Source organism: Onychostoma macrolepis, chromosome 19 (assembly GCF_012432095.1).
Source record: "Onychostoma macrolepis isolate SWU-2019 chromosome 19, ASM1243209v1, whole genome shotgun sequence".
Classification (NCBI taxonomy): Eukaryota; Metazoa; Chordata; class Actinopteri; order Cypriniformes; family Cyprinidae; genus Onychostoma; species Onychostoma macrolepis.
Genome location: NC_081173.1, coordinates 16542140 through 16594238, shown reverse-complemented (window position 1 = coordinate 16594238; position 52099 = coordinate 16542140). Strand labels below are relative to the sequence as shown.

General features: G+C 35.6%; 5 protein-coding genes across 9 annotated transcripts; 2 read left to right on the top strand and 3 right to left on the bottom strand.

Annotated features, from left to right (window-relative positions):
• Positions 1 to 10469: 10469 nt before the first annotated feature.
• crtc2 (CREB regulated transcription coactivator 2) lies at positions 10470 to 23970 on the bottom strand. The gene is made up of 14 exons (XM_058753152.1): positions 23646 to 23970; positions 22405 to 22506; positions 22163 to 22255; positions 21171 to 21232; positions 20939 to 21007; positions 19781 to 19881; positions 17563 to 17633; positions 17436 to 17479; positions 17156 to 17358; positions 15504 to 15955; positions 13679 to 14365; positions 13543 to 13599; positions 13278 to 13422; positions 10470 to 11773 (listed from the first exon to the last, which is right to left on the bottom strand). Exons 1-14 carry the CDS (start codon positions 23823 to 23825, stop codon positions 11670 to 11672), a joined length of 2370 nt encoding a protein of 789 aa, XP_058609135.1. The 5' UTR covers positions 23826 to 23970; the 3' UTR covers positions 10470 to 11669.
• Positions 23971 to 24685: 715 nt separating this feature from the next.
• On the top strand, positions 24686 to 26085 carry chrac1 (chromatin accessibility complex subunit 1). The gene is made up of 3 exons (XM_058753173.1): positions 24686 to 24894; positions 25197 to 25323; positions 25411 to 26085. The coding sequence occupies exons 1-3, from the start codon at positions 24742 to 24744 to the stop codon at positions 25488 to 25490; spliced, it is 360 nt and encodes a 119-aa protein (XP_058609156.1). The 5' UTR covers positions 24686 to 24741; the 3' UTR covers positions 25491 to 26085.
• Positions 26086 to 26250: 165 nt separating this feature from the next.
• si:ch211-57n23.1 (uncharacterized) lies at positions 26251 to 30330 on the bottom strand. Of its 3 annotated transcripts, XM_058753171.1 has the most exons (4): positions 30285 to 30320; positions 30058 to 30178; positions 28116 to 28625; positions 26251 to 26590 (listed from the first exon to the last, which is right to left on the bottom strand). In XM_058753171.1, the coding sequence occupies exons 3-4, from the start codon at positions 28622 to 28624 to the stop codon at positions 26449 to 26451; spliced, it is 651 nt and encodes a 216-aa protein (XP_058609154.1). In that variant the 5' UTR covers position 28625; positions 30058 to 30178; positions 30285 to 30320; the 3' UTR covers positions 26251 to 26448. The 3 variants fall into 3 exon arrangements, with proteins under 3 accessions (XP_058609154.1, XP_058609155.1, XP_058609153.1); XM_058753172.1 differs by having other exon boundaries at positions 28116 to 28609; positions 30058 to 30330; XM_058753170.1 differs by having other exon boundaries at positions 30058 to 30329.
• Positions 30331 to 30966: 636 nt separating this feature from the next.
• On the bottom strand, positions 30967 to 46601 carry ago2 (argonaute RISC catalytic component 2). Of its 2 annotated transcripts, none has more exons than XM_058753149.1 (20): positions 46369 to 46601; positions 44409 to 44456; positions 43403 to 43583; positions 43206 to 43326; positions 42876 to 43057; positions 42623 to 42759; positions 42407 to 42541; positions 42228 to 42315; positions 41924 to 42071; positions 41701 to 41820; positions 41499 to 41621; positions 41256 to 41389; positions 40967 to 41151; positions 40727 to 40886; positions 40459 to 40549; positions 40048 to 40242; positions 39822 to 39956; positions 39319 to 39420; positions 38935 to 39134; positions 30967 to 38671 (listed from the first exon to the last, which is right to left on the bottom strand). In XM_058753149.1, the coding sequence occupies exons 1-20, from the start codon at positions 46391 to 46393 to the stop codon at positions 38563 to 38565; spliced, it is 2619 nt and encodes an 872-aa protein (XP_058609132.1). In that variant the 5' UTR covers positions 46394 to 46601; the 3' UTR covers positions 30967 to 38562. The 2 variants fall into 2 exon arrangements, with proteins under 2 accessions (XP_058609132.1, XP_058609134.1); XM_058753151.1 differs by lacking the exon at positions 46369 to 46601 and adding an exon at positions 46112 to 46115 and having other exon boundaries at positions 44409 to 44457.
• A 44-nt stretch (positions 46602 to 46645) lies between these two features.
• dlx5a (distal-less homeobox 5a) lies at positions 46646 to 51305 on the top strand. Of its 2 annotated transcripts, XM_058753167.1 has the most exons (4): positions 46646 to 46665; positions 48600 to 48888; positions 49410 to 49594; positions 49897 to 51305. In XM_058753167.1, the coding sequence occupies exons 1-4, from the start codon at positions 46657 to 46659 to the stop codon at positions 50206 to 50208; spliced, it is 795 nt and encodes a 264-aa protein (XP_058609150.1). In that variant the 5' UTR covers positions 46646 to 46656; the 3' UTR covers positions 50209 to 51305. The 2 variants fall into 2 exon arrangements, with proteins under 2 accessions (XP_058609150.1, XP_058609149.1); XM_058753166.1 differs by lacking the exon at positions 46646 to 46665 and having other exon boundaries at positions 48384 to 48888.
• Positions 51306 to 52099: the final 794 nt, after the last annotated feature.

The window sequence follows — 52099 nt, the reverse complement described above, 5'->3', positions numbered from 1 at the left end:
AAATAAATTCAACTGTATAACAGTTTCACTGCAATTCATGTTATAATGTTAGAATTAAAGAACAATAAACATAATATTACCGTTGCACTTATCTGTAAATGCAGTTATTTTTAAGCTGTTGTTGACATCCTATCTAAAACGTGATTTAGCCAAAAAACAACAACAACATAACGTTACCAATTTAATAGCCTATGTCTTGCAATATCCGTGCGTCCAAATGTTCTGCGCGATCCTCTTGTTCAATATTCTCTGGGTCTGAATTGATATGGCAATATTGACAAACTTGCTGTTTTGGCAAGGGGCGGGGCAGTACTGAAACACCATCTAAGCTGTTCGCCAATCACAACGCACTGGGACAGCTAACCAATCACAACACATTTCGTTTTTCGGAAGGCAGCCTTCATCAAACCCGGAACTATTTGAGCCGTTTGTGCCAGGCTGGGGAGAAAGGTATTGTAATAATGTAAATTATGTGAAATAATGCGATTTATTTCACCAAGCATGAGAGTATGTTCTAGTACACTCCCAAAACAAAATTAAGACTTTGTAAAAGAGCATAATAGGACCCCTTTAAGCAATTAAAAGTATGGCTCCAAATATGTGAGACCACTAAGTTTGCATTATAATGTAATTTGCATTTTGCAAATCCCCTCAAAAAGGAAAAATAAAAGAATTTGTCCAAAAAAAGCGTTTGCATTTTTGTAATTTAACATTAACATTTTTATAGCCATGCTGTTAATTAAAGTCATGCTGCAATTAAAATTATTCTTCCTAATTCCTTCAATATACAGTATACAGTCCAAGCATCTGAGACCACAAGATAAATTCTCAAATTTAGCATTTTTATTATTTAATACAATAAATTTTTATATGAAATCTGAAATCTTACATGATCTTACATATTTCATTTTACATTATAATATTGTAGTTATAATTGATTATTAAATTCAAAATTTTTTAACTTATTTCCAACTTTGAACTCAATTTTGAAACCCATATTCAAACTTTTTGGCCTTAACTGTATATTGTTTTCTTGCACAATATAATAGGTAGAAATATGCTGATATGAAAAGACATTTTTAATTAAATGGCACAGCCAAAATAGCAAATTGTCTTACGTCGTATTATGTGCGTAACACTGTAATGCTCAGCACATCTAATTATGTAATCTAATTATGCTCAAGACACTTGGACCAAGGACTCTAAAAATATTATTATAAATCTGAAATCTATATAAGGATTATGAAAAAGAACAGCAAAAAAGTTTCTGTAAACCTCATTATATCCGTTTTGTGTTACAGGATTGACTGTCCTCAGGCCAGAGAAAGAGATCAGCGAGTGTCACAGAGAAAAGGAATCAGACAGGCCTCACCTACCGTTCCGCTCGCTCCTTATCCCATTAGGTGCTCTATGGCTGCCCAGTTAACCATGGATACAGGCACAGGGATAATCCACCCTAACACTTAGGAACTCATTCACTGCTCTCTCCATGCCTTTTATTTGTTGTTAACTCTATTATGCAAAGGGAAGGAAGAAAGAGTCAGAGAGGGAAAGAATCATACAGGTTTTCTTTGACTGATCAACAGTGCAGTCCTGAACATGTATATGTACAGTGGTGTGAAAAAGTGTTGGCCCCCTTCCTGATTTTTTTTTTTTTTGCATGTTTGTCACACTTTAATGTTTCAGATCATCAAACAAATTTAAATATTAATCAAAGATAACACAAGTAAACACAACATGCAGTTTTTAAATGAAGTTTTTTATTATGAAGGGAAAACAAAATCCAAACCCACATGGCCCTGTGCGAAAAAGTGCTTGCCACCTAAACCTAATAACTGGTTGGGCCACCCTTTGCAGCAACAACTGCAATCAAGCGTTTGCGATAACTTGCAATGAGTATGTTACAGCGCTGTGTAATATCTGATAATCAAGATATTTTTTGGTAAATGTGAGACGAGCCTTTGTGTTCTTTTTGGTCAGCAATGGCTTTTGCCTTGGAACTCTCCCATGGATGCTGTTTTTGCCCAGTCTCTTTCTTATTGTTGAATCATGAACACTGACCTTAATTGAGGCAAGTGAGGCCTGCAGTTGTTTAGATGTTGTTCTGGGTTCTTTTATGATCTCCTGGATGAGTCGTCTTTGTGCTCTTGGAGTAATTTTGGTAGGCTGGCCACTCCTGGGAAGGTTCACCACTGTTCCAAGTTTTCTCCATTTGTGGATAATGGCTCTGACCATGGTTTGCTGGAGTCCCAAAGCCTTAGAAATGGCTTTATAACCCTTTCCAGACTGATACATGTAAACTATTTTGTTTCTCATCTGTTTATGAATTTCTTAAGATCGCGGAATGATGTGTTGCTCTTTAAACATGCTTCACTTTGTCAGACAGGTTCTATTAAAGTGATTTCTTGATTCAACAGGTCTGGCAGTAATCAGGCCTGGGTTTGGCTAGTGAAATTTAACTCAGCTTTCTAAAATAATGTGGTTAATCACAGTTTTTTCATGATTTAATAGGAGGAGCAAATTAATTTTTCACGGGCCAGGTAGGTTTGGACAGCTTTTTTCCCTTAATAAATGATATCATCATTTAAAAACTGCATTTTGTATTTACTTGCATTATCTTTGTGTAATATTATCTTTTAAGTGTGACAAATATGCAAAACACTTTAAAATCAGGAAGGGGGTCCAAAACTTTTTCACACCACTGTATATATACATATACACATTACAAACATATATACACACACATACATACATACGTACACACATACATATATACACACACACACACATACAGTATATGAATGAATGAATGAATGAATGAAGCATTTATATAGCGCTTTATTGTGTATTGCAATACACCCAAAGCGCTTTACAATCATTAGGGGGGTCTATCCTCGACCACCACCAGTGTGCAGAATCCACTTGGATGGGGATTATTAGGATTACTTACATACATACATATATGCAGTGCTGTTTGAAAGTTTGTGAACCTTTAGAATTTTCTATATTTCTGCACGAATATGACCCAAAACATCATCAGATTTTCATATAAGTCCTGAAAGTAGACAGAGAACCGAATCAAACAAGTGAGAAAAAAATATTTTCTTTGTCATTCATTTATTGAGAAAAATTATCCAGTGTTACATATCTGTGCATTGCAAAAGTATGTGAATCTCTTGGATTAGCAGTTAATTTAAAGGTGAAATTGGAGTTCATCTGTGCAGATGTGTTTTCAGTCAGTGCAATGACTATCAAAAGTCAGTACGTGAACTATTTTATTCAAAGAACAGGGATCTATCAAAGTCTGATCATGTTTGTGGAAGTGAATCATGTCACGAACAAAGGAGATTACTGACGACCTCGGAAACAAATTGTGTACAAATGGAGGAAATTCAAGACCACTGTTACCTTCCCGAGAAGTGGTCGACCAACAAAGATCACTCAGAAGCAGAACGTGTAATAGTCTGCGAGGTTGCAAGAGTTCCCAGGGTAACTTCTAAGCAACTAAAGGCCTTTCTCACATTGGCTAATGTTCATGAGCCCACCATCAGGAGAACACTGAGCAACCATGGTGTGCATGGCAGAGTTGCAAGAAGAAAGCCACTGTTAAATTACATTAAAGCTTTACCTTGCTCACCTCCAACTGGTAACAATCCATAACTTTTAGCTATTAAAAGACTGACTTCGGAAGGAATTTAAAGTTTATTGTTATTATTTTCTTTAATTACTGGTGTTTTTATTTTATTCTTATTTATATATATATATATATATATATATATATATATATATATATATATATATTTTTTTTTTTTTTTATTATTATTATTATAATTATTAGTTTGTTTGTTTTTTCCCTCTCGATTTGAATCATTTAGGGGGTTATTTGGTTTAAGGGAAGGTTTGTGGGAGAGATTAATGATGGACAGTTTTCTGTGGTCTACTACTTTTCTTTCTATGATATACCATTCTGTGACTGTCACTGAAAATGCTAATAAAAAGATTTGAAATAGAAAGCCACTGTTCTCCAAAAAGAAAATTGCTTGCTAAAGATCATGTGGACAAGCCAGAGGACTATTGGAGAAAGGTTTAATGGATGGATGAAACCAAAATAGAACTTATTGGTTTAAATGAGAAGCTATTATATTCGGAGAAAAGAACACACTGCATTCCAGCTTAAGAAACTTATCCCATCTGTGAAACGTGGTGGTAGTATCATGGCTTAGGCCTGCCATCAGAACAATGAGTTCTGAATTATACCAGCAAATTGTACAGGAAAACATCAGGACATCTGTTTAAGAACAGAGTCTCAAGAGAACGTGGGTCATGCAGCAAGACAACAACCCCAAGCACATAAGTCATTCTACCAAAGAATGGTTAAAGAAGAACAAAGTTAATGTTTAAGTTAAAAGTCCAGAAAAGTTAAAGTCAAAGTCCAGACCTTAATCCAATTAAAATGTTGTGGAAGGACCTAAGCAAGCAGTTCATAGGAGGAAACCCACCAAGATCACAGAGTTGAAGTGGGTCTGCACTAACGAATGGGCTAAAACTCCTACATGTTATTGTTCAGGACTGATCAGCATTTACAAGAAACTTTACCTTCAGTTACTGCAGCAAAAGTGGGGTCACACCAGATACTGAAAACAAAGATTCACATACTTTTGCAATGCACAGATATGCAACACTGGATCATTTTTCTCAATAAATAAATGACAAAGAAAATATTTTTCTCTCACTTGTTTGATTCGGTTCTCTTTGTCTACTTTCAGGACTTATATGAAAATCTGATGATGTTTTGGGTCATATTTATGCAGAAATATAGAAAATTCTAAAGGGTTCACAAACTTTTGAGCAGCCCTGTATACACAAACATACATATTTATATATATACACACACACACACACATATACATATATATATATATATATATATATATATATATATATATATATTCAAGTTTATTTGTATAGCGCTTTTTATGATACAAATCGTTGCAAAGCAGCTTTACAGGAAATTAAGGTAGAAACTTAATATATTTAACTTATGGCAAAATTTGGTAATTCTGTATGTTGTCTGAGGGTTGGCATCCTCTGAGGTCCTCTGAGGGGCTGGCATCATCTCTTCTCAGGTTTGGTCATCTCAGATCATTTAAGGGTTCGATCCACACTGAAGCTTCTGTAATTCACGGCAGAAACAGAGAAACAAATAGAGACATAATTAGCATAGCTGCTGTTCCATCCAAGCAAAAATAATTTGTTCAACCCAAGCTAAAGAAGAATAATGTGCGTTTGATCAGATATAACTGCAGTATAAGATTATAAGATGCATTATGTGAATGCTTGGCTAAAGAGATGTGTCTTTAATATAGATTTAAACAGAGAGAGTGTGTCTGAAACCCGAGCGTTATCAGGAAGGCTATTCCAGAGTTTGGGAGCCAAATGTGAAAAAGCTCTACCTCCTTTAGTGGACTTTGCTATCCTAGGTACTACCAAAAGTCCAGAGTTTTGCGACCTTAGGGAGTGGGTTTGATTGTAGTGTGACAGAAGACTAGTTAGGTACGCAGGAGCTAAACCATTTAGGGCCTTATAGGCAAGTAATAATATTTTGTAACTGATAAAGAACGTAATAGGTAGCCAGTGCAGAGACTGTAAAATTGGGGTAATATGATCATATTTTCTTGACCTGGTAAGGACGCTTCATTTTGGACTACCTGTAGCTTGTCTATTGAAGATGCAGAACAAACAGCTAGCAGTGCATTACAATAGTCCAGTCTAGAGGTCATGAATGCATGAATTATCTTTTCTGCATCAGAAACAGGTAACATGTTTCGTAGCTTGGCAATGTTTCTAAGATGGAAGAATGCTGTTTTTGTAACATTGGAAATATTTTCAAAAGACAAGTTGCCGTCTAATATAACACCCAGATTTTGTCACTGTAGAGGAAGTAACAGTACATCCGTCTAGTTGCAAATTGTGTACTGTGTACTGTTTTTTGGTCCAATAAGTAATATCTCTGTCTTATCTGAATTTAATAGGAGAAAATGATTGGTCATCCAATCTTTTAAATTTTTAACACTCTGTTAGCTTAGATAATTTAGAAGTTTCATCTGGTCTTGTTGAGATATATAGTTTAGTATCATCAGCATAACAATGGAAACTAATCCCGTATTTTCTAATAATATTACCAAGGGGCAACATATATATTGAAAATAGCAGAGGACCTAGGACAGATCCTTGTGGTACTCCATACTTTACTGGTGATAATTGAGATGACTCCCAGTTTAAATAAACAAAGTGGTAGCGATCTGATAGGTAGGATCTAAACCATCTTAAAGCCTGCCCTTGAATACCCGTATAGTTTTGTAATCGATCTATGAGTATGTCATGATCTATAATGTCGAACGCAGCACTAAGATCAAGTAAAACTAACAATGAGATGCAGCCTTGGTCTGACACAAAAGCAAGTCATTTGTAATTTTAACAAGTGCAGTTTCTGTGCTGTGATGGGGCCTGAAACCTGACTGAAATTCGTCACAGAGATAATTTTTTTGTAAGGAGCACAATTGAGCAGACACAACTTTTTCTAAAATTTTAGACATAAATGGAAGATTTGAAATGGGTCTGTAATTTGCCAGTTCACTAGGATCTAGTTGTGGTTTCTTAATAAGAGGCTTAATAACCGCCAGATTGAATGGTTTTGGGAAGCGACATAAAGATAACGAGGAGTTAATAATATTGAGAAGCAGTTCTTCTGCTACAGGTAACAACTCTTTTGGTAATTTAGTGGGTACTGGAGCTAACAGGCATGTTGTTGGTTTAGATGCAGTGATACGTTTATTTAGCTCTTCCTGTCCTATAGTTGTAAAGCACTGCAGTTTTTCTTTGGGTGCCATGAATGAAGCTGAAGTAGACGCCGTAGAATCTATACATTTGTTATTGTACTACAAAGTTGTTTTCCTCCATTAGAATATCATTAAAATAAATCCTGCCTACTGAGGAGAAAGATATTGTAATAATGTAAATTATGTGAAAAATAATGTGATTTTCGAACCACCAAGCATGAGAGCATGTTATAGTACACCCCCTAAACAAAATTAAGACTTTGTAAAAGAGCATAATAGGACCCCTTTAAAGCCTGCCTATAGCTGGACATACTGTTTTTCCACGCAATTCTAAAAACTTCCAAGTTAGTTTTTCTCCATTTGCGCTCAAGATTATGAGTTTCTTTCTTGAGAGAATGGGTATAACTGTTGTACCATGGCGCAGTACGTTTTTCTCTAACCTTTTTCAATTTGATGGGGGCAACAGCTTCTAATGTATTAGAGAAGATGGTGCCCATGTTGCTAGTCATTTCGTCTAGTTCATGTGTATTTATGAGTACACAGAGCAGTTGAGATAAATCAGGCAGGTTATTTGTGAACAGATCTGGGTAGTAACTGATTACATGTAATCTGGATTATGTAATCAGATTCCAAAAATTAAGTAGGCCTACTTGTAAATAGAGTAAATTATATTCTAAAATACTCGTAATCAGACTACAGTTACTTTTTTATTGATTACTTGATTAAATATTATTCACACAATAGAAATAAATTCATCTTTTATTGATTCTCTCTAATTCCTTTTTTCTATCTTTTAAATTTTCTTTTCTAAAATAGTCTACCGCTTATATACACTCAGAAAGTCCAGTTTTGTGGACATTCACACATAGACTAGTCATTAGTCAGGTGCTACACAGCATTTGAGCACTGGATTTACAAAAATCATTTCAGGTTTAAGAAGTTTTTCAACATTGCATCAACTTCTGATGAACATTTTTATTTGAATTATCACTCAGTAGGTTATTTAACCATGTATTATGTATTATTGAAAGGCTTTTGTCTTTCAAACTCATTCAAATGCACAAATTCTCATTTTTTCCTATTTGCAGACATTCTCAAACTTTTTGTCATCTGAACCTCTTTCACGTGATATATTTACTTTAAAGGGGTGATCAATCAGCAATTCTGTAAAATATCTCCTTTTGCATTGAACTTTGAGCATTGTAACTTTGCAGATGTTGTTTGTGCTCAAACAGCAACATTACACACTAACTAAAGTTAAATAAAGTGAAATCATAATCAATTACCCCTTTAAGTACCCCTGAGATTTTATAATAAATATTTGAATAATTAAGTATGACATTTGCATGTTCACGGTTCTCTGACATTGGTTAATGGTCATATGGCGTGCAGGCAACCATAAAATATTTCTTCATTTTTAGTAAGTGAATTATTTTGATTGTTATTTTAAAATGATTTATTTTAATTTTACATTTTTATGATTTAATCTAGCCTTTCATTAAACGCACACATTAAACTCATTGAACCCCAGTTTGGGAAACCTTGATGTAATATAATGTTTGATACCCTTCATGTTGTTAATTAGAATGAAAGGAATTTTCTCACTCTTTGTATTTTTACATTGTGGTACAAGATTATCCTGTTTAAATCAATGTGATAAACGAGTTAGATCAAAAGTAATCCAAAAAGTAATCTGATTATATTACCTAAAATGTGTAATGTAATGGATTACGTTAATGACTACAATTTTTGTGATGTAATCTGAAATTAGTAACGGATTACAATTTGTAAATAATCTACCCAGCTCTGTTTGTGAATCTGTCTTTAGTGGCTGGAACAATAGCCTAGTTCTGCCTGGACAATAATGCGGAGCCATATAGTTAATATCAGTAATACGCAGCATGCACGATACATGGAAATGGTCAGTAACATCATCACTTTGAGGTACGATATCTATATCAGTAAGATCAATTCCATGTGATATAATTAAACCTAGTATATGATTAAAACGATGAGTGGGCCCAACAACGTTTTGCTTGACTCCAAAAGAGTTTAGGTCAGTAAGTCAAGTCCTAATGCATCATTTGTATTATCAACATGAATGTGAAAATCTCCGACAATTAGCATTAACCAATAGGTCTGAGAGGAAATCTGCAAATTCTTTTAGAAAATCTGTATATGGCCCTGGCAGTCTATACACAGTAGCCAGAGCAAGAGAAAGGAGAGATTTCTTTAGCATATATGACAGTGTAACATTGAGTAGAAGTATTTCGAATGAGTTAAACCTGTATCTTGTTTTCTGAGTAACATTGAGAATATCACTATATATTGTTGCAACACCGCCACAACGACCAATCTGATGGGGTTTATGCTTATAACAGTAATATAATCATTTGGTTTAAGCCAGGTTTCAGTCAAACAGAGTACACCAAAACTATTATCTGTGATCATTTCATTTACAATAACTGCTTTGGGCGTGAGTGACCTAATGTTTAGGAGCCCAAGCTTTAAAAATAGCTTTTGTTCATTTATTTTGCATTTTTCTGGTTTAATCACGATAAAAATTTTCTAGATCCTGCATTAAATTTATACTTTGACCTCACTATTCGGGGAACAGACACAGTCTTTACAGATTGGACAATGCAAGTACTTCTATCATTTAAGTGGGTAGAACAAAAGTTATCATAGCAGTGATTTGAGAATTTGCTTACTAGTCATATGGAACGTAGCGTCCTGGAGATGTTGTGCATATATGTACACATAGGGCTGCACGATATATCGCATGCGATATTTAATGCGCATCTTGTCAGTAAAGCTGGTTCTGTAATCAGCGGTAATTTCCATCACGTGTGTGGTTTCACATGGAGCAGCATTTACTACACAGAGCCGATGTTAGCTTGTCAGTGAACAACGGCTCTGTGTAGTAAATGCTGCTCCATGTGAAACAAAGGTTGAATCTAGAAATGAGGTTAGCTAGATTTGAAGTCCTATTACCCTGCTGAGTGCCACATCTTGCATTATTTTTATATTAAAATGTAACTAAATAATTCAAATATAATATAATTTAATACTATATATAGAAAAAGTTATGAGTAAAGTAAAATGGCAAATCTTACCTTCATCTTAGTTGTTACTATTTGTTGGGATGTTTTGAAAGACTGCAAGAACAGGCACTCACACAGCACAATCACAAAAACTCGAGCATACAATTCTACACATATAAAATCCAGAGGTAAAAAATGTACGCTAATAAACCAATGCCAAAAACACAACAGTATTTTGGAAAAGATGAAACATCTGCATTTCATTCACATACCAAAAGCACAATTCTCATCCTCATGTCCATTGGATATAGTTTGTATTCATTTAAACTGTCATTAAAATTAATATAGACTTTAAGAATGATGAATTCTGGAATATGTCTACATTAGATCTGAAAATCTACAAACAAACTGAGCTTTAATTAGAGCTGGTGTGGATGTTCCAAGGACTCTGTATGAACTACTGCCATTGTGCCTTTGGGTGAAAGCACTTTACCTCAGTTCGTTCCAGGGAGATTGTGAATTTTCTAAATTATTACTTTATTACTAATTATTAAATAGGCACAATTATACGCAAAGACATAATAAATATGGTGGTAGCTCTTTATTTTTCAGTCCTGTTACATGTGTACATACTATGTACTTATTATATTAATTACAATAACTAGATAATAACAAGGTACTAACCCTGAACATGTAGTTACCTTATATTACCGGTTTCTTAGGTTGGTACACTGTAAGCACACTGTAAGTACATGCAAGTTTACATACTGTAAAATAAAGTGTAACCAATATGGCTTTTCTGTGAGTCCGGGCCTGGTGTAAACTGGTAAATCAGTCTTAATCTTTATAGTAACAATATCTGAAAAAGCACGCTAAGAGGAATTAGTCCACTTTTTAATTACAATACTTCTGGACTTAACAGATGGTGTTTCTGTTCATAATATGTGTTATTAATTCTGTCAGAAATGTAAATGTATTCCAATATGCATACTGTGAAAATATTTTAGATTTCACATTGAAGACAAATACTGAAAAACAACATGACCTCTACCAGAGAGCGATAAAGCAAAATGAATATGAAAATATAATAAAACTGCATTTTGAATATCTATGAAAGATAAAACTGCAACAAAATGATGATATAGAAATTCAAAGGCAGGTGTCTGTCAATGGTCAGTTACAAGAAGTCACAAAAATGACCCCAGTCACACTATATCAAAATACTATAACATGCAAACAAATGAATATGAAATCTATAAGTCTATACATAACTAATTATACATAATTAGTTTTGATCTAAATGTTAAAGAGTAAAACGTTAAAAATGTTTACTATGTTTTGCCATCAAGACATCATTTTGATGAAGTTAATTTAGGCCCTAAACTAGCCATTTTTTCTTACATTTCCATATTATACCAGTTATTCTATGCTAAGAAATGTGAAAATATACATTTCCTAAACAACTCATACATGACTTCACCTGATGTATCTGTACGTAAACAATCTATTTATTCTATTTATAATAAAATATAACCAAAAATGCATATTAAGGCACATAGACCTGCTATTTAGGACCTCTGTGTGCAAAACTATTTATTAAAACATAATTTCCTGTTTGTTCCCTTAAAGAACCTTTTAATAGCCAATTAATAGTTTACCTTCTATTTGATTCTAAGACTATATTTCAATTCCACTGGCAAAAAAATATTCTCTTAAAAGTGTACTTGTCCAAATGAATGTGTCATAACAACACACACGTACATTTTGGTTCACTTTTATGATACATTCATGGCCAACCTAAGTTACTGTCCAGACCAAACGTTTCTAGATCAAACTCCAAAACAGAGTCCGGCAGACTTGATATGTCCTGGTCCAGCCAGGATGACGGGTCTGAAAAGGTGGAGAAACATGGTGAGAAATGATAGGAGAATCTAAAAAGAAATATGATAAGACATACACTACTACTATATAAAGCCTACTGTATCATATTTAATACGCAAACCTGTTTTACACAATCTACTACATGCCTGATTGATAGTTTATACTTTTTTTAGCAAGTAAAAGTCCTTTAAGTATAATTCTGAAAACAGGTCATGGTACGTGAAATCTTTACTGATTTTAAGTAAACATAAGAATAACTGTTATTATGTTATAATTATGTTATTGTCAGTAATAGTAAGCAACCTAGCTTTATTTGATTATCCACACATCAAAAATCATATTCAAATTTGAGTATCAATTATGATTCATGCGAGCAATGTTTGCTTTATTTATTTCTAAATTATCATTGTAATGCATTACATTATATGTTTTCCCCCACAGTAAAAAGTACAAAGCTTTGATTATAAAACTAAGCTTTTAAACATCATCTTACTAAGACATTAATTGTATTTATAGAGTAACAACTGATATTTATATGCATTTGATTTAAGTAGTCTGCTATACTGTTATAAAAATGTAATTGATTTACATTGCAAGCTATTAGAATGTCACTTTTTGGCCATATAAATGTCAGCAACTGCACCAAATTGTTTTTTTTTTGTTTTTTTCTCAGTTTGGGCCTCCGAATAAAATTTGTGTTTCCTCCTTCAGTATAAACTCCAGTTTTTGTTTACATGTATATGTACTGTGCATATTTATTATGTATATATAAATACACACACATACAGAATATATATTGGAAATATTTACATGCATATACATTTATATATTTATATTCTTAGATTTTATATTATATATAAATATATTTAATATATAAACAATTTTTTTCTTAAATATATACATGCATGTGTTTGTATTTATATATACATAATAAATACACATGTCACACACATATGTGACCAGTCTTAAGTCGCTGGGGTATATTTGTAGCAATAGCCAAAAATACATTATCAATTTTTCTTTTATGCCAAAAATCATTAGGATATTAAGTAAAGATCATGTTCCATGAAGATATTTTGTAAATATCTTACCGTAAATGTATAAAAACATTTTGATTAGTAATATGTATTGCTAAGAACTTCATTTGGACCATTTTAAAGGCGATTTTCTCGATATTTAGACTTTTTTTGCACCCTCAGATTCCAGATTTTCAAATAGTTGTATCATCAATGGAAAGCTTATTTATTCAGCTTTCAGGTGATGTATAAATCTCGAAAAATTGACACTTAAGACTGGTTTTGTGGTCCAGGGTCACATATATTATGTAAACAAAAACTTTTTGGATGGGATTAATCGTTTGACAGCGCTAATATTATATATATATATATAAACATCACACACACAGTATAACCTTATATTTATTCTTTTTTTTTTTTTTTTTTTGTCTAAAGATTTAATAAACTGTTCCACTTGAAAAACATGGACTACTCTTGGCTACTCTTACATATCTTACCAGATAAGTTGATGTTGAACATATTTTGTGTCTCTCCAGCACTGTAGCTTTGATTCTGTGCTAGCAGTTCCTTGCTTTCTGCAGCTTCACAGTTCAGATCTGACACTCTACTGCCACCTAGAGGCTCCTTTTGAAGCACTCCAAGCTGCACAGAGGATAAACATCTTCAAAGTCAGTCATAAATGCAAAGTCTCTGCCCAGCATCAGACCATATGGCCAAGACATGTGCAATCTAAATTAATGATTCATTAAACAAACAATGTACCTGCTGGGAAAGGGCCTTTGCCTGACTAGGGGTAAGATGTAAGCCAACATATGATTCCTGTAACAAAAAAGGTGTTTATTATCATAATTATAATCATTAAGTCAGGCTTACATACTCTAATGCAAGCAGGGCTCACCTTATTCAGTTCAAAACCTTTATCCTGTAAACCTGGATTTGCTTCAGTTACTTCATTTTCGTTATAATGAGGGACCTTCGATCCCTTTCCTTGAGTCTCCTGGACAGCGACCTTAGATAGTAGTTTTGGTTCTTCTGGCATCTGCATACAGTGTCTACGTTTCATTTGTGCATGTTGCATGCCATGTGGGCCTGTTACATGATTCCAGTTTTTCTCCTGACCTGGAGAAGGGAAAGTTACAGGTTGCTTTTGGTACTGGCCCTCTTGGCATGGCATCTGCCACTGGCCCGGACACTGGTACTGCTCCTCAGGTATTTGATGAGGCTGGAACTGTGTGTACAGTTGATACTGTTGTTGCTGCTGCTGGGAAAGCCCTTGCAGTGAGATGTGTGGTTGGTGAGTCTGGGAATGATACAGTAACTGTTGATGATATTTAGCATGTGGTTGTGAATGATGCTGCAGGGGCCGACTGTGTTTGTGAGTGTGGTGGTGTTGTGTCTGACTGTGTGTTTGTTCATCTTGACTCCATTGTTCCATCTCTGGGATTGATTGATGCTGTGCCTCTGGCTGGAAATACTGCCGCATTGGCTGATGGGACAGTGGAGGAGCGGATCTGAGGTGCTGAGTGCAGGGATACGCTGGTGGCTTCGTCTCCTTCAGAACTTTGTTGGGGTTGAGGAGAGCACCCTGTGTGAAATATTCAGTGCACATTAGAAACTGAACAATATTAAACAAGTAATAAAATCAAAAATTAGGACCAGGAAGATGAAAGTTTCTTGAAAGTTGATTCAGGGTATCTGCATGTTTGATGGAATGAAATGCATTTAAGTGAATGAAATGCACCTTTTAATGCCAATTTTAAAAATCCTATTGATGAACTGCAATGTTTAAGGCAGTTATTAACTAAAACTTAAAACAGTAAATCACATTTAGTCATTTAAATAAAGATAGAATAAAATCTAATAAAATAAAAAATATAATAAAATATTAGATGAACAATAAAAGAAATATTAGATAAATTTTGCCTTGGTAAATAACTGAAATGAGTACTAAAACTGAAATAAAAATAAATTGATAAATAGAAATATTAAAAACAACTAAATCTAAAATAAAAAACTGAAAAAAAAAATCTAATTCAAATATATATATATATATATATATAATATAATAATTATTTATATATTTTTCTGTCTGACTCATATATAATATAATATAACATATATATATATATATATATATATATATAGTACATTACTTTGTACTAAAACATTTTATGGCCTTAAATTAATAAGTTTAAAAAAAATAATAATTTATGATAAATAGAAAAAAAAAAAACATCTGAAAGCTTTCCATTGATGTATGGTTTGTTATGATAGGACAATATCTGGCCGAGATACAACTATTTGAAAATCTGGAATCTGAGGGTGCAAAAATAAAAATCAAAATTTTGAGAAAATCGCTTTTAAAGTTGTCCAAATGAAGTTCTTAGCAGTGCATAATACTAATCAAAAATTTACTTTTGATATATTTACAGTAGGAAATTTACAAAAAATCTTCATGGAACATGATCTTTACTTAATGTCCTAATGATTTTTGGCATAAAAGAAAAATCAATAATTTTGACCCATACAATGCATTTTTGGCTATTGCTACAAATATACCCCAGCGACTTAAGACTGGTTTTGTGGTACAGGGTCACATATAGTAAATTACTTTGTACTAAAACTTTTTATGGCCTTAAATTAATAAGTGAATTAAAGAAATTAAAATTTAAAAATGTAAACCCTGTGAGCAAACATGATAATCAACAATGCTCATATCTTGCCTGGGATACAGAAGACATGGTTGGAGACAGTGTGGGTGAGAACTGCTTTGGATGCTGCCAGCGGGACTCTCCGCCACTGGGCACAATGAGTGGGCTGAGCTGGGCTCTCTTGCGTGATGTGGCGGCAGGAGTGTGGCCTGTTACACGTGGAGAACCAGAGAGAGAAGAAGAGGAGCAGGAGCGAGAGCCACCGATTCCACTGCTGTGGCTGCAGCGGCTGGCAGATGATTGGACGGACTGGTTACTCAGTGAAGAGCTACTGAGGGAGGACTGCAGGGACTGGTTGCTGAGTGAGGACTGCAGGGAAGAGTTGCTAAGTGACAGACGCAAAGACGTGGAGCTGAGAGAGCTGGGCAGGGAGTGGCTGCTCAGACAGGTCTGGATGTTGGGATTGCTGAGTGAAGACTGAAGTAAAGGATTACTTAAAGATGCCTGAAGAGATGAGGACAGACCTAAAAAGACAAAATTGTGTGGAAACATCAGTATTTTTAAGTTATTTGCATTATAATGTTTTTTTTCAGAATGCTAAAACCAAGTACATTTCCAAGTTTAAATTAGATTTTGAATTCCAGATTTTTAGTGTGGTCTCAGTCATTTGGAGTACACTGTATAATACAAAGTTGGTGAATTTAAATTAAACACTAGTTTTACACAATATTTACTTCAAATCACAAATATTGGCTGATTTATCGGTTCGTATATCGGTCATTTACCAATCCGTAAGCACTTTGCATTAAAGCATGGGTTTTCAACCTGGGGTCCAGTTATTTTATTATTATTATTATTATTATTATTATTATTATTAATAATAATATACTATTAGATGTTGTCTGTCTGTGTAGATTCATAACTTTTATAGTCCAGTGATTTTAATACAAATTAATTTTTTTAACTATTAGATATTATTTACTAATATTTTAAATCAAATTTTACCTTTATATTCTCAGTTTTTATTTTTAATTTGTTTTAGTAATGTGCATGTCATTTTTATTATTTTTTTTCAACATTTCTATTTAATAATTTTTTTCTGTTTTAGTTTGAGTAATTTTAGTACTTAAACATTTGTTTCAGTCAGTTGACAAGGCAACATTTCTTATTTTCATTTCAGTTTTTAAGCTTAAGGTTTTCATGTAATAATTATATTTTAATGTATTTTGTTTCAACTTAATTTCAAATTTACAAAAATGTTTTGGTTAACAATAATAACAATACTGGTCCAGGGACTGCAAGATGGATGACAGTAAAATAAATAAATAAATAAATAAAATAATTTTTTAATGACAGTCAAAATTAATATTAAAATGTTCATCCAAATTGTTTAAAAAAATATTACATGTATCATGATTATATTATTTTAAAACTCTTCATTTTTAAACTAAAATATAATTTTATTATTTGTAAATTGAAAATGTTTCTATACAACAAGCTTCATAATACAGTAAATATTTACATTTGTTTGGCTTTACTACAAAGAAGCTTATTTTTTCAACAGTACAAATGAATCTTTATACATAAAAATACACAGCTGCTTTTATATTTTAGGATGGAAAGGCCATTGGAAAGTGATTATCATATTTGGAGGTCCTAGGCATCAAAAAGTGAAAACCCTCTGCATTAATGTAATTCAAACATTGCCAGATCCTAAAACATACCTGGTAAGTTAAAGTCAGCCATAATGTCAGGGTGTGTGGAAGTGTTGCTCAATTGCTCCGCACCGCTGTGGGGCTCAGAATCCTGGCCTACAGGAAGAGGAGAAGGCAGGTGGAGGCTGGAGAGGTCTGGAAGAGAGCCGCTCGTACTGAGGGCCGACTGGACAGGGAGGGACGATACCTGCTGATCGGGCAATGGGAAGTTGCTGGAGAGACAGCAAACAAACATTGCTTAAAAAAGAAAAACTGAAATAGCTTTGACTAGGACTAAAAAGAAACTTACTGAACAACAGGTGTTTCACATCCTAATGATCCCATTGAGGATAACTACGAAAGAAGATGTGAGCCTTGCATTATCAAAGTGTTTAACAACAATTCATCAGTGTGATATGAAGAGGCAGAACAAATACCTTCTTTAGTTTGGGAGATTGTGTCTCCTCTTGAATATTTTCTTCAATCAGTGGTGCAGGATGTGCAAACCCTTAAAGAATCAGTTTAATATAAAATAAGCATGTACTTTAAAAGAAAATACCAACATTTCCACGTTACATTAATATCTGAAACAATCTTATCTTAATGTGAAGTTTACTGACTGATTTGCAGTCCATGAACTGTTTGACTGCACTTATACCACCACTCAAACGTTTGGAGTCAGTAAGATTTGTTTAAAACATTCTTCAAATAAGTTTATTATGCTCACCAAGGCATTGATTTGATCATAAATAAAATAAAAACAGTAATATTGGGAAATAATATAAAATTTTTAATTTTAATACATTTTAAAAGTCATGTATTTATATATATATATATATATATATATATATATATATATATATATATAGACACACACACACACACATATATATATATATATATATATATATATATATATACAGTCATGGACAAAAATATCGGCACCCTTGCAATTCTGTCAGAAAATGCAACCCTTCTCTCAGAAAATTGTTGCAGTTGCAAATGTTTTGGTACTCACATGTTTTTTTGTTTGCTTGTTTGCATTGGAACAACACAAAAACAAAACAGAAGAAAAGTCAAATCTGATACAATTCCACACAGAACCCAAAAAATGCACTGGACAAAATTATTGGCACCCTTAACTTAATATTTGGTAGCACCCCCTTTGGAAAAAATAACTGAAATCAATTGCTTCCTGTAACCATGAATGAGTTTCTTACACCTCTCTACTGGAATTTTGGACCTCTCTTCTTTTGCAAATTTCTCCAGGTCATTCAGATTTGAAGGATGCCTTCACCCAACTGCTGTTTTGAGATCTCTCCACAGGTGTTCTATGGGATTCAGATCTGGACTCATTGCTGGCCATTTCAGAACTCTCCAGCGCTTTGTTTGTAACCATTTCTGAGTGCTTTTTGAAGTGTGTTTCGGGTCATTGTCCTGCTGGAAGACCCATGACCTCTGGTGAAGACGCAGCTTTCCGACACTGGCCACCACGTTGCGCCCCAAAATTCTTTGGTAATCATCAGATTTCATGATACCGTTCACACAGTCAAGGCATCCAGTGCCAGAAGCAGCAAAGCAACCCCAAAACATCTTTGAACCTCCACCATGTTTGATTGTAGGGACTGTGTTCTTTTCTTTGAAGGCCTCATTTATTTTTCTGTAAACAGTGCCATGATGTCCTTTACCAAAAAGCTCTATTTTTGTCTCATCTGTCCACAGTACGTTCTCCCAGAAGGATTGTGGTTTTGTCACATAAATCAGCAGTGGTGTCCTCCTGGGTCTCCTACCATAGCGTCCCTTTTCATTCAGATGGCGACGGATAGTGCGAGCTGACACTGTTGTACCCTGTGTCTGCAGATCAGCTTGAATTTGTTTGGAAGTTAATCGGGGTTCTTTATCCACCATTCAAACAATCCTTCGTTGTAATTTTTCATTAATTTTGCTCTTCCGTCCACGTCCAGGGAGGTTAGCTACAGTGCCATGGGCTGTAAACCTCTTGATGATATTGCGCACAGTGGACACAGGAACATTAAAATCTCTGGAGATGGACTTGTAGCCTTGAGATTGTCCATGTTTTTCCACAATTTTTTCTCTCAAATCCACAGACAACTCTTTACACTTCTTTCTTTTCTCCATGCTCAGTGTGACACACTGGTTGAGTCAACTTTTCTCCATTTTAACTGGTTACAAGTGTGATTACTATATTGCCCACACCTGCTACTTGCCACATGTGTGTCTAAACACAAATTACAGGAGCATCACATGCTTGAAAAGCAATTATTTCTTACAATTTTGACAAGATGCCAATAATTTTGTCCAGTCCATTTTTGAGTTCTGTGTGAAATTTTATCAAGTTTGACTTTTCTTCTCTGTTTTTTTTTGTGTTGTTGCAGTGCAAACAGAAGCAATAAGTACGTGAATACCAAAACATTTGCAATTAGAACAATTTTCCGAGAGAAGTGTTGCATTTTCTGACAGAATTGCAAGGGTGCCGATATTTTTGGTCATGACTGTATATAATATATATATATATATATACACACAATACACACGTGTGTATGTAATTTTATTATAATATATTTTATTATTATATTTTATTATAATAATACATTCTTATTTAATTAAAAGCAACATTGCAACAGTTAAACTCACCATGGTGTCTGGATTGAGGGTTCAGGGTTTGGACAGATTTCGGGTGGCCATGCAGCTGGGTGTTTCGCACACTGGTGTGGAGGGCTGAGTCAGAGTTGGTTCTGTGAGGATGAACAGAATAAGAAATTAGTGTGCAAAAACAGGGTGATGTGGGAATCTAAATCTTCCACAATAAAAATGTTCAAACCCAATTAGGGAGATCAGTGGGTTCAACGAATACAATTATTGTATATGCACAAGAGCTGATCTGGGGTGTATTCCAGAAAGCATGGTTAACTTACCGTCAGATAAACCCTGAACTTTCGGTTGATTAACCCCAAACCTTGCTTACTCGAGGTATGTGGTTCCAAAAACGCGTCCGGGAGTAAGTTCATTCAACTCAGAGTATGTTCCTGGTTAAGACTCAAGACATTCTCAACAGAGCGACGAATCGACGAGTCACTATGGAAACGGACGCTAAGAATAAGCGCGCCATGCTGCTTCTTTCTTCTTCTTCTGTTCAAAGGTCATGTAGGCCTTATGCTTAGTGCATATCGCCACCTAATTGATGGTTTTGCAATCATTTTTTCCATTTAATCTTTAATCCTTGAGAATAAGAATTATATTGTTTATTTGATGCTAATTATATATTAAGTCATATCAGATGTGTATTTTTATTATAGAAATACATTATAGAAAATACCGATCCATGTGTGAGATGATAATATAAAATGTAATAAATATATATATATATATATATATATAGGCTAATATAATAAATTAAACATTACATTTTCATAATAGTGTTTTATAATTTATACAGATAACTGTTATATATGCCAATAAAATATAATAACCATATTAGAGCAATATATAGGCTAACCTTATTTATTACTTATATTATCTGTCACGCCCACTGAAGGCTCATCAGTAGATCATACATGCTCTGATAGCGCTGAAGTGAACTAACCCTGGAACATAACCTGCTCCGAAGCAGGTTATCTTCAGAGAGCAAGTTGCTATGGTTACTTACTTACCCTGAAAGTAACCTCCGATTTTGGAACCGAAAGCTGAGGTTATCCGCTCACTTATCCTCAAACATACCTGGGCATGTCACATAACCTGCTTTCTGGAATACACCCCTGGAATCAGCAGTCTGAACACTCGAGTTCTGTTTACCTATTAAGAGCTGTCAGAGGAAGACGGACCATCTGGCTCTTCTCAGTGGCAGAACAACTGGACCAGTTTCTGCTTAGACACAAGCAACACTTCATCAAAGTACTGGCACAAACAAAATCTCAAGGAGTTACATCTGATGGTCACTTCATTGTGAAAATAACATGATTGTTTAGCACCTAAATGTAATGGGGTGATCCTGATTAATTTGAGAATACTTCATTTGAAATCTTACCTTCTCCAGGTAGGGCCTCGAGGAGGAGAGAGGTGAGTAGAGAGATAGGGAGCACTATTAAACTGTAAAATGAAGTTAAGGCTTAGTTTCAACCTACAAATTTCATGATTACTGTGTAAGCATTTTAAAAGTTTTTTTTTATTATTTTTTTTAGGTTATTAATGATTATTACGGTTCAAAAGTTTAGGGTTAGTAAGAATTTTTTTGTTTTATTTTGTTTTTTTCCTTTGGAAAGATTACTCTAATGCTCACCAAGGCTGCATTTACTTTTTTTAAACATAGAACAGTAATATTGTGAAATATTATTACAATTATTACAAATAACCATTTTCTATTTTAATATCTTTTAAAATGTACTTTATTCCTCTTATGGAGAGCTGAATTGTCAGCAGTCATTACTTTAGTCTTATGTGTCACATGATCCTTCAGAAATTATTCTGATATGTTGATTTGGGGTTCAAGAAAAATGTCTTATTACTGTGAAAAATTTTTTTTAGGATTCTTTTATGAATAGAAAGTTAAAAAGAACAGGATTTATTTGAAATATAAATCTTTTGTAATATTCTAAATGTCTTTATAGATCAATTTAATGTGTCCTTGCTGAATAAAAGTTAATTTCTTTATATAAAAAAAAAAAATCATACTAACCCCAAATGTTTGATCAATAGCATACTTACTACTGAACAAATATTTCCAAAAAATATTAGAATGCCATTAAATGAAAACATAACAATAAAAAATATATATTCACTACAGAAATTTGTGTGGCTTTTCCTGCCCTGCAAATCGTACATTTTTTGATTATGGTAGAATTTATCATTATTAAACATAACTGCTCTTTGTATATAATTACTGTTGTGTCTGTTATCAGTACAATACAAGACTAAAGCAACACAATTATAAATATTAGAGTTGTAGAGATTCAATATTCCTTTCATACGACTACAAACAAGAATCTGTAAGACTATCAGCCATTTTCAAAGTGGGGATACATGTCTTCTGTGCAGCCTGCCAAGAGGACTGGGCTGGACGTCTCTGTACTCTTCATCTGCCTCTAGGAGCTGCTGGGTGAGATAACTTGGGTACTGTAAATAGAAGAAAAGCAAATCAAATGAAATTCATTCAAACAAAAGGACCTGCCATCAAAAAAAAATCTTGAATTTGTTCTCTGCTCATTTCTCCTTTATTTAAAATGATGGGATAATAATACTGAAAAATAATCAAAATTGCACACCTGGGCTTCTGTGGAGCATCTTGAAATCTGATTGACATTTGGCAGCGATCCTCCATAGTATGGGACCAAGTCTCTGGTTTGCCGAATTCTCTCAGCCTGAACCTGAGGAGGGAATGGAAGCCCAATGATAACAATAATAGCCATCCAACACCGAATTAAACATAAATCTCATCTCACTCTCTCCCAGACTGCTTAACCCTCAGGGGAACAAATGCCTGTTGCATCATAATTTAAAACAGACATTGTACCTGGGATTTACAGATCCCTCAGTCTGCAACACTAATGTCAAACAGACCCTAGATGAGTGACTGGCAAAGCTATTTATGTGCATTGACATAATCCACGTGGACCTGCTGAATCACAAGTCCATATACAGATGGTAAAATACTTCCTAAGCCCAATTTAGTCCCAACACATTTATCATGACCTTCTGATTTTGAAAGGATCTAAAAACGTATGAAAGTTTCTTATTTTCATGTAAACATCTTTTTAAACAGCTGTTGATCGAGTTAAATGGCCAATTCAGATGTCTGTGTCTAAGCTCCATAAAACACCATAATTCAGTTACAACTACCACAATTAGTATTTCAAGAGTTTATTGTTATGCATTATGAAGATTGCGGTCCCATAAAAGTCATGATCATGTGTAAACAGAGCCGTTTTTAATAAGTAACTGATTGATTTACATTATGCAATTGCAGAGATTGAAGTAACATTAGATCAAATCAAGAAAAAGAACAAAGAAATATGCATTTATTTAAGGATTATTAATTCTTATTCATCTAACAGTTAGATGTAACTGTTACTTTATTATTTGCAACTTTCTGTTGGATCTTATGGACCAAGTTGATCCATACATAGTTGGTCATCCTGTTAAAATTCTGTCCAGGAATAAAATACACATTTAAAGAAAAAAAAAAAAAAAAAAAAAAAAGCACGCACCCACGCTCATTTAGCTGGGGAAACGGGGTTAATATGTACGAAGAGAGCCGTTCCCAAACATAACTGTTTAAGTGTTTATAATAGTTTTTGAACTTTCTTATTGGTTTTTTGTTTATGAAATCGAACTTCCCTGTACTTAAAGTTGTCCAGTTGTCAAGAATCAATAAAACAGACACTAATAAGGCAAATAATACCATTTGAAAGTTTAAGCACTTCCTTCCGCTGCAAACACGGAATAATCCAGGTCAAATATATGACAACTGTCGTAAATGAGCCCGACGTGTCTTGAATTGACTCACCCTGATGGAAGTAATGTCCATCATAACCTCTCGGAAAGCGGCTGTGTCTTCAGCCTGTCGCAGATTGTGCAGCGCGATTTTCTCGCTGAATTTACGCGGATTGCAGCTTCCAGGCGCCGGGCCCACTCCGGGCCCCTGTCCGTGCCCTATTTCCCCAAGGCCCGCGCCTGACAAATGCATTATTCCGTCAAATAAGAGAAAGTAAGCTGGCTGACACGGCCAGAGTTCGATAAGTGACCCAAGAAAGCAAGACTTTTGTCAACGGTGAACAGTGCATTGTGGGTAATGCAGTCCTGACGGCTGTAGTAAACATCGTTGCCAAGCTCATTCGTTATCTGTAAAGCGCACACGCCCAACTACTGTCGAGAAGGAAAAAAACAACTCTAGTATTTTGGGAAACGTAGTTTATGCCAATTTAACAACTACAATGCGGACAGTTTGCATTTTTGTCGCATTGAAAATAAAGAAATAAATAAACTTTAAAATACTAGTATTGAAATACTTTCATACAGTTGCAATAATTTTAAAAAGTTTATAAATGAAAGGATAAATCAAACTTTTTATTAAGTTATATTACATTAAAATGATAAAACATGAACAACATAAATTATATTTATTATTTTAATTTTATAATAATTCCTCAAAACACGTTTTTATTGAACTATATATATATCTATAAATATATATATAATTGTAACATTTTATTATATAATTTAATGTTCAGTTTTCAGCAAAAATGTTCAAACATTGTTTTAGACACTGGGAGTCAAAAAGGTTGAAAGCCACTGTTTTTGATCATTTGATATTACATTTTATCATATTTTTTTGTATAAATCTGCAGTTCACTAACGAAATATAAAAATGAAAAAATATATTGTCATTTTTCATATTAAATTCATATATAGTTTTCTCAGATTATTTATTCACGATTTCAAACTGCTTTTATGAAATACTGACGAAAAATAATAAATTCTCGAAGGAAGGACTACAAACGATTCGTCATAAAACTACAATTCCCATGTGACCGTCGTCCAGTGACGTCTCTTTGAAAGCCTGTAGATTTGCTTCCGTTACGCGGCTGCTAACAGAACAGAACATGTCTGAAAAAAACATGGAGGAGAAAGTTGAGCAAGCTACAAACAGTAAAAATATATCTCTGCCTATGTCGAGGGTGCGATTAATCATGAAAAGTTCTCCCGATGTGTCCTGTATTAACCAGGACGCTCTTTTCTTGACAACAAAAGCAACGGTAATTTCATGTATTATTAATCAATGGTCAGTTGCCAGGTTATCTGCCTTATACTTACTTTAGTTGAAACCTGCTTTATTTTAGTCACTAGATACATCTGTGATATCAGTTAGCTTTTAGTTTAAGTACACATTCCCAAAAATAATAGCAAAATGAATGTGCATAGTTCTAATAGCTCTTTTTATTCATTAAAAAATATACTCGCACAGGTAAGAGTACAAAGGAAAGGCTCCGACAGTGTATTTCTTTATCACTGACTTATGTTTTTATTAATGTGTGACATTTTCATAATTTCCTTATAGGAGCTTTTTGTCCAGCACTTGGCTCTATCCTCATTTAAAAATGGTTCGGGCAAAGAGACAAACACACTGTCATACAGTGATCTGGCCAATGCAGCAGAGGAGACGGAAACATTTCAGTTTTTAACCGGTGAGTCCTGGCCATTTGTGGTGATGACAAACACTATTCAAACTAAATCAGCTGGTGTGTAAACAGTTTTGTCTCTTCTATTTTTAGATATCCTTCCTAAGAAAATCTTGGCCAGAGACTATCTGAAGTCACTGGAAGAAATGGAAAAAGATGATGACAAGCTGTAGTGATGTATAGCAAGTCGGAGGAAATCGTTGTGAATACTTCCTCACTAAAACAGTGGATAAAATCATAGGACATTGTCTTACAAATCAGGACATTTCACCCAAAGAGTTGTACTTTTACACCTCTGTTGTTTTAGAGAGGGAATGTACATGTTTTACTTAATGTAGTCTGTATGTTTTAGCACCCACTTACACTATGCCATGTGTCAAAATGTCCAATAGCTGCTGCAGATTCACAACTGAACCACTGTGAATACTGGAAACCAGGTTATATGGTGTTTTGTCATGCATCATTGGTGTTTTATTACTTCTTGACACCATGATTTATATGTTTAGGGAAGATCCAAACATCTATACAGTCCATTCCATTCAATGTGAAACCAGACCTTGCTCTTGTCTTCAAATTGAAAATGTTTTTCTCAGGGTTTAAAATGTATCTTCGAGGTATATTTCATGGCCATGCTTTAACATTTTAACCACTGAGGATAAAAATGCATTTGATTCATACTTGACTCTGGACTGCAGCTGAAGATTTATATAGTGTACTGTATAGTTTTTAAATGTCTGAATTTTTTATTTGAATAAATACTTTTGCTGATTATGTGGTCACTATAATCTTATTTTTTTTAATATGGCAATCAGTCAGAATCTATGACGTTCAAAACATTTGAAAGTGAACTGTTCTGTTTTGTTTTTTTTATTATTATTAAGCGTAAGATAATTGTACCTTACATTCATAGGGAACAGTCTATAGTCTGGGGGGTATAAAAATAGATTTTATTGCCATTACCTAATATTTATCCCATTTACTTAATGGAGTGGAAAAACAAGAGGAAAATACGTACCAAAAGAGAAATACAGGGTGCTGTTGGCATGCAGTACATGGTCATACAAGTATTGTTTGTTTGATAAAATGTAATAAAACATGCATTATATTATTTGTTGTGCTGCTCAAATGAAATTACTGGGGAAGTAGTTTGGCCAGTCGAAGCTGCATAGTGTTCAAAGACCTCTCCAGATTGGCAAGATGTTTCTCTAGAAGAGCTGATACTTGCTCCTTTTTAGCAATGGAGTTTTTCGTGTTGTCGATTTTCTCCTTCAGACTGAGAGAGAGAGAGGCAGAAAAAATTGATTCATGTGTTTCAAAATTTACTGATTTTCTGAATTTTGATTTAGATGAAAACAACCTGTGATGACATTTTGCAATCATATGCTGCCTTTCCACTATCTCTGACATAGAGTGCAACAGTCAGATTCCTGGGTGTAAGTTTTCTCAACAGAGAAATTGATTTTTAACAATAACTTGTAAACCTTTAAAGATGGTTTATGCTTTTGATGAAGTCATCAGCCTGCATTATTTTAACTTAAATGTGTTAAACAGCAGAACTCTTGGTGGTAAAATTACAGTAAAAATTACTTTTTGGTTTGCCTCATGGCTTAAAACTATGGAAGCCCGTTTCTGCCACTGAATAAAAAATTTTTTAAAAGGTTATTGCGACTTTTTTTCACAGAATTGCGTGATATAAACTCACAATTGCAAGATATAAAGTCAGAATTACGATTTATAAAGTCACAATTGCAAGATAAAAACTTGCAATTCTGACTTTTGTTCTCGCAATTGAGATAATTTTTTTTCTCAGAATTGGGAGATATAAAATTGCAATTGCGAGTTATAAAGTCAGAATTGTGAGTTAAAGTCCAATTTTGAGGGGAAGACTGATATGTTCTCAGAATTGCGAGTTTAAGGCCAAAACGGTACTGATATATTTTAAGATCAGTTAGTGCAAGTTTATTTCAGTTCAAACAGCTAAGACTTACATTTTAGTCTAGGACTAGGCTCAAGCCTTGTCTGTGAAACCGGGGATATATCTCACAATTCTGACTTTATTTCTCAGAATTGCAAGTTTCTATCTCACAATTACGACTTTTTAACTTGCAATTGCGAGTTTGTATCACGCAATTCTGAGAAAAAAAGAATTGTGTTGCAATAAAATGTCGCAATTAACTTTTTTATTTTTTATTCAGTGGTGGAAACGGGCTTCCATATAAAATTCTAACAAAGGTCATTTTTAAATCCTGGGGAAAAAATACTTTTGGAAACAAGGCCACTGGACAAGTGGGTATGCACTACACTCTAATTTTATTCACTCTATTTGTCGCATTTCATCCTGTAGTGGCAGTTGTGCGAAACTTTCAATTTGGTCATGAAGGACACATTACCTTCCGTCATGGTAAAATGAATGAATTATGAATTTATGAATATAACCACATAAAACAAATCACTGCCAATACGTTTAAAATATTCAAAACCATTTTACAGAAATAGTGCTTAAAGATTAACATTTTAGTGCAAAAATATTGCTCATTCTCACATTGTGTCCATAGTTTTAAGTCTAGTCGCAAAGTTCAAATATTTCAATGCACTCGAAGCTCAAATGGGTCTAAAAGTTCTGTATATGCTCGGAATTCCATGCAGCTCCCATACTAATTGCCGTCAGAAGTGAATGACTTCCGGTTAGTCGTTTGTTGGAGATAGTAAAAAGGCAACGTCGTAGTGAAATTCTGCTGAATGTCTTACATCTCAGCCAAACCTATCTTCCATGAAAACATTCAAAATGACTCAATTACCTTGAGAAGGTATAATGCTCTTTCCCCTCCTTCCTCTTCTCATCCAAATCCATGAACACCTTCTGCATTGTATCAGCCGTCTGGGCCACAACGAGATGGTCATCCCGGACTCCCTGCATGTTCTCCCTGGCCTGTTGATCATAGGACGCACCCCCTTCCTCGAGACCACTAGATGTGGATACAGCCTGCAGTGCCGCCCTGTTCTGCAGCACGAGAAGGCGGGACTTCTCAAACTCCTCTGGGCCCGCTATATCATCCCAGCACACAGGGGAGGATGGAGGAAGCCAGAAGCGCTGAGTGCAGTTGGCCGGCCTGCCAGGCGTCTCTCTGACAAATGGACTATCAGCTGGAAAGCTGTTTAGGAGTTCGTGTAATCCAGAACCCCAGTCCCGGTCCGAATCCTCCAGCTCAAGCTCCGTCACTATGCTGCCCGCTGGGTACCAGACAAACAGCAGGAAAAGGCAGCAGGACAAACAAGTCCTTCTCATTCTGTCCTGGAGCAACAGCATACTGGTGATATTGGACAAACAGTAAACAGTATTGAAAGAATGAAGTGTCCTTGCACTGTGTGAGCTCAGTGTGTCAAACCCAAATTCCTGACTTTGTAAGCATATGATGCTGCATATAAAAGGATTTCAATACAATGCTTAATAAAGACCGGATGACTTTGAAAAGATAATAAACTAGGCCTACATGTTGGGGTCGGTGCCGATAGCCTTGTGGGCAGTGCGCCCACATATAGTGTCATTGTCCTATATCTAAATAAAAAGGCAAAAAACAAATCTTTAAATAAAAATAAGAAAAAAAATTTGGGGTTACACTACATTCTTAAGGTTATTTTAGTATTTTTTTCTAGCATGCTGAATTATGAGAGTGCTGCACATTTATTAAAAAACAGCATTTTCACCTGTTAAAAAGTATGACATTTGTTAGTTTATGAAACGTATTTGTATGTATAGAGTGGTAGTTCTCAACTGGCCTCAGCAAACTGTCTTCAAAAGTAAACTTTTTTTTCAGTTTAGTTATTTTAACAATCTTAATTAAAACTGAAATAAAACACTAAAAACACAACATAAATACTTAGGTTACATAGGACAGCATACAAATACTGTCTATTTCAAAAGGGAGTCAAAAATGTTGAGAACCACTGCTATAGAGAATATTAATGTATTGCTTTTATTTAATACATTATTAAAGAATGTTTATGATTATTGCATGCAGCAGGTGGTGTAAAATCTATTGGAATAATATTGCGGTATAAGTTGTTTGTCTTGTTATTGACGTTTTAGTATTCTGACATCTGCTAAGTCTACTGTACCCTGTTTCCACCAAGAAACAGACCCAAAAGGGACCCCCATGAATAGTTATTTATAATGTTTTCGATTATAGCAATAAATTGTAAAATAACGATTGTTTTCAAATACATTCCTCTAGTTGGTCAGACAAAGAGGTAGGTATGTTGAGCTGATGCTCAAACAGAGCAGTTTTTATAGTGCCAGAGAATATTCACTTTACTGGGGAATCAGACAAAACTTGCTTAGTTGTTATGCTGGAACAGTAGAAATAACATCGAAACAATGTGTACATTACATGCATCGTTTTATTAGGCTAGTTTACTGTTCTCACTCACGACCGATCTAAATTTAGCGTTATTGAAGGAAACAAACAAAAATAAATAAATTAACACCGCACACGGTCGAAATTCTAAAATAAACTAGTTTTTAATTTATGAATGGAATATATTATATATTAACTTCTAACTTAATATTCCATCGAATTCTGTCGCCGTTTATGAAACGAAGAAATGTTCTTTCCACTTAAATGCTTTGAGGAAAATTCCAATAAAATGGCGTTTTCGCTATTGAGCTTACAACTAAAAAAAATGAAGCAAAAGCATTTAACACCTTAGGATAAAACTATTCAAAGTTTCAGATAAACTTACCTCACAGACTATTGTATATCAGCAGGCAGAAAAGGAGCTCGCGTGCTTTTCATAAATGAGCTATTGGAAAATCTGACTCGCTCTTCACAGCTCGACTCAGAGCTGCTCACAGCTTATTTGTCTAGATAAGCAAAGAAAAACCTTTTATTTTCACAAACATAACACACTAAATAAACAACGGGCGTTGTACATAAAAAGTGTCAAGAGTGGAGTAAAACAAAACAGACGTCTGAAATGTGATTTTCCAGCTCCAGAGGTTTAATCAGCTGGAAGAGTGGCCGTGTCTCAATACCTAGTGAGCTGCCTATCTAGACAGCATTTTAGACATCATTTAGGCGCGGAATAACATTCTTTCTACAACACTGTGCAGATATGCAGTAGGTTTTGAGACCCCACCATGTAAACGTTTTAAGGAGGATTTCCCTGTCTGTGAATGTGACTTTTTTTATTTTGACGTTGAAGGGGGAAGGAGAGACGCAGTCATGGCGTTTATTAGAAAGTATGAGGCAGTCACTTTTTTTTTTGTTTGTTTTTTCTTTAAATGGATACCAGGATTGTCCTTAAATAAAGCCTAACTTTTACTTATGTGAGCTAAACTGTACAACATAAAGCTTAGTTTTGTACTGTAGTGTGAGAAGAGAGAGTAAACACCAGTTTTGGCCTCAAGCAACATTGTTTTGAGGTTTGCAAGAATCCACACAATCTGCCTTTACTTACAGATGGTTGTTTGGCGATCTAGAAAACATAAGTGTAGAGGGATTTTAAAGGCCAATATGATCTCAGCAAACAGGAATGGAAAAAAAAGCTGGCAAAAACAGCAGACATTAGAAGAGGTCAGCATGTCCAAAAACATCATAGCTAGAAGTTAAAAAATCTGGCATAAAACATTAAAAACACAAGACACAGCAGTCAGAGGAAATTAAGTTTATTAAATGATGCAATACACAGTCAAGCAAAAGTGAGCTATATTAAATGATACGTTTTCACATTATGTCTTAGCAGGGTTTACAGCATATCTTGGTTTGTAATTTTATTTGTTTAAAAAAAAAAAAAAAAGCTCACACTTTACATTATCAAGAAACAACAACAAGGAGCTTAGCAGTGAATGCAAACATCAATCAGAAATGAAAGAATTCATGACAGGAATGACAGCAAATTTAATTTGGCATGTTATAAAGGAGCAAACAAGGTTAAATAAAAGATAAATTGCTGATGTGAGAGGGAGGTTTGACACCACGACGCAGTGCAAGAAAGCCTTCGAATAGAAACTTTGGTCGCTTGGCCTTTCCATCACTAGAATGAATATGGTTTTAAAAAAAATTAAAATAAAATAAAAAATCAACAAGAGTGTCCTGGAATTTCAACTGTAACTTAATTATGAAAAAAAGAAAAAGAAAAAGATGATTGTCAACTAACAGAGTACAATTTGGAGGAATAAAAAAAGCCATCTGTCAGTTCCAGAACACTCCTACATTCTCAGGAGGTAGTTTTATGGCAAAAACATATGGCCTGATTTGTAGAGACTTGCATGTTGTGGTAAATAGTGCATATTTTAAGGCCAGATATACTTTATGTTCCATCCATAAATGCAGTTCTAAGGCTACATTAAGACACAGGTGAGGGGATTGAGGACGAGAGGCAATAGCAGATACAGCCCTTAATGGCAATACCTGAGTCAACTGTAACTTTTGACTGCAAGACGTCACTACATATCTAATAGTCATGATCAACTGAGCAATGCTCAAGCTAGAGGCTCGGTAATATTGTATCATGTCAGTGAATATGACTAAAAATCTGTCAGAATTGCATTCGATGTGCATCGCTGCTAATCTTTTAAATAGCGGCTCTGGTCAATCACATAATTCAGAAGGTGCTTGCACAGCTTGTGAGCATCAAACCTCCCTATAGGGGAAATTGTTTGAAATGAGGTTCACAAAAGAACAATAAATGAAGTTTATGCAGCATTTATCAGGCTTATGAGGTACTTCACATCTATACACTTTATTTTTCGAAAAGACCAACAAGTCATATGGTTCCTTAGAATTCCTATTGTAGCAGAAAATACCTCGTCTTAAATAGTCTTAGTCTGTGTGCCCAATTACAACAGGGCATCCTTTAAAACTGCTTAGAAAGTGCAAAATACAAATACTGATCATTCTATGCAGCATTCACTCAAGGTTGCATGATAAATGTACAAATTATTCAATGTGGCGCTGAGTATCAAATTAAAAGGATAGTCCCTCAATCAGGAGTGGGAGAGATTTTAAAAAGGCACAAATACGACAAAAAAAAAAACACGCTGGACGTTTTTAAGCTCACTGATGAAAAACAAGAATCTGAATGATTTCCATACAACCTCTTTGTACCTTAATATTCTTCTCTCAAGAAACTCAAATGCCAGTGTATTAGGATGCTAAACGCATCCTTAATCAGAGTCTGAGAGACATCAAATCAAAATTGAATTCCCTTCATAAAATGTAGCAAGGTAAATACATGTCAATTGCAATGAATAGCACTCCAAAGTCTCACATGACAATATTTAAATACAAATAGCTTATCGCAGACTCGTCGTAGAACTTTCATCAAACGGATCAGGGTCTAATGAGTGCGAAACATCTTTATTGCAATACTGGATATAAATCAAGTAGAAGAATCAAGTAGAGTGCTAGCACTCCAACGACAGTAAAGCTCAACGATTGCCATTTGACACAGGTTGACAAGCTGCTTCATAAGAAAATGTTGTCAGTTTTCCCCAAACATACATTAAACACAGAGCAGTGGTCATTGGACATTTCTTGTCCAGTATGTTATCCATAATATGGCACAATGCTAGTGACGGACATGGAGATGACACTGCCACATACCAGATCAACTCAACTCAGTCAAGATCCAGAAAAGAACAACAACTTAACCGCCATGTTTTGGCAATCATCTTGGCCTGAATTCTGATTTGTTCTCCATAGATACAACCAGAGGATCTGAGAACAGCTCCACTCAAAAGATTGTAATGTACCTCTAAAAGCTGATGAGTATTTATCACTACATTTTAAAAAGGGAAACTTTCAAATCAAATTCATTTTGGTCCCCTGCAATTTTGTTGCATGCTAAAACGTCCCTCATGTTGATCCATCATACACATTTTTTTTAAAAATCGCTTGAAGAAAAAAAAGAAAAAAAAAGAAAGAGAACTAAACACTTAACACACAGTATAGGCTTGTGTTGTTTGGTCACAATTATTGTTCTTTGTCATGAGCACATATACATATATGTATAAGGGATATTTTAATGTTAGCACCTGACACTATTGAGGTAGTTTTCAAAGTTGGTTTAAAAAGCCAGGTCATGATGAAGCTCTCAATTATTCCTATAAATCAGTCTCAAGACCCCATTTTCATCTTACATGCATGCTCATATTTGAATAAATAACATGTTAGCATGTAATGAACTAATGGAACTGTGCTCTTTAACAGGACACTTTGCAATATTTTTATCCCTCACAACAAGCTTCAATTTTGGTCATTTTAGACTAGTTTTAAAACTAGTTTAGGACTTAGAAAGGGGGGATCCTAAAAGCGTTTTGAAACCCAATAAACAACTAGCTGAATGGCAACTGACCTGTCACTAAACTGAGTAGAGGTTTAGTTTGTGCACACAATGAACTGAGGCTCAGCAAGTACCACTGTCATGATTACAGGACCACCACAGAGTGTTTGCTGGTAAAGCAAAAGGGCTTCAATGAAAGTGAATTTGGCTTATTGGGTTGATACGTGAACATGGGTGTTATAGCTCAAAAACCCTTTGGATGAAACTTGAGTTGGAAATTCCGGCAAACATACAAGTAGTACATGGCAAAAAACACAAAACACCAAAACACTGCCTTATGTACACTTTTTACAGTACAGCACCACAAACGTCAGCGATACAAGGATCTTTGTGCCAGTGTGTAATCTGAATAAACTGCCCATATTTAGTACATCACAACCATGAATGGTGAGATACAGTTCATGGATAAAAGCCCAACGATTCAATGCTGCTTAAAATGTGCATGCATAAAACAAAGTGGAGCAAACAGATGAAAATAACGTGGATGTTCTTAACCAGTATGCAGGCGTATGAAGTACATTCAAACTGATCGTTTGTATCCTTATGGTTTTAGCAGGTTATAAGGTAGCGTATTTTAAACTTGCTACCTTAGGAATTAAAAAGCAGAGTACAGTAACAAAACTACCATGGTATGTAGAGAGAGGCTTAGATTTCTGCTTCGGAACACTATAGTGCAAAGTTCTAATGCGAATACATTAGCTAAGTTTAAAAGACCACCTCTGACCATCAAGCTGAGGGGCACGATTCTTTTGATGAGACTGGCTTTTTTTTTGTCTGGCATGAATAAAAAAAAAAATAATAAAAAAAATAAATATCTGAAATTACAATTTGAAAGTCATCGGGGCACGAACTAGGAATCAACGCAACTAACTAATTTTATTCAAACCATAATGCGTAAAGCGAAGAGGCATGTGGACACTGTAACCCCACACAAAGCTGGAAAGATACTTCGCCAAAGCAATATACAAGCTTCACTCAAGCAGCAAAAGACAATACTCTAGAAAAGACGACTCAAGAGACAATGTTAATGGCATAACATTGATAAATAATTCAAAGTTTCCAGGGAAATTGAGGCACCATTTCAATTTTCAGTTAACACTGTATGTGCCTCTTAAGAATTGAAACAGAGACGCTGCAGCATAGATTAACACGACAATCTCTACAAAACCAGCACCATACTTCATTCTCCTCCCTTAATCCTTGGCCTCCATTACATTTGCATTCACGGATATTTGAACGGATTTATTTGAATCAAGCATTTGCGTCAGATTGCTAAAAACATCAGTTGATTGTATTGTGGAAGGAGGGAATGAAAAAAAAACAAACAAAAACAAACAAGTGAGACTTGCGTTCACTCAAAAGTCCCTAACTCAATTTGGTATGCATGACAGAATTCAGACAAAATCCAACAATTTGACCCCTATATATAAACAGTGACGGCTCTGAATGGAAATGAGTTTTTGCATAGTGTAAGAACTCGAGACCTTCTTACGTCTGTTAATTTTTAATAGATTAGTGCCAATATGATTGTATGTGAAGAAAGAAACAAGGCCAAGACTATTCTAATATTGATGGTTCTTCTCTATAAACTTACAATCTGTCCACCAGTATACAAATTAGTAACACCTCTTCTGATATAGTGCAAAAACATCTCATATTTCATACTTGAGAAATTGCATATGTTGTAGACCTGTGACTAAGGTGCTGAATTTCAAAAAGGTTAAAATACTAAAACTCAGTAACTTCTAAAAAAAAAAAAAAAAAAAATCACTAAAGCAGGTAATGAGGATGAAAAGAATGGTTTTAAAAAAAATCAGATTGTTCCAGAGAATATCTATAAGTAGTAGTTTGAGCAATGATTTCATCATGTTTTTGTTGCTGTGTGATAAATACTATTATTCAAACCTAAAGTTAAGAAAACTGTGACACATTCAAACAAGTATATGGATAAAGCGACAATGCGCTGCAATTTAGAAAGGACAGAAAATGACGAAACTGAAATCCACACTATACATTTATGAAAATTTGTATAGCTTACTGAGCACACAAAAGCATCAAGCCACTTGTTCGCGGAAAGCATATAATGATCTTTTGGATTCATGTCTGACTTATGAAACATCAAATGTTTGACATCTGAAACTTGCAGCAGTCAATTGTAGCTTTGAATACATAGCTTAAAACTACCATCAGAAAACAAAAGCAATGCTAAATCATCTAGGCTAAATGGCAGCAGGTATGGCCTCTGAAAAAATATTAATTAAAGATGCGTTCAAGATTTTCTGTGACATCTACCACTTTCACTTTCAGAGGGACGAAAAGACGACATTCCCCATTAGTGCAATTATGAGGAAATGACCAGTGCGGTAATGTTACCATAATACAAGTAACAGGTAACAAGAGGTAGGACATCTAGTCATTTCCACACAACTGCACCCAGATAACACACACTCTTGATCCAGATAAGCACCGGAACTAGGGGTCTGTGTCCATTGCTCTTCAAAGTGCATCTACTTTCACGAGTTACGAGATCAGCGCCAAATAACAACATAACTCTAGTCAAGTATTTGAAGATAAATTAAAATGCCCCTTATACACAGTCTGTTGGGTTTAGAAAAAGAAGGGTCAGGGTTTCAGGGTCAAAAGTCATAGATTTCACCAGATCAAAAACCAAACATACCGATTAAGCTCTCTGACAGGTCTGTGATTCTTGTTTAAAAGTTGAAGTTAAACAAGATACTTAAAAAAAAAAAAATGGTAGTCTCAAGAATAAACTCTAGCACCTACAATTATAATGTCCCATTGTGCTTCAGTTATGGTAGGACATTAACTACAAGTACATATGTAATCTTGTTCGGCTAACAGGAATAATTGAGAGCCATATAAAGAACATCCAATTGTTGATAATAAAAATAGAGTATTTTGTAAGCTAATACTGCTACAGTGGGTACAAGGTTTGCACTATTTACACTACTAAAAGTACCCAGCATGAAAATGACTACATTACAAATGTTCTATATTTAAAATTCATATACACAAACAAACCACTAAAATCTCTTGGTTAAGAATGCATAGTTAGAAAAAGATGGTTAAAGATTTCAAGAATTTCAAGTTAAAATTGAAGAATTATTTGGGGAAGTGATCTTACAGTTATTTCACTAACAAGACTCAATAAATCACTACACATCATGATGATATGCTTTAGAAAGGATAAGACTGTTTACATGAAAACAGTTTACCGACACATACACAACGTATTGCGCTTCAATTTGAACTAAGTTTGGATTCAAACTAAATACATTTTCTATTCAGTTAAGCAACAAAAATCTAACTCGCCTAATGGCCCCACCCTGTTACTCTACAAAAATTCTCAAAGAAAAACTAGATTTCACAAATTCATTTAGGTTTATACATCTAAAAAGAATGTATCTAGAGTGTTAAAAAGGGATTTTTTTATATTCTCATGGAAACCTCTAAGTTATAAGCTAGAGATTCTTGGTTTAAAAAAAAAAAAAAAACTACTAAGGTGCATTTGAAATTTTCACTCTGACTTTGTGTCAATGCAACTGTATGTGTTCTGTGTGATTCTTTAAAAAAAAAAGTCTTGATTGCCTGTATGGCCAGCTGGAGTGCGATGACAGCTTTTAAACCTGGCCAGCGTAGTACAGTCAAACTTCACCATTAGAAACCGTGCACAGAACCAAGCAAATCTGAGGGCTCCAGATTCTCCAATGTTCAGCACAAAACTGGCTTTGCGTTTCAGTGTGGGGAAGATTTGACAACATCATAATGAAAATTTCAGAACAGGTGCTTAAAGTGAAAGGTGATGGTATTTTTTCCTTAAGGGAGTTTTAGAAATTTAACTCATACACCCAAACCACTGAAACCTTAGGTTACAATCACAGCGAACAAATAAAAGAAATGCTCATGGCAGTAGAATTTAAAGTATGCACAAGATAATCTCATCTAAATGCTTAGAGCCCCAAGATATTAGTACTTTTCATGACAATTATCCATATTCCAGAGCTGTTTCCGCACTAAGAACCCCGGCGCAGGTAAACGGAGGGCTTCACTTATGAGAACCAGTCTCATGTGAGCAGCAGGGCGCCAGAAAACTGATTGTCAGAACAATTCCTACATTCTCACTTCCAAATGCATTCTTGATTCTGCACATACTGTGTTCAAATTTTATGATACAAGCACATGATAGTGCTCGGTCGATCATGTCATTGGCGGACAGGTACAGTAGGATGACCGAGCCCTGGAATGAAAAATAAATGACACCACGATAAAAAATAATTCATATTAGCACAAATAAATGAAACAAAACAGGATAAGTACTTTTGTCCTGAAGTCCCCATCTGGTCAGTGCACTTGCTTTTGCTGATAAATAATTTAGCTGTGGAAACTGCATCCCCACAACCCCTAAACCTGATCTGTGTTGTCCTAAACTAACCCGAACCCATTGGTTTGATGAGTTTGTAAAAACTACTGTTCGACAGTCTCCATCACCAGCCTTGGCAATAGTATTGAATCAAGCCCACCCGGATGCAAATGTAACTTTCAGTGTAAAAATAGTCTGAATTTTTGGATTGACTATGTAAACATGTTAACCTCTAATCTGACATGCACATGTACAACAGAGACACATAACCATGCCCTCCAAACCAAAAAGAAAAAGATAAATTAATAAAATCACATATTACAGTTCTAAAAATCATGGATATTTTGTTTGTATGGAAATTGGCTACGTGGACAATTGGAAACCTAACAGCATGGAGATTCTTGGGTTTTTTCCCCCCCGTTTGAAGGTTCTCATTTATACAGTTGAGGCAAACACAAAAATACACACAGACACACACACACCGTGCTGTTTCAGGATGTGGGGCTTGTTTCTGGCTATGTTCAGGCGAAGTACATGGTACGCAGTGTGTCCTGGTGGATCTGCACAGCTTTGGCCAGGGCTTGCTGGTCTCTGCCATTACTCTGACCTGACGTGTGACTGCCTTCAGCACTGTCAGCAAACAAATACAACACACATAAAATCAGATCTATAGGTTTAATAATACACAATGTGAATTGCTTTATAAAAAAAAAAAGTCACATCCAGCCGTGTAAGGAAATAAATGTGAATAAGCTGTTAGTTGTAAGCATTAACGAATTATTTTAGCATATTGTATAGAGCGGAGACAGGATGTTGCAGCCCATAGAAAACATAACAAACAGGGCTATATAGCCTTCTCTACATGTTATGTTAATCATAGTAAGACCCAGTACCTGTCATGTTCTTTGTCAACCAAGTGGTAGCGAGCACGAAACGCCACCAGGTGGGCGTAGTAGGCAGGTGCAGGAATGGAGACAGAGCGGGTGCAGCGCACGTAGGTGTGGCACAGCTGGTAGGTGAGGACCTGCAGCTCATCAGAGGTGAAATGGTTGTCATCCCACAGCACGTGATAGTGGGACGGCCTGCTGGTTCCCTGTGGAGATTCAGCAATTATGAAGAACTGAAATCACACACACTTAGACAAGCATAATGATCACCAACACTAAAGCCAATGATAGCTAGGCACAAAGCATTCATAAGCACTCGCTTTATATAGTAAGTCTATGAATTCTTTATCGACCTTTAAATGGGATTCCATTTGAAATGTTCAATGGTACCTGAATTCCGGCATGACTGCAAAGATAAAAGTCAAACTCAGACGGATGAGTAATTTTGGTGTCAACTGTGGTACCAGCAGGGATGTTGCCACTCTTTCCAACCTTGAATATAAACAGCAAATTAGAAAGGCAAATTTAAAAAGACATTTATAAAAAAAAAAAAATAAAAAAAAAAAATTATATATATATATATATATATATATATATATATATATATTTTAAGTAAGAAAAGGTCATAATTTAACATACATAATTTAACCAAGGACGTAACTTGTAAAATAAATTCTAGAATAATCATTCTTTAACAATGAAAAGAGCAAAGGCTTTTCTGATTCAAAAGATGTTTGCAATAATCACATTTGTCACTGGATCCTTCCTATGCAGGAAGTTTTCTTGAAACATACTGAGCACTGTTTATAATCACACAAACTGTGTACACTCATTGCTAGAAGCATTTTTTCTGTCACCTAAATAGAGCTAAAAAAAACTGTGCCATAACCAACCCGTTCATTCCTGTCCATGCAGAAGAGCCTGGTGTGGTGTCTCTTCTGCACTACTACGAAGGTGATGCCTGGTTGATAATCTTTCTCCAGCTTGATGCAGGCTTCACGAATAGCCAGCAATTCATGCTGTAGAACCTGCATAGACAAAACAGTACAATGAAGATTAAACGAAATGTGTCATCACCACTTAGCAAGCGTTGACAAAAAGTGTAGGCCTGCAACCTACCTGGTTGAACTGGCCTTCTGAGATGCCGTCTCTGTAGTAGATGATGCGCGTTGGTTTAAAGCGTGTGGATTTGTAGAACTGGATCAGCAGCTCTCTCACCATGGTGGCTAGATCCTGAATGATGTCCTGACGGTGCTGCTGCACCCGCACCGTGGCACAGTATCGGCTTGGGTGGGCATCCATACTGCCAACAACCTAAATATTAAAAAACAAAAACAGTTTGTCTTATTATTTAGAGGGCCCCCTAGCTCTGAGATGTTAAAAGCATTATTAAAGACTTTTGAGGTTATATGATATGGCTTAAAAATGCGTACAAAACGTAGATTGGTCACACTTGTAGTATTAGTGCTACTTGGCACTATGCAATTAACATAATCAACCTTAAAATATCACAGGTTTTGTCAGGCTTACAGCTGCAATTGAGGGTTTCTTGCCATCTCCAGCTGGTGGATGAGTCACATCTGCACCCAGAAAGATGACTGGTTGCTGAAACACCAAGGGCCTACAAACAAAAACAGTGATAAAGCAATGCAAAACCCCAAAAACAGCGTAGGTAGCTGTACTTTCTAGTCAAGTTTCATGGGAAAGCAGCCCAGGCGTTAACTAACAATCAAACAAAGACTTAGAAAATGCCTTAAGCTTTCTGCATGTCAAAGGCTTTTGGAAAAGCTGCCCTCACCTGCCCTGTGGAAGAAGAATGTTGTTGACTCCACCCAGTTTGACATTAATCTTGAGGCAGAGGTTGGAAAGGGTCTGAGGTGTGGTTTTCTGTACATTCTTCACCTGGACACACTGCGTGGCCATGCCAAGAACAGTGTCTCCCACACGCTTCACCTCAGCTGTGAGAATTGACAGTTTAGAGTGTTACAAAATACACTGCAAACAAAAACACGAAATAAACAGAAAGGAGCTAAATTACCATAAACCGGAGTCTTCCCAGGTAGGATGACCACCACCAACTGTAAGCCTTGGTATGTGTACTTGAGGTGTTTGAACATGGGCTCCACACTGTCTGCTCCCTGGGCATATTTGCAAAAGCACGGCTGGCCCTGAATGGGCATCCCAGCATCACGTGATATCTTACGAAGCTGGTCAGTAAATGCCCTAGAGAAAACAAACAAAGGATTAGACCATGCAAGGGTCTGAGCTTTTTTAATAATTCCACCAAATACAAAAACTTCTCCAGATCCAGGTCAAAGCTGACTTACTTCAGAAGAAGTTCTGTACACTGCCTCTGCGGGGCAAAGCAGGCAATAGCCCACACTTTGATCTCGATCCCTGTGTGGAACTGCTTGTTCCTCATGTCCCACACACCCTGGACTGGGGTTGCTATTGCTTTGTTCTGAAAAAGCCAGAGAGACAGGACCAAATTAGGAAGACACATCCAGCTTTCAGAAATCAACCACAAGGTCAGCAAGACAAATGTTAAGTTAATCAGGACAGGTTCCTACCCTTCCACCATAGAGAATTGAAGGTGCTTGAAGAACACGACCATTGACCTCAGTCATCTCGTCTCTTACCATAACTCCAAACTCACGCACATAAGGATCGGTGTTGAAGTTGGCACTTCTCATCTGTCACAACCAAGTGAAATCCATCATGAGGTGTGGATGAGATTTATAAAACTGAAAAAGTACAAAGAACTGCACATACCAGTTTGCTGATCTCATCCTGGCGGTCAGGCGCAGACCTGGCTGTGGCACGTATCATAGTGGAGGTCTGATTGTCTGTCAGTTTTTTTATGCATCTCTGTCCGGCTACTATGTTACAGACCTAATTAAAAAAAATAAAATAAAAATAAGGTTAATGACATTTAGAGAAATAAATGAAAGAGATTGGTGGAAAAAAGTAAGCATAAGATGTGGTCTTGACCAACCTCTAACGGAAGGTAGGTGTGTTTCTGCTCCTGACCAACTTGTAAACATGGGAGATGTGGATATCGCAGCACCAGTTTGTACTTATCCTTGAAGTACTGGGCGACAGTGCATTCAATGGTCTGACCATTCTCTTGCTGCAATGGAAACCTGGAGGCAAGTAAAACACATTTTTAAAACAGTGACCTTTACCATTGCATCACAACAAAGAGGAATATAAAATGGAGAGGCATTCATACAGAAAGACCTCTAAGCCAGGTTATTTATTTATTTATTTATTTTTAAGTGCTTTGTGATAGATCTTACGTTTGATGGCTGGCTGGTCTCCTTGTCACATTACACACTCTGTATTTTCTCTTCATCTGTCCACAGTGAGTGATTTCAACCTTCAGACCTGATAGGTGAAAATAAATCAGTGTTCAGACAATCAAAAATAAATTCCACAAAAAGCATTAGGGAGGTCACTAATTACTGTAATAATTTACCTTTGATTTCCTTGGTAAACTTCACTCTCTGGGAATCCGTTAAGGGCTTCTGTTGCTCTTCGATGCTTTTAAAATCCAAAACCTCACACATGAACTCAATCACAGGTTGAGCTTTGTAGAATGCAGTGGCAGACACTAAAGATAAATATTACAAAACAAAGATTAGTATAAGAAGTTTTCAAGAAACATTTATTAATGATATCAGTGCACACTAACCATCAATGTTGAGCATCATCTTCCAGAGGGATGGTCGAACAGACTGATGAAAGCCAAACCAAACTTCTCTTCCTCCACCGAGGGGGTTGGAGCAGCCCTCAGAGGGAGTGAAGAATGAACGTCCGACTGGGGTGTACCTGCAAACACAGCAATAATATGCTCTAAAGCGTGCGGCACAGTGTGCAGAAAGATGAAGTACGACGCCCCCTAATGGTGATTTATGAAAAACAGAGTTAACAAAACAGCTATTAACCTCATAGAGGGCAAATGTCTCATGACAACGTCCAGAGCCTGAATGGTCTCAAAGGGGATATTTGGTAGCCGTCCAGACAGTGCTTCATGTAGAGCTTGCAGACTCACACAAGACACCCATTTTATAGCTACTTTAAAACTCCTGTCTTTTCCTTCGCCTGGAATTGTGACCTCCAGCTCCACCTAAAAGAGCAGTTCGGGACATTAGTATGATGTGAAAATGTAAAAAGACTTCAATGTAGCATTTTGAGAATGTACAGAGTAACAGTATAAAATATTTCAGTAACTGGTCTATCAACACAGACTTTAATATGACTTTATTAGTGCATACTTTGTCTCTTCCAATGGGTAAAGGCATGGCAGTGTAAAGATTCTTCCTTCCATCATACACAGGCTTTCGATCTCCAAAGATCTGTGTCTTAAAGTGCTGGACCATGTGCTCAACAATTTCTCTACAAAAAAAAAGTAAGTATAAATATCTTTCCAAACAATCAGTTGAAATTTCAAGTTTCAGTCAAAAGATGTTACCGGTTAACTCTCCGTGGGCATTTCTCAGGCTTTATATCTATGTCGTAATGGTACACCTCCAACTTGGGTATTTCCATTTCAAAGAAGTTGGCCTGAAGCTTGATTGTTCTACCCATTGTGCCAAAGTCTGGCCGTTGAGGTGGTTTGAAGACATACTCTTGTGCTGGAGGAGACAGGGGAGCTTTGGGACACACACAGTTAATTTTTTAACATTAATTAGAAACACTACCTTTTTTTAAACCAGGTCTATTATTTTAAGCTAGAAATGTCAATCTTTAGTTCAGTGGCAACTTAATCCTATTAATTAGGCCCATACAAACATTTAGGTAAGACTATTAGAGCTCTGCTCTGCCATATAAACTCAAGAACCCCACCTTACCTAACATCCTTATTTTCGTATATAAAAACTAACTAGCCAACTTTAATTTGAAATGTTACTAACTTGCTATTAACCTTATGTTTGTTTAATTGTATTGAAAAGCATTATCACACTTACGCTGTTGTACTGAATGTTAAAACAGAATAATCACAGCCATGTTGATGTTCAGTACAAAAGCACTTGTGCGCATGCTGTTTAAAAAAAAAAAAAGCTAATTTATTGCCAAGAGATCATCCATTAATTTTTACAGACATTTCTGTTAACCCTAAAACACAACACAATGAAGTGCAAAATTCAAAATACAGCTAAAACTGTAATTTTCTTCAAATTAATACAGCATATTGTGCCCTATTTCTTTTCGGATTTTTTACAGTGATACTGTTTAAATAATAAACTTTACTACTGTACTAACCCAATCAGCAGGCAAAAAATGAAACATACTATGCAATACTGAAGAGAATACTTAAGAGAAACAGTGTTAAAACAAAGCTCTTAACAGTAAATTAAGTTTGAAGACAATCATTCCTTTGGATTAAAGCTTTAATTAAACATTTCAAGCAACTTGATAAACAGTACTGAAAATATATGCTAGGCTGTCAACAGGCCAGCTTAGTCTGGGCTTCTTACCAGAAACATCTGACCCTGAAGACTGAGGTCCCTGACACAGCTCAGCAGCTATAAAAGACATAATAACTGGTTTATTTCAAATAAACCTCTACATTAGTGATCATGTGCAGAAACATATGTAAAACCATGAAATTACAGCCATTTGACTTGAAAACAGGTTCCAGTGCAAAGCCAGATTAGCACTGTAAAATTACACTTTGATTATAAAATCAAATTAAAGCAGTTGATTTTAATCATTAATATCCATCAGGTTTAGTTGTTTACAAATGTCTAGCATACAATAAAATTGGGTCACAGCAGTGTTTGTTAATTTGGGAAAAACAGGTCAAGTTAATGCAAACATGTGAAAAACTTTTCATGTACAAGGAGGCAGTATGGTATCTGAAGTCTTTCGCTGACAGATTCCTTGAACTGTCTCGCCCCATCTTATCAACCCTAAAAACACAACATGGCAGGAAGATACTACGGACATGAACCCATCCCACTGGGCAACAGGCCTTTTACCTCCTTATCACCAACACCACACAAGCAATTCAACAACCTGCCAAACTCTCCCACACACACACACAAGTGCCAGGATGTCTTTTCATTAAACTACAGCAACTGCTTTTCTTTATATCACTATTTCAGAAGCCCCACACATATCAACAAGGCTCTAAAGCAGGGGTGTCAAACTCAGTTCCTGGAGGGCTAGAGCCCTGCAAAGTTTAGTTCCAACCCTGCTCCAACACACATACTATGCAGCTTTCAATTAAGCCTGAAGGACTTGTTTAGTTGGATCAGGTGTGTTTAGGGTTTGCTTCTAAACTTTGCAGGGCTCCAGCCCTCCAGCAATTGAGTTTGACACCCCTGCTCTAAAGCATATAATACAACACTCATGTCTTTATGAAACCAAAGTGTCAACACTTTACAATAGGGTCCCATTTGTTAACATTAAAGCATTAGCAAACATAATCTAACAATTACATTTCTTACAGCATTTATTAATGTGTTAATAAACCAATTGTTCCTTATGTTAGTTCACAGTGCAATAACTTCTGTAAACAAATTTAACTTGACTTTAATACTATATTAGCACGTTGAAAGTAACGTGTTGTAAAAGAAGTGTTCATTTTTAGTTCATGTATATTAATGCAGTAAACTAAATGGTACTTTTTTGTAAAGTGTTACCAACTAAGTTTGACGAACAAAAAGTTCTGTAGTTTTACTGCTTCTTGAAATGTGTAAAATGCGTTTGGAGTTTCAATACTCCTTACTGAAATGTAATAAATATACATAATACACACAAACTACTACTCGTATACTCCAATAATAATTGTGTGTTCATAATTTAGATAGACACAGTCAACTTTAGCTGAACATCGCGACCGTGCAAATACATAAGTTTACAAATCGACCGGAAATGTGCAAAATTTGGAAGCAGAATAATTAACAGTTTATTAACTACAACGTTAGTTATTAACTTTCAGTACCTGGCTAGCTGGAGAAAGTCAAACTGGTGCGGCACCAGTTTGACTTTCTCCAGCTAACGTTAGCCAGGTAACGTTACTGACCAGTGGTGCCTAACTACCAACGTTAAAACATCTAAAACTCACATAAAACAATTAGACAATAAAACTCTAAACTACGCCAATATATCCCAACCTAAAATAGTTAGAAATACGTAATTTTAACGTTTTAAAATGGACATGGATAGGAGTTTAACCAGCTGCTGTACATTCAAAAGCCAGCAGGTCAACAAGCTTAGCTAGCAGGCTAACAATAACAATGGGCCTACAAAACAAACCATCTACAGAGATGGAAAAAACACTTCAGAACTATAATCTAAAACATTATTTGAACATGTATGTCATGTACAGCCGAACGCCATTAAACTACATTTTTATCTTTATCAAACACACCACACTTATTCAGTTAGCATTTCGTCGCTAGCACGCTCGCTAATCATAATAATACTCACCACCAGCTGCTCCAATGGGATACATTTTAAACGCTTTCTGCACCAAAATTCAATCGCAGACCGATATTTTTTGCTTTTCTGATGCCACGTAACACATGCGGTAATGGGAAAGGTTAATTTTAATTCAAAACAGCATCGATATAAAGGAGAAAACTAGGATTAATGAGCGCGCCGAGTTAGTAGAGCACGAGAGCTCTGAGTGGCCCCATCCCATCCCCCTTCACAGCACGAGCGCCTATTTACCCGACTCTCACTGCTTCACAGCTCAAAGAAACAGACACTAACATAATGTGTGAGGTATAGCAGCGGCGCCTCATGCTTTATTTAATGTATTTATTCAAAATTACCAAGAGCAGAACCAAAACATTCATTAAATTGAATTTAACCATGTCTAAATAACGCTGGCGGTCATGATACGTCATTTCCGGCTTTGTTTAGAGGATATTTTAAAAGATAATTTAGTGGCGTATATTAACGTAAAAGGTTTAGGATATATTTATTTTGTTATATTTATTTGATATCTTTTTATTTTAGTTATTTCTCGCAGTTGTGTTATTCTGTTGTATCACACAATGTAATTTCTGGATTTATTAATTTATCATCTTTTATTAATAAGGCTGGGCTTTTTTTTTTTCCTTTTTTTTTTTGCTCCCACATTTTAAATAGGGGAAATTTGTTTCACAAAACAATGACACAAAATTTGTCTCTGACCCTGAGGGTGGGATTTTATCATTTGATTAAGCATTCAAATTTCATTTTAAATAATCTTGTTAAAAATATACTTTTTTTCATAAAATATATGCCTACTTTATTAACTATGGAGATCTATTGAGTCTGGAAACATTTGCTTTACACCAGTGAATGTGTAAATTGTAGTTATTAACTTGATTAATTTGCTTTTGGTTGTACCCTGTACACTGTTTTTGCTCATACTTTTTTTTTTTTGGTCAAAATAATTAATTAGATTGTACAGAATCATTAGGCCTATATTTAATCGCGTGATCAGTCAAACCCATTGGGTATTAAACGTTAACCTAACCACTAACCATGATTTATTACTAGACTGCCCATTTTTCATTAGTAAAACAGGTTAGACATTTTTCCTCGTCATTTATGACTAGTCAACACCTGCATTAATGCACTGTTGCAGTGGCCATGTATTGTCTTTTTCGAAAATCGATAACAGATGTAAAGAAACTTGGACTACGATGAGTTACCATGACTTATCTCCACTTGGTGGCACTATTTCACCACTATTGCTGACCACCTCACTGAATGCTTGCTGGACGACTTTTCATTAACATTTAAGGAACAATAATAGTACAAACTAGCAACATTTTGAGTCGTTAAATTATATTGTACAGATCGAGGTTTGTGTCATTATCATAAAATCAGTCACACTAAAGTGCTGTAACTAGGCCTTTTCATGCATTATTGCGGCCATAAATAGGCTAATCCTCAAGCATCCGCTGCTGACACAGATGGACATATAGGAGATTAAATATTTGTGTTTAATGATAAATCTGAAATCTGAAAAATGCATTTTCTGTTTACAAATATACAAATCAATATGTAGATTAGCACAGGCAAAACAGAAACCTGAGAGGATTTAGACAGAATAGCCTACAAAAACAACAACTACAAAAAACTGTTTATACGCAGTCTGAGAGGATATATATAAAAATATATAGAAAAAATAATAATATCTGGATATGTAATTGTATCTGCCTTAAAAGTAGTAATGTGTTCCAAACATATTTAAGTAATCAGACATTTCTGTTGCTTGGTGAGAGGTAGATTTACATTGAATAGATCAGCAGCCGTCTTCTTTTCGTCCAGTGAGAAACTTATATCAAATAATAATCCATTTCCCTTTCGATTTGTTTGTAAACATACCATAAATACCTCTATTAAGATTTTTTTGTTCTTCTGAAACTGGTTGAACGAGTTGGGGAGTAACTGCCGTCTGCTGTGCTCCTTGGCCAATGGCACTAGATCCTCCCTGCAGTGCGTAACAGCGCAATTTAGGATTTAACCAAGTCTTTGCTGCGGGGCTTAAAGCAGTCTTCAAGAGAGACGCTTGACGCTTGCACACACAATGTTAGTGTAGACTCTGTGGACCCCTATAGAGTTAGACTGCCTTTTTACGTTGTCTTATCCAAACTATGACTGGAGTATTCGACAGAAGGATTCCGAGTATTAAACCTGCAGATTTTCAAAACCCTTTTCAGCTCTCCACGATGCATCATCCATCTCAGGAATCTCCAACCCTGCCGGAGTCGACAGCCACGGATTCTGGCTATTACAGCCCTGCTGGAGGAGTTCATCATGGCTATTGTTCACCGAACTCGGGCACGTATGGGAAACCTCTTAATGCCTATCAGTACCAATACCACGGAGTCAATGGATCTTCTGGAAATTACACTGCAAAATCCTACCCTGATTACGGCTCCTACTCCACAGCATATCACCAATATGCCGGAACATATAATAGGGTGCAGTCACAGCCGAGCCCGCAAGGTCAGTTATTATAGCCTATATATTCAACTGTTTATTATTATTATTATTATTATTATTGTTGTTGTTGTTATTAGCCTATTACTACTACTACTACTACTACTATGTATTATACATAATAAACATTATCATCATGGTTGAGCATTATTGTTGAACATATATAACCATGGTATTACAGTTGCCTCTTATTATAAGGTCTGAATTTTGTAATTAAGTTGGACAAAATTTTAAGCTGTTGCAGCATTGCATCTAATTCGAAATGGGTTCTTTAACGATTTACTGTGTTTTATTTATACATAGCCTATGCAAAACACTGCTTGCATTAAAAAGATAATTACACCGAAAATAAGAGCTTGTAAAATGTGAAAAGATTTAATTATTCTCTGACAATCAAAAGTCTCAATGACTTTATGCGAGTAGCTATTTGAAAGCACTGCGACGCATGCCATAAATCACCGCAAGAATTACCAACAATCGAGATTTTCTATCCCCATTTATTTATCTAATTTTTGTTCACCCGTTAGAAAAAGAAACAGCCGAGCCCGAGGTGAGGATGGTCAACGGTAAACCCAAGAAAGTCCGGAAGCCCCGCACCATCTACTCCAGTTTCCAGCTCGCTGCTCTGCAGAGAAGGTTTCAGAACACGCAGTACCTCGCGCTTCCAGAGAGAGCCGAGCTCGCGGCATCGCTGGGACTCACACAGACACAGGTTCGACAATATTTTATTCAATGTTTTATTGTAATGTCTTTTATGAAATACTTATATAATGAAAATGCTATATACTTTCAATTAAAATATTAATATGAGCTTGCGGCAACGTTGGGAATCACACAAGCGCTAGTTTGACATTTAATAGCCTATTTTTCAAAGGCTGTTAAAATAATAAACGATGTTAACGACATTATAAAATATGTTTTTTATTAAGAAGTATAAATCTAGCAGAAACAGCCATAATGCTTTATTAAGGAATTCGCCCTCAGAATCTCAGAAAACCTTTTGTTTCTTCACAGGTGAAAATTTGGTTCCAGAACAAGAGATCAAAACTAAAGAAGATCATGAAAAACGGCGAGCTGCCTCCAGAACACAGTCCGAGCTCCAGCGACCCGATGGCGTGTAATTCACCGCAGTCTCCCGCGGTCTGGGACTCACAGGGTCCTCAGAGACCTCACCATCAGCCGCAAAATATTAACACGCCGGTATCCACGTTTCTGGAAAGCGCCAGCTCGTCCTGGTATTCCTCCACCGGGGTCATGAATTCTCACCTTCAGGCACCCGGCACGTTACAGCACTCGTTGGCACTCGGATCAGGAACGTTGTACTGAAATTTGTTTATTATTTTGTTGTATATTGGACTTGTGTTAACAATTTTTTTGAGGAATATGCAATGTATCGATATGGCAGTCCTAGAAGAACGTGTATAATGTGTAAATTGTGTGCATGTAATTTATTGCATTTGGAAGAATTATTAAATGTTTTAAATGGACAATGGACCCAAACATTCTGAATGGTGCCTTGAATTTTGACCTCAACGCGTACATCCGACGATGTGCCAAAACATTAAGGACAACCCCAAATAAATGTGTTTTTCTTTAATTATCAAACATTTTGTCGTCTTTAAGTTAATTTGTAACTCAAAACAGATCAATGCACCGAGCACTTTCTTTGGCTTTAGAGCCTTTGTGATATGCTGTTTGCTCGAGATTTCTGTGATTGCTAAAGGGACTTTAATTTTGCAGGCCTAAACAAAAAAAAAAAAAAGTTAAATGGAATTTGAGAAAACCATGATATTGTATTAACATTTTGGGATCGTTTGTTCAGGGCTGAGTCGCTATTTAATGGCGAAGAAATAGATAAAATTTTATATAGACTAATTAAAAAAAAAAAAAAAAAGATTTGCTTCGGATTTGGTCTTCAATTAATTAGGCCTAAATGGAAACGTAACATTTTAACTGAGTGTATTTGGTTATTATTATTATTAATTATTAATTCCAAATACATTTTAAATGTTTTCACGTTAGTAGAACTGAATATTTGACCTTTATCTTGATTAAAACCACCCCTGACGAACGAAAAATTTGGTCTGGCAAACAGTGTGCTCTTCCTTGCTGTCTTTGTGTTCCTTACAATTAGTAGCTTTGAATTGTAGTGAGGAGGCGAAGGGACGGCGCGGAGATCAGAAGCAGTCCGCATGCCTGTGGGGGCAAACCGGCTCCGGCGACCACAACCCAGCCCTGACAGATCCTCCTCCTGGAAAAATGCTGAACATCTCATTAAAACCAGTGCTAACATTTCTACAGCTGAATGCCACGATAAATCGTAAAAAGGACTTGACCAGGACATGGCTTAATTTGAGATTTTCTTTGTTGACTATGGAGTTGATAATATTGTAGGCCTATAACCAATATAATAAAAAAACCAGTCCAGCGCAATACTCGACTGCCAATATTTCCTCTCAAATCTTCAGTGAGCGTTTCAGTGTTCAAAATACACAATCTTAAGTTCATACGTAAATTTTTTTTTTAAATAATAGGCCTATATATAGGCTATATATGACTGGAGACTGACTTTTCCCCATAACATCAGAATAGAATTAGTATTTGCCATGTTTTGAACACAAAATTAATGGTTACCATAACTATAAAACAAAAAGTAGCCTAAATCGCTACACATGCTATAGGCCTATTGTTTATGGTTTTATTTGAAAGCCTAGATAAACACCAAATCTACGCGACGAATATACCCAATAGAAAGCCATGACACGATTATGAGAATAACGTAGTATGTACTAATAGGCTTATGTATTTTGTTTATATCCCTCGCCCCCCTCCCCACACGCGCGCGCTTACGCACGCAGACGTTGCGTTCACGCTCAAAACACACACACTCCAGCAACTCCAACTTTGCTTCGCTTTCTATTTCACATACACAAACACGCTATATCCCATGCCATTATATCGAGAGCCTTGTTAAATTCCAACTGAACATTTTCCACTCAACGATTTCACTGCAAACCGTGTATAAATAATGACAGTTAGCTTTACTGGACACCCTCAACTGTAACACTCAACAATAATTATACTTCCACCAGGATTAGCTCCATTATCATAATCTGGACATTTACAATTATCTATAATTTGCAAAGATGCGCCTGGTTCTTGATTGCAGAAGGTTTTTTCCCTGGCTCACCATCGCTAAACAGTGACAGTAATAACG

Bases quoted from the DNA above. Each gene is read 5' to 3' on its own strand.
- crtc2 (XM_058753152.1), bottom strand. From the start codon at position 23,825: ATGCATTTGTCAGGCGCGGGCCTTGGGGAAATAGGGCACGGACAGGGG. The intron at 17,359-17,435 runs GTAAGTTTCTTT...CTGTCTCTCCAG, and splicing joins TGTGAAACACCTGTTGTTCA to CAACTTCCCATTGCCCGATC. The intron at 13,423-13,542 runs GTACATTGTTTG...TCCTCTGTGCAG, and splicing joins CAAAGGCCCTTTCCCAGCAG to CTTGGAGTGCTTCAAAAGGA.
- chrac1 (XM_058753173.1), top strand. From the start codon at position 24,742: ATGTCTGAAAAAAACATGGAGGAGAAAGTTGAGCAAGCTACAAACAGT. The intron at 24,895-25,196 runs GTAATTTCATGT...ATTTCCTTATAG, and splicing joins TCTTGACAACAAAAGCAACG to GAGCTTTTTGTCCAGCACTT. The intron at 25,324-25,410 runs GTGAGTCCTGGC...TTCTATTTTTAG, and splicing joins AACATTTCAGTTTTTAACCG to ATATCCTTCCTAAGAAAATC.
- si:ch211-57n23.1 (XM_058753170.1), bottom strand. From the start codon at position 28,624: ATGCTGTTGCTCCAGGACAGAATGAGAAGGACTTGTTTGTCCTGCTGC. The intron at 26,591-28,115 runs GTAATTGAGTCA...TCTCTCTCTCAG, and splicing joins GAGCATTATACCTTCTCAAG to TCTGAAGGAGAAAATCGACA.
- ago2 (XM_058753149.1), bottom strand. From the start codon at position 46,393: ATGTATCCCATTGGAGCAGCTGGTG. The intron at 40,243-40,458 runs GTAAGCCTGACA...TTTAATATTTAG, and splicing joins AGAAACCCTCAATTGCAGCT to GTTGTTGGCAGTATGGATGC. The intron at 39,135-39,318 runs GTACCATTGAAC...GAATCTCCACAG, and splicing joins GCAGTCATGCCGGAATTCAG to GGAACCAGCAGGCCGTCCCA.
- dlx5a (XM_058753166.1), top strand. From the start codon at position 48,534: ATGACTGGAGTATTCGACAGAAGGATTCCGAGTATTAAACCTGCAGAT. The intron at 48,889-49,409 runs GTCAGTTATTAT...TTCACCCGTTAG, and splicing joins GTCACAGCCGAGCCCGCAAG to AAAAAGAAACAGCCGAGCCC. The intron at 49,595-49,896 runs GTTCGACAATAT...GTTTCTTCACAG, and splicing joins TGGGACTCACACAGACACAG to GTGAAAATTTGGTTCCAGAA.